This window comes from Mytilus trossulus, chromosome 5 (assembly GCF_036588685.1).
Source record: "Mytilus trossulus isolate FHL-02 chromosome 5, PNRI_Mtr1.1.1.hap1, whole genome shotgun sequence".
Lineage (NCBI taxonomy): Eukaryota > Metazoa > Mollusca > Bivalvia > Mytilida > Mytilidae > Mytilus > Mytilus trossulus.
This window is the reverse complement of record NC_086377.1, coordinates 12,084,448-12,156,536: the sequence shown is the minus strand read 5'-3', so window position 1 is coordinate 12,156,536 and position 72,089 is coordinate 12,084,448. Positions and strand designations below refer to the sequence as shown.

Below are 72,089 nucleotides of genomic sequence, written 5' to 3'. Positions count from 1 at the left end.
TCTAGTGCATGCCTTAGTATTTTTTTTTTAATATATTTTATACATCTTCATCAGTTCAAATATTTAACTAGAAAAATTTTATTTATCCTAACAGGCAACTGATCATGATGTATCCTCCATAACATCTACGGCAGACAAATTAACCATGATTCAAACTGCCACTCACACCATGGAAACCATGACAAAAAGAATGACCTTTACAGTAAGTACAATTTAAATCTTAGAACTATATTGTGTGTATAGACACACACACACACACACACACACAAAGGAATGTTAATATTCACAATCATGGATATATAGTTACCAGTAATAAGATACATGTAGCAACCCTCAAATAAACTGAAAGTGTGATAGAAATGTTGTTTAAAATTCAGCTTTTATATGCTCATCATTTTACGTAGCAAATATTTTTTTCTTCAACAAAACAGTAAATACTTTTTTCTTACAGGTATCGTAAGAACAGGTGTCTTCTTCAAAGGCAGCAGACAAGACTGCTACGTATACTTATGTAAGTAATTAAGCAAATATGCGTACCTTAAATACCTTCTTCTGTTTGTGAGTGCCAATGAGACAACTCTCCATCCAAATAACAATTTAAAAAGTAAAGCATTATAGGTTAAAGTACGGCCTTCGTAAAAATGCATATTTGTTAGCTAAGGGATGTTTTAAAGCTTTACTATCCAGGAATGTCCCAAGTCAAGAGTCTCTAATTTTAGTGAACTGATCGTTGGTTTTCTGTCATTTGAATTTTAACTGGTCTTTTGGAGTCGTAAAGCTTTTATACTGTGCAGTGTGAGTCAAATTATTATGCTCTGTGTTGAAGTCCCATACTGTGACCTATAACTGTATAATTGCTTACATCAACAACATTATGTCTGGAGAGTTGTTTCATTAGCAATCATACCACGGCTTCTTGTGTTTAAAATCAATAAATTGGTTTGCAATAGAAAAATTTTGACCTAAAATTTCTGTTTAAAAACTTTCTTGTATGTTTTCTGTTCAATCTGAACTTGTTTGTGTTGTTTTCTGTTCACACTGAAAAAACATTTACTGACTACATTGCATCACATTGATTTCAATTAAAAAACAAGAAAATATTTACTGTTTAATCTACATTATTCTCTCAAAATGATACATCAATTGGTATTATATATGTATTTAATAGTTTTCTTAAATTTTGAATGTTTATAATTGGCACTATTTTTCCATTGTCCTTCCTAGAGCTCGAACAGTCAAATGGTTTCCATATCTGAAAAAAAGTTATAGCAATTAATTACTGAATAAAAAATCTTCACAAATAAATTTTAATACCAAAAACAATTTGTATAAGAAAGAAAAATTGTTAAATGTATTTGTAGAATTTAATAGAGGATAATCCTCAATCTTAAGCCTGTTGTACAAATTGTCTTAAATGTGTAGGTGTGTATTATCTCTAGTGCATGCCTTAGTATTTTTTTTTTAATATATTTTATACATCTTCATCAGTTCAAATATTTAACTAGAAAACATTTTATTTATCCTAACAGGCAACTGATCATGATGTATCCTCCATAACATCTACGGCAGACAAATTAACCATGATTCAAACTGCCACTCACACCATGGAAACCATGACAAAAAGAATGACCTTTACAGTAAGTACAATTTAAATCTTAGAACTATATTGTGTGTATAGACACACACACACACACACACAAAGGAATGTTAATATTCACAATCATGGATATATAGTTACCAGTAATAAGATACATGTAGCAACCCTCAAATAAACTGAAAGTGTGATAGAAATGTTGTTTAAAATTCAGCTTTTATATGCTCATCATTTTACGTAGCAAATATTTTTTTCTTCAACAAAACAGTAAATACTTTTTTCTTACAGGTATCGGAAGAACAGGTGTCTTCTTCAAAGGCAGCAGACAAGACTGCTACGTATACTTATGTAAGTAATTAAGCAAATATGCGTACCTTAAATACCTTCTTCTGTTTGCTCATTTACATCTGTTACATCGGTTACTTGATCTACATGTACTTCTGTTACTAGCTCTGAATATGACGGTGGTGGATTCAATATAGGAGAATTTGATCGTGATGAGGTACTTTGACTATCCAGTTACAATTCCATTATTTCTTTTTTTAAATTGTAAAATTCTTAACAATGCATTTCTGTTTCCATTTTCAGACTGATAATCAATCCTTAGGCTTGGATGATGAAAGATCTTCCAGGCCACTTTCCCATAGGTCGTCACCTTCTCCGCTTACCTGTAAAAATAGTTGTATTTTTTTTTTTTATCGCAGATACAATGTAATATATCTATTTTTGTACCTATGTTAACGGTTTCTTTTAAAATAAATTGCAAGCGTTGAACTATTTTTCCGGTCATTAGTTTTCAATTTTTGGACTTACCTTGTCATTACTTCCCCTTTCGAGTTCCCTCAGAATCTCCACGTTTTGCTTATTAATGAAATTGTCTTCGTCCTTGACCTGAGGCTCACGTTCGTTTTCATCTTTCATTTCAATTACAACCTACAGATATATTTCATTCTTAGTTCCTTGAAGCGGTATGTAGTTTTCAGTTGCATAACATGAGGAATATACATGTACTCTGAATAATCCAGGAAAAGGGATATACTATATAAAACGAAGTTGTATTTGAGAATTTTATTATGATATATTAGATAAATTAGTTAAAATTATAATAATACAGTACATTCTTCAATTAAAATGACACCTGTTCAAGCAAGTAAATTAAAAAAATGAATTAACAGTGTATAAAAATTTATATCCAGAAAAGGAAGAGAAAATTAAAAAACATAAATTCAAAGTTTGAGATAGAGTAAGAATAACAAAAAAGAAAGGTAAATTTGAAAAGGGTTATACTACTCGTTGGACTAAATAAATATTTGTAATTGGACAAGTTTTAAATACAAATCCTGTTACTTATAGAATAATTGATTTAAAAGGCCAAGAAATTAAAGGTGGTTTTTATGATCAAGAATTAATGATGACTAAGTTTTAAATCTTTCTTTACAAAATAAACACTATAAAATATATTAATAATCTCAGATCAATGTTGTTCTTTCGCGCTCTAGAAAGTTCACTGAGAAGATTGTGTTTCAACATGTATTATTGGTTGATTTTGAGTGCTCCAATACCGCCTAATCTCCTCACTATATGAAAACATTGCTTTCAATTCTTTTCTCATGGAATAGACTTCAATGAAAGGTAGTCCAACAGTAGAAAACCTTGGCATGTATGGTCTCAGCAAACGTGATATCTCCCTCAGTTTACGGGAATATGAAGATGAGATTCCGATATTCTGTTTCAACCAATCATCCCATTTTTGCTGTTGCAGTCCACTTTCCTTTTCTTTCGCATATAGTTCAAAGGTGACATCTAAAAGGTGACCATACTGCAGATTGAAACACATGCTAGTAGCCTCTTGTCTTTGAATTTGCCTATATCCTTCTTGCAGCTTTGCAACGGCGATGTCTGGGGTCGTTATGTCACTTGCAGAAAAGAGAAAGACTTCTTTTCTTACAGTTTTGGTTACATCTATCTCTTTTGTTATCAAGTACTGGTGAAGTTCTTCCGGTGTCATCATCTTTCGTTTTTTTGCTTGCTCTCTATACAAAGATAACAGCTTTCTTTTGGGAAGAGGAGGAAACTTAGGTAGTTTTTTACTTTCCGCGGACTAAAGTAATATTTGTAATTGAAAAAGTTTTAAATACGAACCCTGTTACCTATAGAATATTTGATTTAAAAGGCGAAGAAATTAAAGGTGGTTTTTATGAACAAGAATTACAGATGACTAAGTTTTAAATCTTTCTTTACTTACGGTTAATTTATTACCAAAACAAATCAGTTTCAAAATTTTAATTTGAAAACAAAAGTGCAATGAATACATACAAGTCAAACACTATATATATGAAATCAGACAGATATTTTTTCAATCTATACAAAATATTGAAAATACTTTTCAAGATTTAAATGACATAGATAAATTAAAAATTATATTAAATCCGAACTCACATGGACAATTAAAATTAACTGTTTCCTTTATAAGACAGTCATTAGAACTGAGGACGGGAGAATAAAATTATTTTATCGTCTATTATCATTATAACTATTGTTAGTAGTATTATGTATGTCACAAACAAGTTGTTTATAGGGCAATAAAACTTTGAATTGAATTGAATATAAACATAATATCACTGTTCAAAGTTCTTTTGCCCAAACCGCTCATGATAAGAACTCACATCCACTGAAAGTTACCCGGTTATGCATACCGTTAGTTAATATAACAGTCACTCGGGTATGTAGAAATACAGAATACATTATCAGTTAATAGTCAACACATAATCCTTAGCATCGTCGCTACTGAGTGTCACCGTTACCATGTTATGAATTACGGTAGTAAAGTAATACAGAATCCATTATCAGTCAATAGTCAACACATAATCCTTAGCAACGGCGCTACTGTAGTGTCACCGTTACCATGTTATGAATTACGGTAGTCAAGTGGGATTGTACATGACAAACAAGAACAAGTATTGTACTATACATAATTTAAATGGCGTATCTTCTTACAGCGTTGGCAAAGTCATGACTTCTTGAGATGATTCCATTTCTTGTGTGGGACATATATCAGGAGTTTCTTTCCAAAATGTGTTAATTTCTGGGCTGCTGTTAAACAAAGCTTCAAGTTCTTTCTTAAGCTTGTAGATCTCGGTGAAAGAAAGTCCAACTCAATAAAGTTTAAAGTATCCTCCCAACGATTTTGCACATTCCCGCAACCTTCGAGCATAGGAAGGATGAATCCCAATGTTTTCAAGAAGCCACTTACCCCATGTAATAGTGGTTTTCCCTTGAATACGTAGTTCGAAAAATTTCTTGTAAACAGAATTGAGCAACATTCCATATTGAATAAAAAAGAAGAGAGTCTGAGCATTTTGACGTTTAAGATGCTTAAACCCGTCTTTTAATTTTTCAAGCGCTTGGTCTTCAGTGGTAATGTCCTCAAGTTTAATCAGAAACACATCTCTGTCTATCGTCTTCTTTATATCTATAGTTTTCAACTAAATATGCATGAAGTTGTTCATGACTTCGTTTTTGTACTCCCTTTGTTTTCTTTGTCATGATTACTTGTTTTAAATTACTCTTTGGTTTCCTCGGAAACGTCTTGGGTGCTCCTTCCACCACAACCTTGTTTAAAAAAGTAGTCATATTCATATGAAAAGCCTGATGTTCTAAAATAACTGCATATTGTTCATCCGTCCATGTGTACTTTTGTGTAGCATTCATTATTTGAGTATATGATCAAATTGACAAAATTCCAATAAAATGTTACAACGGAATCTATTCACAACACAAAATAATAGAATGAATAAACACCTATATCGGTCTTGGAACATTACATACTAGTCTTCTCTCCACTGTCAATAAACTTTTTAAATTTTTTTTTGGGAGTAAAAAATTTTGGCGTGTTTTTTTGGTTTTTAGGCTTTTTTTGTGAAAATTAGTGCATTTTTGCTTTAAATTAAGGTATTTTTTAGGGGGGGTTATAGGTGTGTGATATTGTGTTATAAGTCCTTGGTGTATCTAAATGGAATATTTTAATTATACATCAGTGTATCTTGTTTTATAGATTACAAAACAAACAAACAAATATTTTATTTGCCAATCACGGCGCCCAGAATGAGCAGAATAATTATAATACAATTTTCAAACATAATGTAAAGTAAATTCAAAATAGGTTAAACAAAGTACATAATATGATTGATTTTGATTTAGTTGATTGATATAATATTAAAGAAAATGAAGTAGGCTATTTGTAAATAATAAACATATATAATACAATATGACCAATAGTCTGTTATTCTGGTCCCTTTATTGGACAGCACACCTCGTAGTAAATACTAATAATTTATCAAATGTAAAAGAAATAACTTATGTAAATGCATATTTGATCATACATAATTTTATATAGAGAAATCTAATTTAATATTGTATTTCTGTTTATATTTAAAACCTCTAATAACTGACAAATTATTATCAAAATGTTTTTATCTTCATTTCCCATTAGCCAAATAAAAAGAGATTTGTTATCAAGTTTTGAAATATTTTAATTTTTATTACATATATTGTGCTTAGAAGGGGATTTCTAACATTATCCAGAGTTTTACATGTTAAAAGAAAATGCATCTCATCTTCTATTTCCTCATTACAGAGTTTGCATATTCTATTTTCTAGTTTAATATTAAAATAACGACCTTTTTCTATTTCAAGTTTGTGAGCTCCAATTCTAAATCTTGTTAAATACATCTTTGAATATATGGTAATTTCAATAAGTAAGGCTCAAAATTAAAATTTGGTTTAAATAATCGATAAGTTCTAAGTTTATTTTACAGGGGTATGCTGTAATTAACATCCCTTCTAATCTTGTAACAACTATAACGTTATAACATTGACATCCATAAATCATGGAATATCCTATCTGTGAAAAAAACATGTGAAGACAAACAAAACAAAATACAAGCAAACAACCAGACTAGATATCTGACATGCATATTTCATGCAAATTGGTTAACGTCAAAGTTTTTTCATTTACCTGTAAATCGTACATAACGAAAAATCTTGCATGTTCGTGGTACAAGTTAAACCATGTGAATGTTCGCCTTTAATGAACGTTAGTAAGATTTTAATTAAGACATAATTCATGGGGGTTTGAATATATCGTGATTTAAAAAAGGCTTTTAACACATTTTAGCATCGTTTGTTTACGTTTCCCTAGAGATGATTTTCGGATTCACAAGCGTGAATTTTCCCGTAAAATGTTTATATTCTTACGTCATCGTTCTATGACGTCGGGTTCCTCATTCATACAAAAACATATGACGTGGGGGTACAATGGGAACAGCCTATGACATATATTCATATTTTACCACGGGTGTGTACTCAAAGCGTTTGAAGGACGTCATGTTAGAATCGCAGATATTCTCCAAGTGTGTTGTGTATAGACTGGTCGTAATTTAAAAGTGCGTCTTTTATTATAAATTGATCTTTGTATAATATCATTTGACAGGGACTTGAACATTTTTCAATTAAATATATGACACGAAGAAAAAAGAAAATGTATGTTGTACAAAAAACTTGCATGGTTACGGTACAAGTTTAACCACGTGATGTTTACCATAATAGTTCGGTGAACTAAAAATGAAATACTGTTAAAACTGCAATTTCTCTGAAAGTATGTCAATTAATTGTGTTAATTAATAATATATATTTCCTGTTACAATAAAAATATGTGTGTATAGCGATCTCTTTGTTATATACTAGACAGCGACTTGAGATGGCAATATTTTATGTCCATTACCTGTGTGACGTCAAGATCAAAGGAAATGTATGTTGACATTCAAACAAAAGGCTATGACCACAAAAAATGTTTATGCCGATACGTGGCAATATAAATGTATGAATGATTATGACAGTATCAGTAAATTCATATGTCCTTCATTTCTTAGAGCATGCATTAAAGCAGAAATTTCATATGGTATATTCTTAGAAATACTTATGAAATAAATTGTCATCTAGCGCTCCACATCAGGTCGTTGTTCCCTTTATCCTTCTCAGTGGCGCCAAAGACTTTGTGGGCAGGGTTTAGGTGACATTAATATATCATGCCATAAATGTTACCCATCAACTAAATTGTCAAAGAATCGTCTGACGGAAAACCATTAAATCCTTCAAGTTCCAACCGCATAATTGCCAAAACCACTTAATGGGTTGAACAAATGCAAAATCAGAAGGTGTAAAAAGTAAACACAAAATACTGAACTCCAAGGAAAATTCAAAAAGGAAAATCAAGTCCAAACACATCAAACGAATGAACAACAACTGTCATATTCCAAACTTGGTACAGGCATTTTCTAATGTAGAAAATGGTGGATTGAACCTGGTTTTATAGCTAGCTAAACCTCTCATTTGTATGACAGTCGCATCAAATTTACTTACATTGTCAACGATGCATATATACTATTATGTATCAAACAGAACCTAAAACATATCAGACAGAAGTTGTTGACCTTGCTGACAATCATTTTGGCGTTTGTAACAGGCAGTTATTGCTTTTGACGGTGACACATTCATTAAAAAATATCAAAAAAATAATCTAGTGTTGCGTTCAGTATATATATATATGTGAATGAGTGATCAGTCTCGAAAAAGTGATCCTACCTTTGCGAATCCCTAACTATTTTTGAAATTGTATTTTGCCAAGAATCAAATGGAAACAGGTCAATAAGACCAAGCTTAACTTTATTAAAATAATCTATATTTAAAATCCTAATTTCTGCTATTGATAAATATGCACATTGTGCTATGAACGCCAAATGTGAATCCGTGTTTTCCTTAACAAAATTCCGTTGAAAAATTATTTCTTGTATCAAAGATAAAAGATCCACACCCCCGATTTCGATGTCTTAAGATAAAAACATTCTTATTTCCCGAAGTAGTAACGTGGGTAGTTTTACGATTATGTCGCGAGTATAAGCATTACTAGGTTAACATAGGTTAAGAATTTGTTTGATACACAGGTTTTTCAACAGCGGTTCCCTAAATCAGTGTGGCTGATGCTGTTTTCTTCTATTTAGATGCTCTCGTGGGCATGGCTTTGCTCATCCCCTTGCGTGGAGGCTCCCGGCTTTCCTCACCCTCTTGCGCCAAGGCTCTCGGCTTTCCCCTCCAACAGCCTCAACGCCGCTTCCTCTTTTGTCATCTGGACTCTGTTCTACAAGTGTGTGAATAATGAGATAGTGGTAAAATACTAACATTCGGCAATGATTTAAGAAATACAGTTTATCAAAATATCTGAACTAATTCAAATAATTCCACACTGAGTTAACATCCCTTTGATATATACATTGAAATTGGTTATGTGGGAACCCGCAACTAAAAGCTTAGAACTAAAAGCTCATTTAAGCAAGGATCAGTTGGTCAAAATTTGGCTTCTTTGCATCAGGTATGGTGTCATACCAAATTTTATCATGATCATGCAAATGAAATGGAAATGATTCTAAGCTTTTTTTCTTAGATAAGTCATAGAAAGAACAATAGTGGTAAAAGTTTGTTAAACATGTCTTTGGATTTTGTGAATTATCACCCTTAATTTTGTCTATTTTTGATGACATATTGAAAATAGGCGTGGAATGTTGCACTGCACCTGAAGTAATAGCGGTGGCCGTCTTTGTCGCCGTTGAAGCGGTTGCAACTGGCACTGAAGTAGTTAAAGTAGTTGAAGTGATTGTTTTTGTAGACGTTGATGCAATTGGCACTGACGTAGTTAAGGCAGGTATAAGCGAAAATAAACCTGATGTAAAAACTGGCGCAGACGTTGAATTAAGGTTACCAGATGTTCCGGCGGGAATTGAATTTGTTGGTGTAACCGCTGGTTGTGAAAATTGTGTTGCTGGTGGCAATGCTGGGTACAAAGCTGCCAAATGAGCTGGTGTCTTCAATGTTGGCTTCGGCGCTCTTGTTAACAAATAAGCAGGAAACTTTGGCCTTTCAATGTGAGATGACCGGTATGGTTTTATTGGCGACGGAAGTGATGATTTTTCCCAAGCTGATATATAAGGATGATTAAATACTGGCGATGAATTATATTTAGGTGGTTCTACGAATGGAATAGTAGTATCGTCACTATGTTTTTAGTGGAAATATTTTGTTTTGGTTGAATATGACGGTTTTTTTTTGGTCCTGGCAAAAGTCTAATTGGTCAAAAGGCTGTTTCACGTTGTTGGTAGTTCAACGGTGTTTTTCCTTTTGTTGACTTTCCTGTCAATAACATGATTTAATTGGGTCCTCACCATTCTATTATGTTGATGTTTTTCCGTATGTTGAATACTTTTTCCAATTGGATTGCTTTACAGCACAATTGAGGGATAAGACTCACAGTTGAAAGGCTGGGAACGCCACAGGAAAGTGAACCAACTAGAAAGATCAAGAAACTCGCTTTAAAGAAAACATCAAAGTAATGACATTACAATTTTACAATATAATTCCAAAGTTAAAATAAATTAAAAAGAATAATAAAGTACAACATATAGTTACAATTAATTGTTGAATAACAAACTAATTATTATTATAAATTTAAACCTTGTAAGTTAGAATAAACATTAGTTACAAAATTTTTGGAATTATTTCAAAAGTAATATAGATATAGTGAGTTGATACATATATAGCTTAGTAACTTCTGCAGAAGCATATTGTGTCAATAACTGTAATTTAAGGTAAACACCATGTTATGTAATTGAAATATTAGTAGTAATCTTGTCATCTGAATTACTAAGTGATCTATTTTGTGGGAATGATGTAAAAGTCTAAAAAAATTATAATGTCTAGTCATAAACATGTTTTTGTCTTGTTTAAGTATTACATACCACTATTGTTGATGTTATTTTGTTAAATACTTTGGATAATAACAGTGCTGTTATCTCATTCAAACTTGTGTTCACAACAGTTTGTTCATCATGATGGAGTGTGTAAAATCATAGATTTCTTTTTGTGACATGTCTGCTTTTGGCATCACTTTGACACCTCCACTTGAAGTTTGGATTCAGAAAAAAAACTATTTCCAATTTGAGGTAAAAAAAAAAAAGAAGACTTCCTAAAAACAAAACAAAAATACTCATGTTTTTCACAGGGTAAAACTGTTCATGTTTTGTATTCTTCTTAGACCACTGTGGGTGTAATTGCTCACGTACCGGTCTCTTTGCGGCCACCCTCGCCGGAATCATATTTCCTTTGCTCCACATCGGGTCTGTTATAGTTTGAAGATGAGTGGTAGTTGACGTCTCGTTTTCATATATTATTGTTAGAGGTGCCTGCAATAATAAAAAGGACATATTTAAATAAATAAACCAGAGAGAAATGAAATACTTTCAGTGTTGCTTATCTTTTTTTAAGAACAAAAGATTGTTTTCAAGTTCAATTCCATACTTAAAAAAACAAGTATTGCTTTGTTCGCATTTAAATGTATCAAGTTGAGAACACATGGTGATTCTTGAGAAGAAAATAAAACCCACCCTCTATTGCAATACTTACCTATTGTATGTAATGTTAACTTGTTCTAACCCTGAACATGTATAAAATATTTGCCTCTATACGTTAAGCAACCAACAATCAATCATGATTCTTGAACATATTTAAACTAAACATTAATAAATGTATAATTACGGAAGGTGTTGGTGGTGGTGGCGATGCATAAACCGGCGCTACATTTTCTTTAGGCACAAATTGTTCCTCTGGTTGGGAGAGCGGCTAAAACATGAACAATAAAATAAAACTCAAATGTTATGAAGAAAGTTTTATACTTGCGAGAGGTGTTGGTGGTGTGCATATTGAGTTCGTTCATTATTTTGTACATTAATTAGGTTGTTATCTTTTTTCTCCCCTCGGATGTTTGTTTTACATTCATCATTTTGAAGCTATTTATAGCTGACTATGAGGTATGGGTTTTTCTTATTGTTGATGGTCGCAAGGTGACCAAAAGTCGACAATTTCTGTATCATTTGGTCTCTTGTGAAGAGTCATCTTATTAACAATCATACCACACTTTGTTTTATGTTATTTAATTATTGCATTAAATTAGTTAAAATAAAAGGCAAATGTGAACACCGATATCTCCCCTAACAAAAGCGAGGTATAAAGATAAACAGTCATAGGCAATACTTAAAACCTTCCTGTTGTTTACGGAAAGCGCATACAAACAGAAAAAAACACCCCAAAGGGTATAATCTTTAATTCCTCGGATTTTAAAGAAAACTCCTACATGTGAACCTCGTGGAAAGTTTGCCGTTAGGGACTCTAGGTGCCAGGTGCCCCCTCAGTGTAAACAGATCATCCAGCTGGTCCAGCCCTAAATTCAGCTTCATAGATCCATTTGACGCATCCAAATCTTAATGGTTAAGAGTTATTTTGATTCAAGCATCCGAAGGTGAAACTTAAACGGTTATCTTTCCTGAATTTGCTGCGCTGAGTTTTGGCAAGCTGACGGGAAAAAAATTAACAATGGCATATTTCAATTCTGTCTTACAAGTGCTTTGGGAGCCAAGGTCACCAAGATTCTAGAAGGCTTCACTACCCATCTGCCTGCATAGTTGATCTAGATGGAAGTGAGAGTCTATAATGTGTAGTGGTCCGGATAACTTTGTACTCAGCTGTCTAATTTGAAGTCCTATGTTTTTTCTTTCCTCAAATTTTGACAGCCAGAGTTGTACATCTGAATTTAAATAGCCAATGAGATTCTTCAAAATTTTCCAATGAAGAATATGATAAATTTCCAATAATGGAATAGCTGGAATTTTTTAATCAGCGGCACTAGTTAGGAAGAGGGGAAAATACTCTGGTAAGTGCCTCAGTGGGACCAAATGGTATTTTCTCGAATGAGTGGCAAATAATTTTTGTGTCTGTATATTTTGTCTCACTTTCAGTATTATACATTTCTGTTAATTCTTGTAAAATTGGTGGATAATTTTCATTATCAACATTGTTAGAGGATAAGTGTTTACATCTTTTCACATGGATCAAATATGAGTAATTAAGTATTTATACAGCAAAAAAACAACATTTCCATTCTGTACAAAAGGTTGGGTTAACCATATACTATACAAACCATAATTTGAATACTTTGATTCTGATGTATATTTAAGCTAACTAACCAATTATGCTGTGATCGGCAAGGCTTAGGTCCTAGGTTTAAGTATAATCACACTCTCTTAGCTTCTCTTAGTCTCTGCAATATATTCTACGAATGAAATCAGAAAAAAATACTTCTTGAATTTCCATTCATATTCTCCTTTGTAAAATCAGAAAACATACTTCTTGAATTTCCATTCATATTCTCCTTTGTTAAATGCGCAAACGGTAAAAAATACGTCTTGTGAATTCGTGAAAGAAACGAATGCAAAATTGACATATTTAATAAAACCAATATATATTGATATACATGTATAACATATATAAAAAAACATCTCATTATTATTGTCACTTTCATTCACCATTCCGTGCAGTGGTTTGGATTGCACTCCGAACATGTTAAAAATCCCAGCTGGTTTTGATGGTCCGAACTGTAGGGACAAGGTACGACGGAACTTAACTCTGGAACAAAGACACCAATAATACTTGCCACGTCTTTGAGCTAGGCGTATTCAGTAGGTCTTAATGTTATCCCCTATCTTGTAGGAACCACGTCGGTTTGTTGTGAATGTAAAAAATGCTGCCTCAGATCGACACAAAGACTGTTGTGTCCTATTGGTTTTTTTTTCAAGTTTGTTAACATAGCATATTTCTCAATTGATTTCATCCAATTTTTGAAATCACCTTGATCGCCCAAAAATGTTGGAATAATTTGATTTACCCATTGAGCCATTGACTTCATTGATAATACTTGTAATTGATGTGAAAAGTTTTGAAATGCTACCCCAAATTGTTGTCCCTCATTCTCAGCCATGGTGAGAAAGTAACGGTTTTTAAAATGCCAAAGTTTGTCTTACTTTTTCTGACAAGAGTAAAGATCCTTGGGTCATGGCAGCCTAAACAACTCTATATGTGATACTATAAAACCAATGGCTAAAGAGGAACTAATTTTTATTCAGTGCCTAGTTACAATCTGAACTGTCTTGTTAGGGACAGTTCTTTTATACAACTACGAACGTGACTTTAATTTAAAAAGAATTTTGTTTATGATATGTACTTACTTTTAAAAAGCTCAAAGCCACAAATAAAATGGTTCTAAATAGTGACCATTACTTCTGGTCTCATATACTTAACGTTAGGTTAATTAAAGCCAAACTATTAAAGTCCAATAGAATGCTTGCCATCCAAATCACACTAGCCAAGACTTATATACTAAATATAAGCTAATATAGATTATATTTGCTGCACAGCATTCAACACAGTGCATTGATTCACGAGTTAAAAAACTTAGATTTTAAAAATAAACCAATATAAATGTTGATGTTGAAATACAGCATTGAATTTCTTACTCATTTCCACGATCAGGATCCTCTCCATATTGCTGTCTATACTGGTAATAGGCAACTTTAAATACATGTATATCTAGGCACACTAGATGAAATCCCGGATGGTCTGTTATACAAGCTGTGTCAGGGTCACGTCAACAATTTTTGAAATTTCATAACAGCAGACACACTCTTTTACTTACGGCATAACTGCACAATGTCCACAATGGTTTAATGGTTTACAATTACTAAACAATCTTATTTTCGATTACTTTTTTTTGTCTCCGCAAAATTCTGTACAAAGACCTCCATCAACTGTTTCATTTCATCCGCTCCTAATGAAATGGATTTTTGGTTCGACATATTTTCTAAATGCACGTAGACATACTCTTCCATGAATTTACAGTTACTTTTTTACTCCTACCGAATTTCATTGTCGCCTTTGTCTGGTCTTGCTAAATATTTGTATATGTGAAGATGAGTTAGTTTCTACACGTTCTACGTACAGCTTTGCATGTCATAAAATGCCACATATCTCTCTTAAAACAACCTTTAAAATCTCTTAAAACGAATACATCTAAATGTTATAGCTATGATAAAATATCCTGTTCTCGTAAATACCCGCAATGTTTTACAATACTTAATAGACATGATGCATTGAAGACTTTATGTTGTTAAAATCGATGGTACGCTGATCAATCAACTCTTCTCCAACATAAAAAAAAATATCTAAATCATAGAAGCTAGAACTTAGTATAAATTGTGCATAGCAATAATCTACAAATTGTTTTAAAATCAAATTTGGAAATGTTACCAAAAAATATCTAATGATTTCTGAGGATTGACATGTTCTTCTCATCCGTTAAAGTGTTTCCATGGACAATTGAAAAAGTGTTTGTTGCATTGCCATTGCTTAATTATTAATAGTGTATCAAAAAAAAAAAAAAAAAAAAAAAAAAATAATAATGAGTTTGGATTATTTAAATAAGAATACAAAAAAAAATACATCAACTAAATATTCAAGTTTAGAATATCAATTACAAAAATATATTTGTAACGTTTATGTCCACACATGTTCATATTCTATTTAAATTAATACCATCCCCCAAGGGTGACTGGGGTATAGAAATATGGTCACTTGGTCTTCTCCCGACCGGCAGTAAAACGCTTGCCGAAGTGGGGCGTCCGTTTGGCTGTGCGGAATGTATCAAGTTCACAGTCACGTCCGGTCAGAAGGGGGACGTTAAATCCGATGCCTCGTGTAAAGAGAGTGCCATGCTCTTTGCACGTTAAGAACCCTTGCAACAACTCTTTTGAGGGGTCCGTAGGTGGCCTGTTGCAAGGCAAAATTTCTGTTTCTATCCAATATACCCTCCTTTTCCGGTGGCAGTCCAAATTTCTCCGACTATCATCCCAAATGGCTTCTATTGTATCAACCTACCTATTGTATTTATTGTTAACTTGTTCTCGTCCTAAATATGGATGAAATATTTGCCACTGGACGTTAAGCAACCAACAATCAATCAATCAATGTATTATCGACAAATATTTCATTCAGTGATAGTTAACCGCAAGCTTATAATTAAGTTAATACTGAAGTTAACCGGATCATGACATTGATTAATAATCAACACAGAATCATGCAGCATGTGAAAAGTACTCAAATTGAAAGAGCAATGTTAATTTTTTTTTTATATTTTTCATGTGTTCCCACTTGTTTATTTAACTTGTCCATAAAAAGTTGTTTAAAGATTTGATGATTTAATTTGTATCGATTATTACTATTTACCATTCAGTGCACGTTTGTTAACATTCTTTCATCACTGTTTTTCCCTCGCACCGAAGTTAAACTTCAATTAGGTTTTTACTTAGTAACATCATCAAGCAGTTCTAACGAGATGTCTCTTAGTTAAGTTCAATGCATACAGAAATATCGGTGAACCGGTAAATTACAATGTAGAGTATTGGAAGACAATAGTTCAGTAGCAGTACATTTCTGGATTCTGAAATTTGTGTTGGGGGAGGGGGGAGCGTACAACAAATTTCATTTTTATACATCACAAAATGTATATAATTGATATTATACATACCATCGATCGCTGCCAAAACTTCCTAACATAATCCATAACCGGTGCATTTTGTCTCCACTCGATCCCCAACTAGATATTCCTCTTCCTCTTTCCTCGGTTTTCTGATCACCGACAAGGGGATGTCATTTGTTTTTTTGTCATTCAGGTGTAATACCACCAAATCATGGTACGTCACATCCGGTTGCATACAAAAGTAGGCCTAAAAAATATTCCCTTGAATTTGTCAGTTGTAGAAAATTAACCCTGCATTTCAATGCACTTAAATTTTTCTGAGTCGCAAATATGTATGTTGGATGTCTGAAAGCATCATTCTTTTTTTATTTGATGATCTTATAAAATATTTTGGAACGTTAAGGTTACATAGCTACCAAAGCAGGTAACCAGTAAAATAACAGTGTAAAAGTTGGGTTGTTTACTTCCGGTGATGATTATTTTCTTATATGCAATGAAGTGTTGTGTGAAATTTTCACTGTATCACTGGCAGTCTGGGGTCTCACTGGCAGAAGTCAATTTCATTTACCTATTTCCGTAAAGACAATTTACGGTTATGCGTAATCTGTATTTTAATGCATTTCCGAGATCGGTAATATTTTTGAATTTACCGCCGTATGACACGAGAACGCTATCCCATGATGCTTTTGTACGTTGTTCAGCTTATGGTCGTGTGATTGTGCGGGTCAGAGATCAATGAACACAGGTGAATATTATAGTATTTATCGATTTCCAGGTAAAAATTGTGTTATTATAAGCCAACTACGATTGGCCAACTGTGAAAAACACAATTTATGCAGTGATAGGGTATATTTTTACCGTGATCTTTAAAGCGATCTTTTCTGCGTTGTTTTTTCCAACTTTTGGAAAGGGGCACGAAACATTTCAAGTGGCGCACGTGGCTTCAAAAGTTGAGCCATTTTAAGAAGTTTAAGTGTATGCGTAAACAAAAAAAAAACTAGTGAATTGTGGAAGATAACTCTGTCAGTCTTATAAGATTTAGGTGTTGGGACCATTGAGTCCGTATACGATATGAAAAAAAAACCTCCGTGGAGAATCGACCCGAAGCCCGAGAAATTAAATGAAAATAAGAATTCCGTCGTCATTTTGTTTAACATTTTCAAAGGGTAAACATAGGGCCTACTGAACTGAGCAAGTTAAAATTGAAAAATATTTTGTCATGGTCAGATCTAATCATCTAATTTCTAAAGGGGGAGGGGGCTACATATTTTTGTTGTTTTTTTTTTTTTGGGGGGGGGGGGTTTTGCAGGCCAAATTTTCCTGTCAATTAAATAATAATAAGTCCAAATGATAAATGTTGTTTTGCAAAAGTTAGGTGGGGGAAAACGGGGGAGGGGGGAGGAGCTTTTGGGGGGGGGGACGGGCGGCTATATGTTTTTTTCTTGTCCGAGTCAGATTTTTTTTCCACAATTCATGCAAACCATTTAATTTAATTTTTCAACGCTTTCAATCAAATTTGTTTTATGAGGGTCATCAAGGTATGGGGAACATCTGAAATATTTCTTTCGTCATCTGCTTGAACAGAATTTTTTTTAAGAAAAAACATAGATATAAATGCTAAAAGTCCCTATCAGTAAGAAAATTGAAGAAACTGCAATATCTTTGCCTGACTAGAGAAAGAAAATAAACACACGTTAAATTAACTCTAAAGAGAAAGATTTTTTACTTACATAGGTAAATGAAATGAGAACTTGGACAAATATTCTAATTTTATATCATCACAGTTTCATTTAAAATTTGGTTTATACAGATAAGATAAACATTTGTATTCTGCTTCAGCTGCTGTTTATGTGACAATCAAATTTTATTTAAAAGCATTCATTGAATGAAACAATATGAAATTGCGCTATTCTAAATTCTAAATACCCATAATGTTGTCTTGCCAATATGTATGAAATCTTTACCTAAACAGGTAAAAAAAGCCAATCCTGTTCAGGTAAAGAAATGAATTTATTGAAGAAAAGTTTTGATTGAAAATTATTTTGATGAAATATTTGATTCTCACAAATTGTGTTTACCAGCCAAAGAAAAATGTTGTACATATAAAAAAGAAGATTTGGTGTAATCATTTCTTACTTTTTATTCTTATTAGAGGGAATACCTGGGTGTAAAGGCATAAGTTTCCATGTCACTTTTTTTTCTGGGATGTGTTTTGATTTGATTTTAGTCTCTGATTTATAATTTTTTTTGTTGATTGTTTTTGGCTTTAACTGCGAGTTGGCCTATTCTCAAATCTTTATTTGTATGTTAAGTTGGTTTTTATACACAATTTATAATGCATATCTCATTATCTGCAGTAATTTCATGTTATCATATTTTGTTATCTATCTTAATTTCTTGTCTTACTAGTTTTGAATGTGTACCACTTTTGATAGTATAAAGTATTATGACCAACTAGAACTTTCCCTTCCATAATCCTACTCTTAACTACAGTTTTATTATCTGTATGATGTATTCAAGATATATATATAACAATAATTTTTCACCTCCATACTCCATAGACTTCAATAAATTGGGACTCAAAACATCCCCTTGCCTTACGCCAACACCTGCTGTAAAGAACTGAGACTTTCATTTTTTTAGTTAACTCCATTATGTTAGTACATAAAATTTTGTTATTGTAGAAGACTACTTTAATATCATATATCTTAATATCACATTTTTAGATACATCAACTTTGGTTCATAAAACTCTTCATTTGAGGTGCTCTTTTTTTTTTAGGAAGATTTTTAGTTACACAAAATATGAAAACTACCTGTTTCTCTCCCTAATCATATATGTATCCCTTTGATATCAAAGAAGTTGACATACAAAACATTGATGTTTGAGCATCTACTTCTTACATACAGACAAACTTTGTTAAAATAATTTTTAACACTTCAAACATTACTTTCCCACAGATAATATAGCATCAAAAATGCATTTTACAGAGGCTAGAGGTAATCCCAGTGACTGAGTGATAGAAATAAGTAAAAAAATACAAATCATTGAATGGGTTTTATAAAAATGGTCTTGTAGTTAAAGAATATGGGTGTTCATCAGAATATCAGTATGAAAATTGAAGAAACTGTACTATCTTTGACTTTACTAGAGAGAAAACTTAAACACATCTACATTGCAGCTATGCCGTCACTCGAAAAAGGTACGTGGACCCATCACTCACGTATAAGGTTTAACGTCTTCTAACATGACAAAAATTTGTATATAACATGTTAAATTTACTTGAAAAAGAAAGAAAAAGGGGAGCCAAAACCAAAATGACGTTAAATCTCATAAGTAAAAAATAATAAACTGATAAAGTCATGGCTAAAAAAGAAACAGATAAACAGACAAACAACGGAACACAAAATACAACACAGAAAAATAAAGACTAAGAAACACGAACCCCGCCAAAAACTGGGGGTGATCTCAGGTGCTCTGGAAGGGTAAGCAGGGTAAAAGAAGTGTTTACTTAAATAGGTAAATGAAATAAGAACTTTGACCATTGTTATATTTTATATAATGGCAGTTTCTTTTATTTGGTTACATTTTATTTGTTTTCTGCTTCAACCGCTGTAATTGTGACAGTCAAAATTTATTAGAAACCATTCATCTGATGAAACATTAAATGCAATTGCCCTAAAACAAGGAATTATTTGAATCTGGAATAATTTTGAATTCTGGAAAATTGATCAGAAATTTATGATGAAAACTAACCCAACTAAATAGGGTTAGCCATGCACCTGACTTAAAAGCATGTATAATTCTCTCTAAATCATTGAATGAACTTTGATGAAATTTTATATATGAAGGTTGAGCACCATATGTATGTGTCAAACTTTCACAAATCTGCATATATTTAGTACATTTACAATAAAATGATACAAACAGTTTATTCTTTATCAAGAAAGACATTGTGTTAGAGTTTGCCATGATATATGTATAGATATTGTAGCAAGAATATGAGTGTTTTCAGAGTATCAGTATGAAACTTGATGAAACTGGAATATCTTTAACTGACTAGAGAGTAAAAATAAACACATGTTAAATTTACTTGAAAAAGAAAGAAGTATTTACTTAAATAGGTAAATGAAATAAAAGAACTTTGACCATTCTTATATTTTATATCATGGCAGTTTCTTTTATTTGGTTACAGTTTATTTGTTTTCTGCTTCAAGCACTGTAATTGTGACAGTCAAATTATATTAGAAACCATTCATCTGATGAAATAATATGCAATTGCCCTAAATTCTACATACCCATATTTTTGTCTTATATTTATGCCATTTGGTATGAAATCTTTACCTATACAGGTAAAAAATTCTAAACCTGTGTAGGTAAAGAAATAAATAAATTAAATACATGTTTAAATTGAAAGTTTTTTGGAGGAAATATGTCAGTTTCTAACAGATTTTGTTTGTTAAGAAAAAAAAATCTGTTTTATTACACCCATCCTTTTTCTCATATTCTAAAGGGGGAACACCTGGATGAATAAGTTTTTCCAAGTCACTCAGTCTGAGACAAAAATAGTCCGTAACTTATTGTCTGCGACTTTCTCCTACGACATTGCTCAGGACTGGTCCGAACCTAATCCCACGAAGGTCTGGGTCCTCTTCCAGATACAAATACTTTTACTGACATATATTATATATATATTTCATATACCTGAATGCCAAATCCAGTGTTCAAAAGAAGTTAAACAAAATGGAGAAGTTGTTTTGTTCAAGGTAACAATTAAGCTAGTTATTACTTTCTTACACCATTGAAGTACAAATTAGATACCGCTACTAGTAACGTCAAAGTTTTTTTATTTACCTGTAAATAAAAAATACTTGCACGTTCGTGGTACAAATAAAACCATGCGAATGTTTGCCTTTATTGCTTGTGAACATAGGTGAAGATTATATTATGAATGCAGATCTTCATCGTTGTATACTTGAATTAAAAGTGCGTTCTACTCGTAAATTGATCTGTTTAATATCATTTGACAGGGACATGAAGTGTCATTTTTTTCATTTACCTCGAGAACAAAGAAAATATATGATTTCCAAAAACTTGCATGGTTACGGTACAAGTTAATCTACGTGATGTGATTTGGCGACATTTATTGAAATACTATTATTAAAGTGCAGTTGTTTGCAAGGATCTAAATTAAGTACTTGTCTTTATTAATTAAGAAATAATTCTTTTTAGGATATATTTGTTTTTATATTGATCTCTTTGTTATATATACTAGACAGCGACATGAGTTGACAATTTATTTTCCACTACCTGTGTGACGTCACTAACAAAGGAAATGTATGTTTGACATTAAACAAAGGGCTCTGTGACAGAAGGCAACGTTTGAACTAATACGTGGCCATACAAAATGTATGAAGAAATGTAGCATTATATTCATATTTCCTACATTTCTTCGATGGTTCATTCAAGCAGTAATTCAATATGGTGTATTCGTAGAAATGCATAATTATGTCAAAACATATGAAATACAGAAGTTCTGATAGTATTGACGACATTAGTGTGATTTGTGTGATTCGAAAACAGGTTTTGGATCATGTTTACATAAGGACCATAAAAGGTCTGTTCCAACAAGGTCTATTTACTATAGGCCTAAGCCTATTAACATAGCGGTTCTTATATATGAAATTAGTTAGTTTCCACAATAGAATACAATATTTTTATTGTCAATCAAGGACGCCTTAAAAGAGCAGTATAATTATAAGCAATAACAAAAACAAAATTTCTCATTGAGTTTATTTCTCATCTTTTTTGTTATTTAAATCATTCAACCTCCTGTTAAGAAGGAGGATGAATTTTATTTCATCATCCCTATCTTTATGTTTTCAGTCTATTTCTTCTTGAATACTTGTGACTGTTTTCTCCATTAATTCTTTACACTTTCTGATGTGTTTTGATTCCCTACAATAAATAAATAAATATGCTCTAGTATATAAAAAGAAATATAATAAATAAAATAAAATAAAAATAGGTATGGCTTTTAGATTCAATGTTTTTGTAAAAATAATATTTTCAGAATTTAGTCAGTTATAATTAACAATGTCAAATTAAAAATGAGGAGTTTCTTTTGTTCAGGACATTCAATATTTGATTTTTTTAGCAGTCAATCTTAACAAAATAGTATGTTTTAAAAATTTACTTTATTTAAAGAAAATGAGTTAAGCGCTATTTCATTAAAGTAAACATTTATAACTTCTGTGTAGGGTTCTTCTTATGGCATTAGCCACACGTTCATCGGTGTGAAACTTTTTCCACTGAATTTGACTTATGGCTTGTAAGTCTTTTAGAAGCCCGAACTCCATTTTCCATAAATGGCTTTCTATTTTTTCCCTGGTCTCATGAACCCATAATATGGCAGACTGTTGTTACACATTTATCATACAAGTAGTATACATCCACGAATTCTATACTTTGTAAAAAAAATTGTTAAAAAGCCTTCTTTTCATAAGCATTGTTCTTGCATTGGATGCATGGACCTTTGTGTATTCCATCATCTATTGCAGGCCCCTGTTAGGTATCCTTAAGTGAGTGTGCATTTGCCATGATTTTTTTGTTGTGACGTAGAAATGAATTAGGACGTAATTTTAAGACGACCGATTTATATGAATTTTTAAGTATTAATTTGGATTGTTTAAGACGAGGTTAAGCTTTTCATTGGTTCTTTAGTATGGGGTAGGGTGTTAAAAGGAGAGTCAAATGTTTGTGTATATGTGATATAACCAGGAGTGTTAAAATTCTCTCATTTACCAGTCGTGAAATAGGAAACTGGCAATCCAACCAAACCAAACCAAACTGGGGATAATCTATAAGATCCCTAGAGAGATTCCGTAACCTTCTTTCATGTCTATCTGAGTAATCTGCATTTGTTTTTAACCAATCACGCCATGATTCTTTAATTTCATTTTTATTGTATAAATTCTCGTGCCGAGCTTTGACACGCTCCAAAAAGTAACCGAACTTAATATAAAACAAAAGCATTTGTGCCTCACACCTCTTTATTTGTCTTGTTGCACGTTTCAATACCTCCAGGAATTGTTCTTGTGTTATTTCCCCTGATATATTCCACATGTCCTCAACGATAAACTGTTTATTTATTCCACACTGATCTACATATTTGGAACGAAGATAATCGTGGAGTTCCTGGGGGTCAAATGTTTTTTTCTCTTTTGCTTGTGTGAATAATGAATCCAATTTTGATTTTGGTCGTTTTGGTAAAGAAGGTTTAGGTGAATGAGGTCCATTTTCTTTAATTTGCTTTATAACTAATGTCATTTGTTCATAATAGTTCAAATGTTCAGTAATAATAACAGACTGTTCCGTTGACCACATCCCTGGAATACACTGATTTGAAGGTAAAATTAAAGATTGAAGATCATTGGTGGTTGGTAGAACCACAGGTCTCCTCCAGAATGCATTGAGTTCTGGAATTTGTAGCATGATGTCAATTTCTTTAAGTTTTCTCAAAATGAAATTTGGAGGTAATCCCACATTAAAAAATGTTGGTATCCGTGAAGAACCTTTGCGATAGCACGTAGCTTCCTCGCGTGGTCATCGGAATACCCTGTCTTCTCTTTTAACCATGCAGACCAAGATTGTTTATTCTTCCTTCTTTCCTTTCATTTTCCAGCCAGGCTTTGGTAAGATTTAAAAAATTTCCAAAATTAATATAAATTAAGTGTTTGAGCATCCTGCCGTTTTAGATTTCGTATCCCTTTATTTAATTTATCCACAATGTGCGTCTCACTCTCATTGCCAGAAAGCAAATAAGCGTAGCTGAATGTTTCTCTAGAAATTGTGTGGTTAATATCAGCAATGTTGTCTGTTAGATATTTGTGCAGTTCTTGAGGGGTCATTTCTTCCTTATTCACTTTTTTCGGTCCATAAACGTCACTAAGCCGTTGTTAAGGTTTTTTAGGAAGCTTCGGCTTCTTTCCGGTTGGTCCATTTGAATCAATTTCGTTAACCAACAATCCCATATTTTGATAGTAAATTCTATAATCATTAATCAATTGTTTTTGGGTAGAAGTCCATTGTTGTTCTGATTCCATATCTGCTTCACGTTCACACTGATTTGAAGGTAAAATTAATGTCTCTGCATTTCTTGAATATTCCAGCAATTAAGATGAAGAGGATAAAAAGTCATCTACTTCATTTTGAAGTTCTAAAGTAGAACAACATTATTGCGACATTAATAAAAACACGTCTTCTCGCCACTGTTAATTTTAAACGAAAGACCGCACCAGTCTGCTATATGTTTACATGTGATGACGACGTTGTCAATCACATGTAAACATACTCTTGAAGGGGACGTTAAATCCGATGCCTCGTGTAAAGAGAGTGCCACGCGCTTTGCACGTTAAGAACCCTTGCAACAACTCTTTTGAGGGGTCCGTAGGTGGCCTGTTGCTAGGCAAAATGTCTGTCCCTATCCAATATACCCTCCTTTTCCGGTGGCAGCCCAAATTTCTCCGACCATCATCCCAGATGGCGTAGATCAAGTCAGTATGAACCAACTTTTCGTCCATATCACGAGAGACCATACTCTAACAGTTCCAATGAACAACCCTTGCGACAAGAAAGGAACTACCAAAATGAATATCAAGGAAATATGAGTTACAAGCTTTTAGGCTTTAGTATATATATACATGTTGCACATGTAGTTATTTATCTCACTAGTCAAAGAACTGTAGCTACTGAAATTAATTTATTGTTGATCATGACTACTAACTGGGGTTCTTTACCCCCCTACAATACCTATTATAACCCCTATATGTTGAGCCCCTAGATACACAACCTCCATCTTATATGGGGGATAATTAACCCCAACCTTTCCAACACCCACATAACATCCAATGATATGGGAGTTCAATAACCCCCAGACTTTAACATTCAAATGTCAAGGAGGTTAAATTGATTTTAAATGATATACAAGTTTGACACACTTATATCCAACATCTAAGTTTTGTACTGAGGGGTCATGTCCCATTTGTTACATCCAGAATATATAATGATAAGATTTTCTCTTATGTATATTTACTCCAATTTTTTTTTTTTTTTTTTTTACCAATTTAAGGTTAAGGGGGAGGTGTTTCTGTTTAACCAATCAGGAATACAAATATATAACTGACAATTCAACAATATTTTATAAAAGTGTGTTTAAACTCTATAAGGTTATATATATTTTTGAATTCTAACAGAAAGGATTTACTATTTAAATTAACCATGTCTCATACCAGAATCAATTCAATATCACCACAAAATAGTGTCACATCAAGTTTAATGAATATGTACCATCAATATGAAATTCACATAAATGTACTGAAATGGACAGGTGTTATAGTGCTATTCATATTTACAGCATCTACCCTATGGATAACTGGTAGTTTATATTTGTCATCAAACATGTCAAAGCATAACATGAATGTTTCCAACTATGATATAAATGAACAGAACCTTACTTTTAACCAATCATTGTGTTCTTATATTAAACATTTCCGTCTACCTGGTGAATTTATGTTAACTGTGTGTGAATACAACAAAAGAACAATTATAGACATTCGTCAATTTTTGAACAATAAACCTACTATTAAAGGAATATCCTTATCACAAAGACAATGGGACTATTTGAGGTCTATAATACAGTATATAACAAGAGTTATTTATCACAGAAGTTAATAACAGGACTTACTTATGTATTTGGAAAATATCAAAATAAATGTATGAGCTATTATGTAATATATGTGTTTTTCTTAATATAAAGTATATTTACAGGTATTTAATGTGTTATGCATGTAGACATGAACGGTACAGATAAAAACTCACATGTGACTTTGATTGTGATACAGCCATTGGACTTGAGTATGTAGGTTCTTTGATTACCTTCCTTGCTAGCTGAAGCGTAAATTCGTTACTAGGTTTACCTTTATTACCCTCATTTCGAAGTAGTTCAGTCCAATAGACGATATATTGGTTAGTCCACTCTGGAATTAGGGTAGTAAAGGTAAACCTAAGAACGACGTTACGCTTCAGCTAGCAAGGAAGGTAATCAGAGAACCTACATACTCAAATCCGATGGCCGTAAGAGAGGGAAGGCAAGAGGGTAACTGCATTCCGGTACTGTCCATACATTTGCTCATTATGAGTTTGTCTCACCGTAAGGGTACTTTTTGTGTAATAAAAGATTAAAGAAAACAATCATAACATACAACTCTTTTATTGTATTTAAAGTTCTTTAGTGTCCATTTCCAAAGATCAAATTATATGCCATTTGTTCTTCTTTCTAATAGCATTCTTTTTCTCATTTTTAAATGTTTTTTAAAACTAATTTCCTCTTCTAACTTTCTCTTTTGTATTGTCAATATGTGGGCATTGTATGCTATCTTGGTGGCTAAATCTTCGATTTTTGTACTCATTATGTTGTTTAAATGTTCCACCATCTCAAATTCTGAAGGTCTAAAAAATATAGATAAAATTTATTTTTTACAGCACAAAATTAAAATAATAAATTATGATATATACAATTACTAATGATTTATTATATAAACACATTATATAAGGGTTTTTTAAAATGATTTTTTAAACATGAAAGTCAATGGTTATAATATACAATATCTAAATTTTGTGAAGATATATTTCCCTGATGCAATGATCACCTTGAATAATATGGCTTAATGTTTAGGAACTATGTGTTTTATTTGCTCACAATCAGACATTTTCTTTTAGATTGTGGATCTTTAAATTATTTTGATGTAATCTGTACTGAAGAATACATGTGTGTGTGTGTGTGTGTGTGTGTGTTGTATTGGAGTTCTATTATTTTAAAACAAAATAGGCTTTTAAAAGAAAAAATATACTCACATGTTCTGGGTATTTCTATTAGGTGGCTGTTGTTGCACAGGTTCCAAAGGCACATTAGTAGATCTACAAAAGCATAAATTAGATGTATTACTTTTATGTAAAGATTATAAAATATATAAATTTTAGCAGTATATACACTGTAAAAATTGTGTTTAGGGCCTAAACACTTTTCTATACACATTTCATGTTATACAATTGGTTACATGTTTAGGCTCTAAGCATGTGGGGCATTACATGTTGAAATTCTAAACATGTTTAGAATGGGGACACAACAGACATTTATGTGTATAGCTTCTAAACATTTTCCTAAACATGTTAAGCTCTAAACATGTTTAGGCTCTAAGCACAATTTTTACAGTGTAGCTAAGATAAATGAAGATAAATTTAATACAATGGAAAACGAATACCACGGCAACAAATCAAAAGGATAATAAAAACAAATCATAAATTCATAGACCAATGGAAAATTCGGACACATGCAAACAAAGGACGCAACAAGAAATACGTATAATACACACGAAGACAACAAACAAGTACATGGACAGTGTAAACTCACTCAAAGGATGTTTAAATGATATCTTATCAAAATAATTGATTATATTGTGAATATGAAGGCAACATAGTCTTGCTAACAACCTTACTGATATATACCTGGTCTGTTCAGGGGTTCTAACTGGTACTTCCTGTTTTATGACAGATTCCATTTTAATCTAATAATTAAAACAAAAATATATTTAAAAAACATATATAACCATTACAATATTAGTATAAATAAGAAGATGCGGTATGAGTACCAATGAGGCAACTCTCCATCCAAGTAACAATGCATAAAAAGTTAAACAGTTATAGGTCAAAGTACGGCCTTCAACACGAAGCAAAAGCTCACACCGAACAGTAAGCTATAAAGGGCCCCAAAATAACCAGTGTAACATAATTCAAACAGAAAAACCAAAGGTCTAATCTATTTACAAAACGAGAAACGAGAAACATATATGAAACATACTAACAAACTTTACGTATGTATTTAATAAATATACACAAATATTAAAGAGGGTCTTAATGTGGACATTTTTCAGAAATCTCTGAACAAAATTAAGGAGAATAAGGATCACACATTAAATTTAACAGTTTTCTGGTTTTGTTATTCGTAGTAAAATATCATCTCCAAAATCAGGAACAGCCCTAACTTACGGACATATTTACACTAAATTCCTTTACACAAATTCAATATCATTTTTTTATTATTTAATTTAGAATTTAGGGTTTACCTGTGTCACATTTGGACTGATTAAAACCAGAAAACCAACATTACATCACTTACATATGTAGTAGAATTAACCAATTCAAGTTTAATTAATTTATTAGAATTATAGAAACAAGTTTATTTTGTAAGGTTTCTAACAACAAAAATTCATAAATTTAAGTTAAGATGAAGATAACAAATATTTTATCTCATATATAAAGAATATGCGTTAAAATGAAAAATAACTCAACAAATTGTACTTACATTTTTCTCAAATTCCTTTCTCTGAATAAAGTTTAACTGATTTTTACACTTATTATATATACAAATGTTACATAATAAATGAGACTTTTTAAAACTAGACTATATGCATAATAGCAAAGATTTATTATATAAATAACCCATTCCAAATGCCATCCGTCGGGTACCCTGTTTACACTCTGGGAAACCGTGAATTATCTTTTGTAATAGGATGTTACACATTTCATTAAATTTGAATAACATCTTGCTAAAGGATTATTATTATTTTAAAATGTTTTGTTGATGTGAGTAAATATGTAACAGTAAAACATTATTATATAAACTACCCATTCCAAATGCCACTGCTTACAGTTAACTGTGAAACCATTAATTATCTTTGGTAACCTCATTTCAATTAGCACATTACTAAAAGATCATTATCTAAGAATAGTTTTCACTGTGTAATTTTAATCATGTTGTTAACGTGTGAAAATGATCGGAAAATTAAATATCTTATGTAACGTTCCGGAAACAATAACATATCCATTCCAACATATATATTTAGTGAACCGTAAGGAGTTATGTAATTACCACAGTTATTTTTTTCAGTTTTCTCTCTTACGACGTTAATTATGTGTGTTAAAATATGATGAAAATTGATTTGTTTATAAAATATACTTATATTGTTTGCTATATATTATATTTTTTATGAAGATTCCGATGTTTTTATTCTGTTGTTTACAACCCATCACGTTCTCATTGGTACATTAGAAAACAAACATGGCATTTTGGATCGTACATTTTCTTGTGTTATTGTTAGTTTTAAACGCAGAAGGACAGATAGCACTACTGGACGAAAAAACGTCTGTCCATACCAGTAACAGTCGTTCTAAGACTGATACTGTTTGTTAAAGTTGTAACAGTTGTTAAATTTCACTGCTGCAGTTTTTTTGTAACTGTCCCAACTTCAAAAATGTTTGTCTACAACATAAATCGACTGTAACAACGCAAGAAATACCTGTCACGGTCATTAAAGGACTGATACAACTATTTCAAAGTTGTTACAGTTGATTTACAACTGTCCCAACTCGAAAAACGTTGCAACAGTCATAAATAAACTGATTAAACGCCTAAATGGTTGTCACAGTCGTAATAAAACTGATGCAACCATTAGAAAGTTGTAACAGTTATTTAATTACTGTCCCAACACGGAAAACGTTGAAACAGTCACGAATAAACTGTTTAAACGCAGAAAAAAGTTGTAACAGTTATAATATGATAGCTACAACCATTTCATATATGGCAAGCCGTTTTGGAATTTATTCCCTATTGATTAATATTAATAAATCATTTATTAATATTAAATATTATTTTTTAATATAAATAAATTGAATATTTAATATTAATAAATATTTTGTTAATATTAAAAAATTGTCATTTTTTAATATTAATAAAAAGGTTTTATTTTCTAATATTAAAAAATCATTTTTTAATATTAGATATTCGATTTATTAATATTAAAAAATAATATTTAATATTGAAAAATAGATCCTATTTATTATGTATAGGCATAGCTATTTTATAAGCGTAGCAACTTCCAAACATTGTCCTTTATGTACACTTAAAAGTCACGGATACAAAATGTCTAACAGTCGGGGATATAGGTTCAATTATTTGTAAAACAATTTTACGGTGTGAAATATAAGGTTGTGACAAAGAGAAACAACTATCACTCCCATTTATTACATTAATTTTAGATAGATATTGATTTAAAAAAAAATGTATTTTGTAATATTTGCCGCTGAACACATTTTTGCATTCGTCGGTTATTTAGTGAATGTACAGAATTTATATATTTTATTAACACTTCATCGTCTTTATCTCTTCGAACAAATAAAATCGGAACCAGCACTAGATACTTGCAATTTCACTAAATAAAAGATAACTACTAACAGAAAAATCGAAAAACGTTCCCCAATATATTTGTAACCAAATGTATATTTATAACTGATTTAAAAGTTGACAATTTTTAATATTATCTAAATAACAATTTAATTATTTTCATTAGTTAGGTGTAAAATCATTCATGCATACACGGTTGTTTTCAATACCCGTAACCCCCAAGGGTGACTGGGGTATAGAACTATGGTCACTTGGTCTTCTCCCGACCGGCAGTAAAACGCTTGCCGAAGTGGGGCGTCCGTTTGGCTGTGCGGGATGTATCAAGTTCGCAGTCACGTCCGGTCAGAAGGGGGACGTTAAATCCGATGCCTCGTGTAAAGAGAGTGCCACGCTCTTTGCACGTTAAGAACCCTTGCAACAACTCTTTGAGGGGTCCGTAGGTGGCCTGTTGCAAGGCAAAATTTCTGTCCCGATCCAAAATACCCTTATTTTCCAGTGGCAGTCCAAATTTCCCCGACCATGATCCCAGATGGCCTCTGTTGTATCAACCTACCTATTGTATTTATTGTGAACTTGTTCTCGTCCTGAATATGTATGAAATATTTGCCACTGGACGTTAAGCAACCAACAATCAATCAATCAATACCCGTATTTTACGAATCACATTACTTCCTAATAACGCTCAATATACAGTATATACTCTAAACCTAGCGGGGAACTCCTAATATACACACTTGTCAAACTTATCCCCATATTCAACTGCTTTTTTATTTCTTGAGGGCTTATTTCACACACTTATTCTGAGCTTTTATTTGGGGCTACATTTTTGTCTTGTTAAATTATAAATATTGCCGTATTAACCATTTTGATTTCTATAGTTGCAAAAAAAAAACATAATCAGACATTTAACACATCTTTTGCAGCTATGGAAAACAAATCTTAAATCTATCTGAATTTAATTTATTTTATTTTATCGTATTTTATTTTTGAATAGTTCAATATTAACTCGACTTTGTATTGTATTTTGTACGGAATGGTCTATTTGAAGTTCAATTGTAATTGATACACATGATACATGTAAATAGCTCGTCAGCATTCAAGATTGAGCTAAAAAAATATTATCACTCGCGAGAAAAATTCATATTTTCACCGGATTTTTCGCAAGCAATTTATCATACATATGTAAATACTAGTAGATGGACGTACTGTACAAGACCCGACAAAATAACTAGCACCAGTGAAAGTTCAAATGTTCAAAACAAGAAAACTCGCATTGTTTCAGACAGGGAAATCAAATCTTCTTTTATTTTTTTTCACATCACGGTTTAGAACTTGATGTATTCTTTAGACTCCGCTCTTATTAAATTCTAAAGACTGACCGGATTTTCTTACGTGGTTTCAGTTGATCAGATGTACTAACGTTTATCCAAAATATTTTCCCATTTCAAATTATTTAATCCTATAAATGCTTGTACAAAATGACATATTATTCATTCAGTAACGAAAAATAGCAATGTTACTAGATGTACAGACAATATTTTGGGTCCCTTTATATTTTTTGTTCGGTGTGAACCGATGCTCCATGTTGAAGGCCCAGGGAGGATCCAGCCATTTTAAAAAGGGGGTGTTTCTAACCCAGGACAAAGGGGGGTTCCAATTACATGTACCCATTCAAATGCCTTGATCGTCCAAAGAAAATTTGTAAGGGTTCCGCGTCAATAAAAATATTCCTCTCGATACTATCTTCTCATTGCAAGAGGCTTCTGTCCAAGTTTAGTAAGAATCTAGGATAGTTTATGAATCAAATAAATGTTTAAAAACTTTAACTGCAGACTGTGTGAAATGAGAACTGGAAGAAAAATTAAGTCCATTTATAAGTAAAATACAGATACACAGGCATGACAGGTACAAAATTTCCTATTAAATACTAGCTTATGATCATAAACAAGCTTGTCTAAGTTTGGTACAAACAAAAAGTAGCATAAGAAAGTACGAAAAAATGGATTTATTTTTTTACAAAATTTACTTCTGTATACTATCTTTTGATCATAAACAAGCTTCTGTCCAAGTTTGGTAAAAACCCAGGATAGTTTAAGAAAGTTATTAAAATTTTAAAAACTTGAACCACAGAGTTTATGAAATTGATACACATGATACATGTAAATAGCACGTCAGCATTCAAGATTGAGGTAAACAACGTAGAAAAACTAAGTCCTTTTATAAGTAAAATACGGAAAAAATGGAATTTTATTTTTACAAAATTTACTTCTGGATACTATTTTATAATCATAAACAAGCTTCTGTCCACATTTGGAAGTAATCCCAGTATAGTTTAAGAAAGTTATTAAAATTTCAAAAACCTTAACCACAGAGTGAATATTTGTGGACGCCGCCGCCGCTGATGACGGAAAGTATGATCGCTTAGTCTCGCCTTTTCGACACCCCTGAACCTGGTACAAACCCAGGATAGTTTAAGAAAGTTATTAAAATTTTAAAAACTTGAACCACAGAGTTTTTGTAATGTTTCAACGTAGAAAAACTAAGTCCTTTTATAAGTAAAATACGGAAAAAATGGAATTTTATTTTTACAAAATTTACTTCTGGATACTATTTTTTAATCATAAACAAGCTTCTGTCCACGTTTGGAAGTAATCCCAGTATAGTTTAAGAAAGTTATTAAAATTTCAAAAACTTTAATCACGTACAGAGTGAATATTTGTGGACGCTGACGACGGAAAGTAGGATCGCTTAGTCTCGCCTTTTCGACACCCCCGAACCTACCCCCACCCTTTCTGGATCCGCGCCATAGTCCGTACTTTGACCTATAATGGTTTAGTGTGTTATACATGTATGACTTTGTAATGCTTATTGTGTTTATAGAAAACAATGAGAAAATGTTCCTTAACATCTTGGGATATATATTTAGAAGGTATTTATTCAAAAGCAGATATAATGGATTTGTAGAAAAAACATAAATAAGAACAGATAATCAGCTGTTTTAGTACAAGTCTTTGATCAAACACAAAATATTTGTCATCACTGACGTGTCAATGTTGCTTTTATATAGTTTACATGGTATAAAAATTAAACTTGGGTTTCTCATCTAAACTTATTTACATCGTGTTACATCATCCAATACATGCAATATGACTAGGCCTGTTATAGGTTTTTCATTATCACACTTATGCGGAACTGATTTTGCTCATTGTTGAAGGATGTACAGTTACCTTTGGTTGTCTTATTGAAATTCATACCACATCTCCTTATTCTGGTTATCATACAGTATATATGTTATACCACTGTCCCAGGTTAGGGGAGGGTTAAAATCACGCTAACATGTTTAACCCCATCACATAATTTAAGTATGTGCCTGTCCCAAGTCAGGAGCCTGTAATTAAGTGGTTGTCGTTTGTTTATGTGTAGTAGATATTTGTTTTTCGTTCAATTTTTTACATAAATAAGGCAGTTAGTTTTTTGTTTGAAATGTTTTACATTTATGATTCTCTTATCTGGGCCTTTTATAGCTGACTATGCAGTATGGGCTTTGACCAATGTTGAAGGCCGTACAGTTACCTATAATGTTTAATGTTTGTGTCATTCTGGTCTTTTGTGGATAGTTGTCTCATTGGCAATCATACCACATCTTCTTTTTTATATGTTATACAAGACTACAATACCTAGTATTATCAAATGAATTATAACAATTGTTAATAGTTGTCAGACTTTTGTTATAAAAAATCAGCTACATCATGTGCATGTGTATAATCAATATGGTAGACATGATCACTGGTGTCAGATGTAAACAAGAGTGACTGTACAACTGCTGAAATGTCATTTCTGCTCTACCTTCATGTATGAAGGTTTTACTACATGTACAAGTATCACACAAACTTTCAATTTTCATTAACCTTTGAAAATTAAGTTGCAGTCAAATTAACCATGCCAGACAGATGATGTACACCCTACAAAGTGAAACTGACATTCCATACCCAAAATTTAGTGATTTATACTGTCTGTGAAATAGACTTAACATTCTTAACATCCAAACCATGAAAACTAACTTATGAATATCCAATAATATGCCAAAAATAGTGATCCTATACATGTCATGCATGTACATGTAGACTAGTTTATACTGTAGCATCTGAGAAACATTTGGAAATACATGTAGATCAAACCACAATAAAGGGCTGCGCTTTAGCACATGATACGCCTGTTGCTTATCAAAGTTGCATAAAATTTTGTGAAAGTGTTAGTTATTGTCCCAAAATTGGAAAATCCCCCTTTTTTATGAATAAAGCCCCATTAATCCAAAACTTAAAATCTGAAATTTATAAAAATTGAAATGGAGCTTACATCAATAGATATAAACAATTCACCAAAGTTTCCTGGACATTGGTGAAAGCTTTTTTGAGTTATTGTCCGAAGTGTTGAAAATCCCCCCTTTTTTATGAATAAAGCCCCATAAATCCAAAACTTAAAATCTGAAATTAAAAAAAAAAACGAAAGGGAGCTTACCTCAATAGATATAAACAATTCACTTAAGTTTCATGGAAATTGGTGAAAGTGTTTTTGACCGACGGACGGACAGACGGACCGATGGACAACAGTGTACCATAATACATGTATGTCCCGTCTAAAAGACCGGCGTATAAAAACTAAGCATTGTGCAATGAACCATGACATTTTCATTGAGGTCAAAATCTGATGCAAGTCTTGCAATTAGACATATACATGTATATTCACCTTTATACACTCATTTCATACACCAAATATAGTTGACCTTCTTTTCGAACATGTGTGACAAACAAACTTTACAAATTACATGTAACTGAAGTAATCTTAATCACTGATCCATGAAATGAAGTCAGGATCAGGCCAACCCTGCCTGATAGACAATGAGACATGTACACCTTTCAAGATACCATAAAAAACCTCAATTAATATACATTTAAGACTTAAAGTGTATTTCACTGTGACTGTTCAAACAGTAATATTTTTTTTCAAACAGTAACATGTACAATGTACATGTACATGTAGTGTACCATGAAAACAATGGTAAAGCGTAATGGACAAATCACTTACAGAAACTTCATAACATACGGACGTATCCAGGCCTTTCAGCTTCTAAAATGTATCTTGTGAAGCTTAAATACAAAACGGTAGGCTGTAGCCACTGCCAGATTGTAATACATATTTCTTGCATGCATGTACTTCAACTTTTGTTGCAGGAGGGATAATAAAATTATACTTTAAAGTACATGCATGGTTTATTTGTTTCAAATACTTGGCCACGAATCATGCTAATTAAGATTTTTATTAAATTCTAATTCAGACTTTAATAATTTAAGTACAACAAGCAATCATTTGACACTAAACAATTGACACGGACTGCACAAGACCCTCATAGTTGGTTAAGATCTTTTTACATACCCTGGACATGCTGGCGGTACATGCAGTTAACAATTGCAACGCCAACATAAACTTCAGATGTGATATACATGTACTGTTTTGTAAATTTCACTGAAACTAGAAATTCACATTATATCCATATTGTTGTTATTTAAAATGACTGATTATCCACTAATTCAAAGTATTCATGAATTCAGATATGATGCACTATTATTAGTAGTAATTCACTGAAACTATGCATTTTCATTATTCCAAATTGCTTTTTCAAATGAATAATTATTCCTGGAATTCAGAAACAATATACATGTATGATTGCACTATTTATATTCACTGCAACTACGAAATTTTGTTATTCCAAATTTACAATTGGTCATGATAATCCAAGGTAAATAGTCCTCCAGTAATGTGGTCCTCCTTTAAGACAATTTGTAAGTTTCCTATTTGTACAAGGCACAATTTTCTTCTTGTCCAATTTAATCAGAACATCACATCATCATCATGGAATAATGCTGCACGCCATAGTCATAATTTCCAAAAACAATAGATAACTAGCATTAAATAATGAATTAATCCATTGTTTCACAATTTGCAGCTATACGAGCGACTCAGTGACATCTATATTTCCTATGCATCAAAGTGCACACGTTTCCTATGCATCAAAGTGCACATGTACTAGCAGGCGTCATATTCTAAGTGGGAATCATGGCCAAACCAATACATATATTCAGTATGATTCTACAAAATAAAATATACATTTAGACTCAAGTACAGTAAATGTTTAACTATTAATAAATATATAATACTACATGTATCTACATTGTGCAATAATAAGAAAGTTAATTACAATTACTGTATTTACCTAGATAAAACTAGCACTTCTCATTTCATTGACTGAAAAATTCTAGCACTAATACAATTCTATTTTCAAGTCAATATTTACAAGAAAAATAAATCTGTTAAGGGGGTCTAAATTCTATATACATGTAGTGTTGTCTTTTTTCCTGCATTAATGATTTTTTAAGTGTGATTGCGTACTTGCATTGAAGTGTTACGGTCTTATTGAGGCTCACACCATACAATTCTTTAAAGTCAGACATCATGGACATAGTAATTCCTCTCTAAAACACAACAGGTTATTTCTTTTGTTCATTTGAATTATGTTTATAATTTAATGTGAAATATATTAATACTACAAACATGACAAAGAAAAGTTTGAGGATGAAATAATAAAATAAATAAACAAATGCACTGTTACCTCATGGTTACCGTTACTATTTATACATGTACTAGATGATATTGACTTTACCTTTGTCCAGTGCATATAATGAATAAACTTTGTGATGTAAACATATTGTTCCAAGACTCAACCATCCCAGTTAAGGTTTTAAATCCTTGAGTTTAATAATTTTTACATCTTTTGTGTTACCCTGAATACTTTTTACTTATTCTTATTACAGCTTGCATTAAATAATGCTTTGCAGCTCAGACAACACTTTTTTGTTTATTTAATTCAGTCATTTACCCAATTTTATTTTAATAAATCAATATTTAAATTTCTTTTAAAATTTGAATTTTTATATCCAAAATAAAAGTATATCCTGCTGTTTCATATTTTTCTTGAATCATAATTTGTTTGAAAAAGTTATCAAAATTTTAAAGAAGACAATTTTAATCATGATAATTTGTAAACATTATTATAAAATTAATTTATATCATTTAACCAGAGACATTTATATGTCTCTGATTAAACCAATGACAGATTAAATATCATCCCCCAGGGCAATAAACTATAGTGTCTTAATTTGTTTATTAGCTACATCATGTATATAAGAATTTCTTATTTATACCTATCAGATATATCCAGTGTTAACATCCTGATTATTACCTATTTAAATGTCACATTTGCATGGTCATATTCAGTTAATATAAATTTTTTAAGTGCTTTTTTTTTTTTAAATATTTTGAGCTTCATAAAATACTTTAAAAAAGTGTTTACCATGTTAACATGAAAAAAAATGCATACAGATATGACAGATAGATGTTTTGTTATGTTTTCCTGACATATTGAATTTTAACATAAAATCATTATCATGATTATGAAGAAAATGCAAAAAATCAGCAGTCGTATGTGAATGCACATGATCAAAGGAGATCTATGTGGGATATATCAATGATGCATCAACCCAACAGTTAGGCACAATAAAGTAACCAAAACACAATTGAATGCGTGTCAAAAAATATGACTCATGAATAGAAGGTCTTTAATAATTGCGGAATAAATAAGAAGACCATTAAATGTTACTACTTGTAAGTTAGATAACATGTATGGCACAAATGAATTTGGAAAAACAATGCTGACAGGGCACAATTTATATAAAAGTTTCACATGAAAATAAATAGTTTAAGTTCAAAGTATTAACAACTTAAAGTGATTTAATATATATTCTATGTTAAATCTAAAAAGAAAAAAAATATGATGCTAGCTTTGCTCTTTTAATATTTGTTTTTTAAACAATGTAGTACTACATAATAAAACAATAACTAATTGAATTAGTACATTTTGTTTAATCAACGGTGTTTAAATGGCAACTATTTATGACTCTGTGCCTTGTTTCAGGAACATTAGTTTAATGATATTGTTTTATTTTGATTATTAATGCTATTTTAAACCATTTCTAAAATACCTATTCACTTTCAATGCCTGCTATTATCAGATTATCAAAAATATATATTAATGTTTTGTTGTCCATGATTTCAGAATTATTTAAAATCTAAATGAAAGTGGACACTTGCTAAACAAGTCACTATTTAATTTTAAAGTTAATAATTTTCATAACACTTTTATGATCAAATCATATGTTTTTGTACTATGCATGGTTTTTTTTTATGGACATTGTGACATCACAATGCATACTTAATCGAACAAAAACTATCAGCTGATAAAGCAAAACCAGGGAAATACTAGTAATCCAGCATATGCATGAAAAGAAACACATTTATGTGGATACATTCATGTAAAGATTGGTTGGTTGTTGGTTATAAAATGTCCAGGGACAAGTATTTCATGCAAATTTAGGACCCGAGCTAGCAATACATTAACATACAATATGTACACTACATGATGTATATGTCAGTGGCACATCCAGAACTTTTCAGAAAGGACAAGGTACACTGACTGCCCTTAGGGGCACAGATCCAGTCACGCTTGAGTGATTCCCTATATAATCAACCAAATTTTTGCCCACAAAATGGGAAGATATAGAGTAACATTTCCTGTATTCAAATAATTAAGGGTATAAATGACATAAACATGATAATAGGGGGAAGGGAACGGTGTCCTTTAATACTTTCAACGATTTATTATGATGCACAACTTTAACATTGAAGCCCACAGCCTATATTTTCCCTGGAATATGCAATTTTGCACCAGACATGTGCCTGTGGGGGGAGGTGGGTCCAACCCAGGACAAAAAAGTGGGGGTCTAACTAAATGACCCATTCAAATGCATTGAACAGCCAAAAAAAGGAAGGGTTCGAACCCTCCGACCCCCCTTTTGGATCCGCCAATGAGAACAAGTTGTAAGGTCTGTAAGCCGACAAATGTGCACATTTTCCCTTCAAAATTATGAATCCATGATTATTCGATAGACATGCTTTAAAATATTGATAATTTCTACTCACCGATTGTAATTTCCAGCTCAGATTATTGAACATGTGGTCTAACATCTGTAGTTACCTGTGTAAAAATTTAGTTTACCGACCTCAGGTCCGGGGTGTTTTGCCGACAAAAAAATAAAGAGGGTAAACTGTTTACGGTGAAGAATTGTTTTCCGTTTTTAATGAAACTTGACAAATTTTACTAATTATTTGTTTAATCATCGGAAATGTCCTTCTTGGTGTAATTCGAATTAAAACTGTTTTATTATGCTGTACAATATTGATAACTTAGTCATAATCTTTAAATTTATTTCAGGTACACCCTTGTACATTTTTCTATTGCGCAGAATTTATCAAAACTTTGTCAAGTATAAATTTGAATGAATTCATTGTCATCTTCTCATTCTTCTGCAATACTATTTAAACTCTATTTTATGAAAAAGCTTCTGGTTTTTAAAACCAGTTATGAACAAAAATGTTATTAAACAGATATTATAAAATAAAAAGTAAGGATATCAGTAGAATTATTTAAAGTCAAACGCACATGACTGTCAAAAATGAACGGACAATGCTACGGCAATAAACGGAAAACGACAAAAGACAAACAACGATCGCAAAATAAATGAATAAACAGCAAAACAAGTTTACAATCGCACAATAGACGATAATAGTATAAATAATGGACTATTTCACAACAAAATCAAATCTTGAGAGCCGGGTGAGACGTGATTTTTTTGTTCACTGATGGCCGACTACCGTTACACTAAAATATTTGTATTAAACATTTACCTACTGTAGCAACCTATGAAGTATTTGTTTTAAACATTTAACGACTGTGTCAACCTTTTATAAGTTGTTATAAACATTTAATGACTGTGCCAACCTTTAGAAAGTTGTAACAAACATTTAACGACTGTCCCAACTCTAAAAACGTTGTGACAAACATTTTTTGACTGCATCAACGTCTGAAAAATTGACACAAACAAATTTTAACTGTCCCAACCATAAAAAGGTTGGGACGGACATTATGCAACTGCCACAACTATTAGAAAGACTGTAATAAATAGATTTTGACTGTGACAACACCGTAAACCACTGCAACAGTTCTGAAATGACTGATGGTAGCATTTTTTGACTTTCACAACCCGTAGAAAAGTTGGAACAGACATAAATAAACTGTTGCAACTAAATATGACAGATTTGACAGTCATTACTGGTCTTATACAGACTAAGACAGTCATACAACGACTGTTACTGGTATGGACAGTTGTTTTTTCGTCCAGTAGTGTAGATTGTAAATATGAAACGGCAATTGCCAACTGCTTCTGTAGTACAGAAATAAACATTCTTCAAAACGTCAGAATTATTGAAATTCAGTCGGAAAGTTGTAATTGTACCATCAATTTTCTTGAGGCACAAGAGCAACCGCCAACAGTGGTACACATGTTCAACAAATTATGCAATTGGCATTGCAATGAGATAGAATGTGGTAAGTTTTATGATTACCCTCACAAGATTTATGTCTTAAAGTCCCACCATTCTAACGATTTCAACAGTTTGCCTTATTTCGAAAATTAAAAAAAAGGGGGAATAACTCTAAGGGCATCCGACCAGTTCTTGACAAGGAATTATTATAAAGTTAAAGGATAAATAAATCTGATCTTCATGTCCCATGGAATGTATTCTGTATGTGCATAATTAAACAATTTTGTAGTTGATTTTTGCAGTAAATGTGAGTGATCAAAATTATAATTCCATGGGAACATTTCCAACAAATTTATTTTAAAACCAGGTATGAAATATCAAATTTCTCTTTCAATGTCATGTGAGATTGTAACAAGTTTTCAATCGGTTCCAGTATTAGATTTCTTTTTTCATTTATTTTACAGTACCAGACAATATTTTACCAGAGAAGGAAAAACAACTAGGAAACAGGAAATAACTACAGTTCATGGTAAGATTTATTATTTAAGTATGATTATTAATATTCAATACTTAAGTAAGATACTGCCAGTTTGTTTTTGTTTTTGTGTGTGTGTTTTTTTTTTAAGGAAGGAATTAAACATGTTTTATTAATTTTTTTTTTCATTTATTTTGTAGTACCAGACAATGTTTTACAGAATTCTCAATTGGAAATGACTAACAAACAGAAAAAGTCTACAACACTGACTACAAATCAAAGTAAGATTTTATTATACAATTATTAATGAGTAATACTTCAGCTATATACGTCTGACGATCAAAACGATTCCCACCTATTACAACTGAATAACGATTGTAAAAGTAATGCGGCGCATTGATTGATGTAAACCCTCTTATTATCATTAATGATTTCAGGTTGTTGTTTCCATGGTTGTCCCTCCTGCTTTCCCCATGATAGAACAAAGACAACTCATCCGAAGACAAAACATTCGATGGCCGAACTATATATTATGACCAAACAGAAAGAAAGGGAACTGATACGACTAGGATACGAGTATGTGTGCATCTGGGAGCACGAATTTCATCAATTAATGTCGACAGATGACCAAATGAGAGAATTAGTTTCTACATTAGATATTACAGACCGATTAAATGTAAGGGATAGCTTTTTGGTGGAAGGACTAACGGAATTAAACTGTACCATGAATGCGCAGAACCAGGAGAGACAATTGAATATTATGATTTCACAAGGTAATATAAAATAATGTAATAAGTACTGTTTTTGATTCATTTGTATATTCAGAACTCTTTTATGTTACATTGTTTGGTTACTTAGTTGATAATTTCCTTCTTTTATTTTTCAGCTTGTATCCTAGCGTCAACAAGTATGCTAAATACCCCATAGGACATCCAGTTATCATAACATCGAATTTTCAAGATATTTCCAAGTATTTTGGGGTGGTTAAAGTAAAGATTTTACCCCACAGACGTCTTTTTCATCCCGTTTTACCATACGTTTCCAATGGAAAATTAAAGTTTCCACTTTGCAAAAAGTGTGCCGATGATGAAAACCAAAACGACTGCACATGCACCAATGACGAGAGAGCCATTGTTGGTACATGGTGTACTCCTGAAGTGGAGCTGGCTCTTTCCAAAGGATACGAAATCCTTAAAATATACGAGGTGTATCATTTTGAAGAATTCAAAAAGCATGATCCTTTTACGGGTGTGGGAGGCCTTTTTGATGCCTACGTCAATCTATTTTTGAAATTTAAACAGGAAGCATCAGGTTTCCCACAGGAGTGTAAAACAGATCAAGAAAAGATGGAATATATAGCTGATTACGCAAAACACGAGGGAATACATTTAGATTATGATAATATAAAAAAGAATCCAGGACTCCGTAGTTTGGCAAAAATATGTTTAAATAGTTTTTGGGGCAAGTTTGGTCAACGTTTAAATATGAGGCAAACAGCGTTTTTCCACGAACACGAGGGAGATAAGTTCTTTCAGCTACTCTCAGATCCCCGGAAGGATGTAAAAGATTTCCATATCATTAGTAAAGATTTCATACAAATAGAACATGTACACGAGACCCCTTTTATCCCCATAGACGTTAAAACCAACATCTTCATAGCATCTTTTACTACCTGTTGGGCCAGAATCAAGCTCTACAACGTTATGAAACAAGTGGGTCACAACACATTGTATGTAGACACAGACTCGATCATCTTTTGTGATAAAGATAAAATTATCTCAAAAACACTTCCTATTGGCAATTACTTAGGACAATTAACAAATGAAATTTCGCCTGAGGATAAACACATCACACATTTTGTGGCCGGAGGACCTAAGAATTATGCCTACAGATTGGCATCGGGCAATGAAAAGTGTAAAGTGAGAGGTTTTTCGTTAGACAATAAGATTGATTGATTGTTGGTTGCTTAACGTCCAGTGGCAAATATTTTATGCATATTCAGGACGAGAACAAGTTAACAATAAATACAATAGGTAGGTAGTTGTAATAGAGGCCATCTAGGATGATGGTCGGGGAAATTTGGACTGCCACTGGAAAATGAGGGTATATTGGATAGGGACAGAACTTTTGCCTTGCAACAGGCCACCTACGGACCCCTCAAAGAGTTGTCGCAAGGGTTCTTAACGTGCAAAGAGCGTGGCACTCTCTTTACACGAGGCATCGGATTTAACGTCCCCCTTCTGACCGGACGTGACTGCGAACTTATACATCCCGCACAGCCAAACGGACGCCCCACTTCGGCAAGCGTTTTACTGCCGGTCGGGAGAAGACCAAGTGACCATATTTCTATTCCCCAGTCACCCTTGGGGGATAGACAATAAGATGAATTCAGATCTAATAAATTTTTCATCTATTTGTGACGTAGTGGTGAATAAAACTATCAAAACAATAAAGACTACCAATCCGCGTAAAATTTCCCGACTTGCATGTAAAAGGAAATTATACAACAGGATTGAGGAAAAGGAGTACAGAATGGTATATACAAAGAGAAGATTGTTAAATGACTTAACTACTTTACCTTTCGGTTACTGTTGCAACAAATGACTTAACATTAATCCTTTATTGAAGATTTTTATTGTACAAATGAGAAGTTACATAATTAAAAGTTAATATAATATCCATTTTAAGTTTTTTTTCATATTTTTTCTTTTCATTTTCTTAGGAGGTTGATATAGAATTCCTGGTGTACCACTCGCATCGTCGTTAATCTTCTCAACGAACCGTCCCATTTCAGCTGGGTCAGAGTTTGGAACTTGCTCTATGGGTTTAGAAATTTGCGGTTTCTCGCCATGTTCGTTTTCCATTATTTCTCCTGTAGGTTTGTCTTGTTTATCCTCTGACGCAGATTTTAAAAGTTCATCATATTTTCTTTTAGATAACAAAACTAGTTCTTTTGCCATCATTGCAAAAAATCCATAACAGGTCTTAACAAACTAGGAATTAGTTTATTATGACGAATCAATAATTGTTTCTTTTTTCGCACTCCTACTGATTTTGTTCCCAATTGATACACAATGGATTTATATGGTTTTAATGACTTGACGTATTTTTGTTTGTTGGGGAATACTCCTTTATAAATATTTAAAGCTACTTCAGATAGAACACTGATTTGTGGTTTAGTCAGATTTGATAAGATTGCAACTCGTTGGTTTGTACCAGCTTCGTATAAAAACTTCAGAAACACAGCATTTGACCTCATTCGCCTGCTCATTATCACCAAATGATCGTACGAACAAGAATGCATTTTTATATAGGTTTGTAAACTATACAGGTGTCACCTGGAAAAATACCCGTTCTAAGCATGTATTGTCTGTCTTCTCTATGAGGCGAGAGGTCAATAAGTATGTATGCATACTTCTGTTTTGTAATTTTCAAAAATGCATCTAAGAAATATCGAGTCATTCCTGGAAGTATTTGTGATGCGAACGTTACAATTTGACGCATGTCTCTAGGATTATGAAACAACACAAAATTAGCACAATTCAGGGAAATACTTTTTGCGTATTTACCTGGAGGATACAAAGATTGTGAAATAAGGACCACTGATGCCTTTTTGTGGTGACTAGTGACGGCGAATAAATGTAAAACTTCCTCTGATTGTACTACTTTAGAAATCAAATCGTCCAGTACGATTAACGAATGTTGAGTATCTTGAGTAAATTCTTCTATTTTCTGTTTATCAGGCAGACCTTCATGAAATATTAAGTTGGACGATTGAATGTCGTCAAATAATGGTTGATATTCGGAATATGCATATAAAAATTTTTCCGGTGGTTTGGTAAACATTACGTCAGCATTTTCTATAAGTTTTTTAGTAAAAATCGATTTACCTGCTTGAGTTGGTCCAGAGATATATATTGTGGTTGGAGATGAAAAAGGAAGAAGAGTGTGTTCCTTCTCCATGACTTTGTTTAAAATGAAGACGATACGTCGCATATGAGTTTTATATTCATATCAGAGAAGACCCCTCGTAAAAAGAACAAAACTTTTTTTTTTTTTTTTACATCTAATATTTATTTAGAAAAAAACATTTTAATGAATTGGTCATTTTCAAATACATTATCAGTAAACATATCATTAAAATTTTTAATTGAAAATTGATAACATACTTTCATCACTACAAAACATACAACATAAAGTCCACAAATATCTGAAGTGTTAGACTGTAATTGTCTCTGTATTGAAAAACAATATATAACAACATGTTATCAGGAGTACAACTATCATGATTTGAAATATGAACTTTAATGATTATCACAATTATTTAGCACCAACTTTAAAACAATTAACATTTAATAAATTATCACAACTATATTGCTTAATAACAAGAAAAAGCAAAGACTATATACATGTTTTATATTACAGTATAAACATTTCATATACTACTAAGGTCTGTCTAATGTTCCCCATCAACCTCTATAGCATTTTTGATATTTTTAAGACCAAATAAACATTATCTTTTAATCTGATAGATCATATCAGATAATCCCTCTGATGTAAAGCTTTATAAATATTTTGATTTTCTTCCTTTAGAAGTTATTATACTGTGTAATTACTAAATATTTTTAATTACAATCAAGCCTCAAGCTAAATAACTGTTGATAGATAAACATGTATAACAATCTTTAGATGTAGAGTATAGGAAATTGTCTTAATTGCAATAAAGTTTCAAAACTGATTAACTGTTAATGGAGAACATCAGACAGATAAACATATATTACTACTAATTTGAGTAAAACTTCTTCTTAACATAACATAACAGACTTGTGTAAACATATACAAAACTTCTTGATATGTATAATATAAACAACACCCTTTGAAGTAACATCATTTCAAAGATCTGACTTATTCTCTATTTTCATCATAAAAATAATTTTAAAGAGAGAAATTAAGTGAAAAATGTATCAATTTATCCATAATTTATAATCATGTCAAACACAGGATGTTGAGTCTTTCTTATGTATAAGAAGTTATCACTCTCCTTTGTTAAAACCTTCAATAATAAAAAAAAAAAGCCCCCCTCCCCCCTCAATAAACTTCTTAAGATAATATAGCATAGAAATGCTAATATCTCCTTTGCCATCACAATGGATGCTTAGACATATATAAATTAATCCTAAAATGACATCTCAGTTAAGCCTAAATGAATTAAATTTATCAACCCAGCTTTATTTAATGAATCTTATCATAACCAAGAGAGAAGAATAAGTCCTTTAATATTTAGGAAAAATGTTATACTTTCATTCTATTTAGAAAACTTTATGATGGATCATCGTGCTTCAATCAGTGACTTTATTTCACAATTAACTAATTTTGTATCTCAGCATGTGCCAGTAGTGGGGAGTCATTTTTTCCCGTGTTATAAGTGCTCGATTCAACCTGAGAATTTTGAAGAAATGAAGATTTGGTACCATCAGCAACCCATCAACACATTTAGTTGTACACAATTTGATGTTTCTGCATTATATCATGCTTTGTTGCATGAAAACAGAGAAACCAGAATAGAATGCCTCGTACGAATGAGTGAGACATTTCTGGGAGAATTGATGCAGCAGTGCAATGCAGCTAATAGTGTCCAAAGTCGAGACATGCTGCAGATAGCTTTAAATATCTTGAAGGACAGGTAAGAAATACTTTAAACATAAATTTCAAAATATTTGAACCAACCATTTCTTCATAAAAATTACACTGGGTATATAACAGTCTAACAAACCCCTTATTTTTAACCATTGAGAAGCTCTTTACAATGTCCTTCAATACATATCATAAATAAAACATTTGGCTGATTTTACAGAGTTACCCCCCCTTCAGTGTTAGGTACATCTTAATTACACAAATTATATAAAAGTTTGGTTTGAAAACAATAAAAAAAAAACCAACAACATAATACACAAATAAATCACAAATTAAGTCTGTTGGGTGGTATGGACTGTCTGGTGCTTCTTCTTAAAATGAGTGGAGGTGCTGGTAAGGGTAGGATGACTTCCTGGTGTACTACAGGTGGTATAGGTTGGACTGCTTGGTGTGGTGGTTGATGTTGAGGAGGGTTAATAAGCTGTCTTACAGGGGGGATGAAGTTTCTTAAAGCTGGTATGGCGTTTAGTAAAAGTCTATGTATTCGGTTTAAAACCACTAATACGCTAATCATGGTGAAGATTAAAACTTGAAATTGCTCTACAAGAAAATAACAAAAAAAATACAAATTTTATAAATTGTTACTACTTAAATTGTACCAGGCTTTATTATAGAGTTCATCTTCTGAGTTTGAAATATTATTAGAATGTCTTTTCCTCCAAACAATAAATCCACCTATTAGAAAGAATATCACTGTAAGTAAAAAAAAAGAGTTAAAAACAGTGATATTGAAATTACAATTTAAATTAATAATTAATTCTTTTATCCTAATAGAACTTATATTTAGGGGCAGTAGGAATCTCCTGTAGAGGAAGACGGTGCTCAATTAACCCTCCCCTACTATTCCTCAAACATTTCTTCCCCAAACAAATGAGAGCTATCATCAGAAGTACTACAAGAAAAGAAATAATTTAACTAGTTATGGTATCCATTTCAACATATAAAGAATCATCGTTCTTAACTGGAATGTAGTCTGATTGATAGGAATACTTTTTTTATTAAGAACACCAAAATTAAGACAATTAAAAGAAACAAAATTACTCCAAGAAAAATTATATAAACTTTTAAGCTACCTGTTAAAGTGGTGACGGTTGCCACTATCCAGGGTGTTGTGGAGTTTGCCTCATTTTCTGTAGTATTCTAAAATAAAAAAATAAATAATAAACTACATGTACACAAGTAAAATAACATAACCTAATCCACACCCTAATACATGTTACAATCAATACACATTTAGCTTTAGTTGAATTTAAAGCATGAGAAATTTATAAGTATAAATGTCTAAAATAGTGAAAATAAGTACTTTCAAAATTGTTTACGTTAATTTTAACAGCAGTGTTTTTATGTTTTTAGAATACACTACCACAATGCAATGGTTATGTTAAGTAGGGATTCTTTTTGCTGTATTGGTGAAAACCCACCTGTTGATGGTCAGGGAGAGTGCTGGACATCTGGCTGTGGTCGTACACTTTTGCTGTTGGAACGTTTTGAGGCCCTTCTGTTGAGAAGTCAGGAGAACCCCCCTCCGTATGAGGAGAGGTCTCGCTTGCATCTGTAGTGGATACTAGGTCTTCAGTATGCAGGTTTTCCAGTAACTGTAAAAAAAAAACAACAATAATATATCAAATTGAATATTTATAGTTTTTAACACAAATCTGTTAAATAGAAATACAATTAAAATTATGCTAACAAATATTTCTTTTCTTATATTGATATACTTTTAAAAGAAAATAAAGGGATTTTGTCTTTCATAAAGTAGGTGTCAATTTTTTGTAAACAATAAAAATGGCGGATGTTGAACACAAGTTACGTAATAGCATCTTTCACAAATTTTGTCTGCAATCTGCACTTCCGTGTAAGGAGATGTTGAGATAGCCTGACAACAATTGCCTATGGTGCAGGTTTTTATAGATACTCTCTCTAAATGTTGGCCAAAAGTCATCATCGTGCTGGAACCCGCCAGTCTGTCTAGGGTGATCTTCTTCACTGAAACCGGTCCAGTGAAAACGTAACTGCCTTCCCCCTCGTACAAACACTGCAGTTCTACTACCTTGTAGTTCTCAACCACACTTTTGCACTTCCTTAAACTAAGGTCATGCACTTGGCCATAACACACAACAATACATATAAACATTAAACACTTTGCGAGCACCATTTTAATTTTTCAGTTTTTTCTCTGTGAATCGTCTGCGCATGTGCACGCAATCAACAGTTAATTAAAAATAAAAAGGCGGGCGATTATGATTGTATCAAAAAACAATACGAAAAAAGAATAAATATGAAAGAATTGAGATGTTGCTATATGATCTTCAATAATAGTATAACTCGAAAAAAAAAAGAAGGGGGGAACGGAAACATATAATAAGAAAATATTAGGTACAAAACAATGGCACTCAAAAAAAAAATTCAAACGTTTTGGGGTTGGTTTTTTTTTTACAATGTAGCTGCTTTAGATAAAGATTTTAAGTTAAGAAACCCAAAAATAAAGCAGATGACATATTATCATAGTATAGTTTCTAGAGATTCATCAACACGTTGTTTTGTTGTTAAGCGCATTTTTGTTTGCGCATCACATAAACAATTTGGAATAGAGTTGTTATGCGAAACCTAAGAATGAGGTGGTTATCCCTCCTTTAGTCCCACCCCATACTTCAAAGTGTAATATTATTGGTTTAGATAATATCAGCTAGAAAAATGAAATAAATATAAAAGTGTGTATTTTTCGTTTACAAGTCAGTACTTCTAACCTTTGTTTAGTAATATATTTGCAAACGATTAAGTGTTATCAGAATGGCGGCCGAAAATGTACAGTTTACTCAGTCTGTTACTTCAACTGGCAAGACGGAGTACAAGACCCAATTCGGGAGAGGGACAGTCCTTTCCTTTAAAAAGTCCACCAGAGGGCTTTTTTATTTAGATTTAGCGACATCTAATGGTGCAGTGAAGCTGAATTTAGGCTTAGACGAGTTAGACGATCTTTTTACTTTGAGGGGACACCTAGAGTCCCTAACAGCATACTTTCCACAGGTTAGACTATTTTCTTTCTTTTTGTTTTTACATGGGATTCACGTGTAGGAGTTTTCTTTAAAAACCGAGGAAATTAAAGATTATACCCTTTGAGGTGTTTTTTTTCTCTCTGTTTGTATGCGCTTACCGTAAACAACAGGAAGGTTTTCAGTATTGTCTACTACCGTTTATCTTTCTGTTTATCTATCTACCTCGCTTTTGTTAGGGGAGATATTGGTGTTCACGTTTGCCTTTCTTTTTAACCAATTTAATGCAACAATTGAATAACATAAAACGAAGATGTGGTATGATTGTTTATAAGATAACTCTTCACAAGAGACCAAATGATACAGAAATTGTCAACTTTTGGTCACCTTGCGACCATCAACAATAAGCAAAACCCATACCTCATAGTCAGCTATAAATAGCTTCAAAATGATGAATGTAAAATAACATCTGAGAGAGAAAAAAGATAACAACCTAATTTATACACAAAAGAATGAGTGAAAAACAATATGTACACCATCAACACCTCTCGCAAGTATATAAAACTTTCTTCATAACATTTGAGTTCGAGTTTTATTTTATTTTTCTTGTTTTAGCCGCTCCCCCAGCCACAGGAGCAGGTTATTCTGAAAGAAAATGTAGTGCCGGTTTATACACCACCACCACCAGCAGCACCAGCACCACCAGCACCTTCCGTAAGTATAAGTATGGCACTTCGAAAATGTTTGACCAGTTTCCCATAGAGGCTGCACTTAACCTTCGAAGAAGTGGCTTTTGTTCTCCATCGACAATAGATTCACCACAAATATTAGAATACAGGTAATACAGCTACAAAGTAAGTATATTCACAAGCGCTAGCGCCTTTTTATGAAGTCCTTGAAGATTTTCAACAGGTCCTTGTTTTTATAATCATTGTCTCTCTGTTTAGATCTGTTTTCGGGAGTCCTATCCCGTCTCTCGTTTGTGGAATATGGGGTTCTCCTATCGTACCTTTCTCTGGTCGGACCACTAGGGCTATCATTGTTGGAGCGAGATTTGTTTCTCATATCCGTAACGAATTTTCTTAGTTTAAGAGTATATTCCTCATTCATATTGTTGGCCTCTTTGGCTAGCTTAGTTCTAGCCTCTCCACTTGGTGTGCTGTTTATGTCAAAGTCAGAAATTCCCGTATTTAGCACAGTGCTGATAGTGGAATTCAGTTCTTGCACACGGGTATCTAATATACTTAATACCGACTGATATGCCTGTTCTTTGGTCTCTATCATACATTTGTCCACTGGCTCTTTCAGAGCTTCACTGTTCTCTTTGTTGCCATAGTTTGGCCTGAATGAAATGTTTAAACATGAAAACTTGTTACTTTCTCTGTCAAATGTCATCCTGTGGATCAAAGTCAGTAACGGAAATCTGGTGTCATTCAATTTCCTGACTTCTGCAATAGGGTCTTGAACAATTTTCATGTCACTTCTGGCCACATGGAGGCATATCATCATCCATCAGGTATAAGCTATCAGTATCAATATCGATGTCTACTTTAATATCCATGATTATTGCACATGTAGCTGATAGATAGCATGCATCCCTATTTATGGGGGCATGTTACCAGATTAGTGGTGACAGGATCATAAATTAAATATCAAACTATTCATTGGTGCATTATATTGTCCTATATTGTTTGACAATATTATTGTCACCTCCCATTTCGATGAAACAAGATTATTATCATTCAAATAAATATTAAATAATAAATATTATTCAACATTGTTAATATGATCTAAATATACGTTTAATTTTGTATGTGTATAAAACTATATGGTGTAATCAATTAGGCTCAGTCAATGATCAAGGAGTCAACTAACATAGTCATTGTTTATTATTGGGTTATATTATAAGAGAAAGATTTAAACAAATTACCCCATTTACACACATATCCATTTCAAAGTTTCAGAATTTAAAAAAATATGAAATACCATTGTGGCCAAAGACATAATTTCAATATGAGTATTATGACACTTGGTCATTATGTGTGCACACGAGTAATGGGATCATTATTGTGGTTTAAGAAGGGTTTAAAGCTTTTTCATCAACATCATTATCACATGGCACCTTCTTAGATATATACTGAAAGTGCAAACACATAATACTTATGTAATACTTACACCGGGTGATGCTGGTGTAGCAGACATCAAGTTGGCAATTTGCTGCAGTGGTATAGATTTGCTTAAAATCTCTGTACACATCACTTCTGGTGGCTTCCAAATCCTCGTCACTGTAAACTGTTGGTGACTTGCTGTCGTCCAGTACTTCTTCTTCCAGTGATACTTGTGGTGGTGATGGTGGTAGAGACGGTGGGGGAAAATCAACTTCAAATTGTGGAGGAGAAGGCAGACATTTGATGACGGAGGCGTACAAATTGGTGTTGTTGTAGTAGGTGGGATTGGTGGCAGACTATTAAATATGACAGGCCATGTTTTACGTTTTGTCTTTTATTTCAGATGCTGGAAACCACACCAACATGAACTTGATAGAATAAATAAATACTTTGTACTTACACATGCATATAATAATGTTACTGTCCAATTCAAAGACGCTATGCAGTCTGATTTTGGTAATTTGTCAGTTGTTTCTATCGGCAGTTTCATATATTGCCCAGGTTACACATGTATATATCTTGGATTATTACACGAACGTAGGTGTAATAGTCCTAGTTTGTATACGGATAAACTTTAGACGTACTGGTATATATTGATATATTAATATCATTAACATTTTTGTTGTAAGTAAATATTAGAAGATGTGGTGTGAGTGCCAATGAGACAACTCTCCACAATAACAATTTCAAAAGTATTGGTTGTGTATTGTCAAATAGTTTAAATTTTAGTTTTATTGAAGTATTTATCAGGTTAATTTATATTCTGTGCTGCAGTTATAATAGTATCAATACTATTCCCACTCTTTAGAAGGTAGTTACTGATTGAAATGAGCAAGATACACTTGGAAAGAAATCCGGAGATAGAGAACTCAAAAAATGTTCTTGTTGTATTAATCGTATATGACCGATAATGTTTCAACTTTGATTCAAAGAATATACCTTTTTACATCATACGTATATTTCACTCGTATATCTTTAGAAATAGTAAGCATGTGAAGAATAAGGAATCAACTATGTGCAACAGGTTTTAGATAATTTGCGGTGTCATGTCTTCTTTTGTTTGTCTGTTTGTCTTTTTCATTTTTTGCCAGGCGTTGTCAGTTTATTTTCGATCTACGAGTTTGACTCTCCCTCTGGTATATTTCGTTCCTCTCATACATAGACACTCTAGACAGTGTTTTAACAAATTTACGGGGTAAAATCAGGAACAGTTATATAGAACAGTGCTTTAACAAATTTACGGGGTAGAATCAGGAACAGTTATATAAAACAGTGTTTTAAAAAAAATACGGGGTAGAATCAGGAACAGTTATATAGAGCAGTGCTTTAACAAATTTACGGGGTAAAATCAGGAACAGTTATATAGAACAGTGTTTAAAAAAAAAATCGGGGTAGAATCAGGAACAGTTATATAGAGCAGTGCTTTAACAAATTTACGGGGTAAAATCAGGAACAGTTATATAGAACAGTGTTTTAAAAAAAATACGGGGTAGAATCAGGAACAGATATATAGATCAGTGCTTTAACAAATTTACGGGGTAAAATCAGGAACAGTTATATAAAACAATGCTTTAACAAATTTACGGGGTAGAATCAGGAACAGTTATATAAGACAGTGTTTTAAGACATTTACGGGATAGAATCAGGGACTGTTATATAAGACAGTGTTTTAAGATATTTACGGGGTAGAATCAGGAACAGTTATATAAGACAGTGTTTTAAGATATTTACGGGGTCTAGAATCAGGAACAGTTATATAAAAAAGTGTCTAGAAATTTGTAGGGGTGAGAGGGAATTTAAAAAAAACAACAATGTCATTCACAATACAAGTATTTTGTTTTTTGACTCATTACAAAATAAACAAACAAAAGAGTTTGAAGTAGAGATGTGATTCAAAATAAAATCTTTCTTTTCTTCGTATTGAATAAAATTGCGTATTTCAGTGCTCTTGGAATTCTTCCCCGAAAAATTAATGTACGGGGTAAAATCAGGATATATATCAAGAAATTAACATGAAAAAAACAAAAGTATTAATTCTTAATAACACAGGAAGAATTTCAAAGGAAAAATTCACATTTAATGGTCAGCTTAATCTTTATAATAAAGCATTAAAAGCCTTTTTTAAATTAAAAAAGATATTTCACCCATTTTAAACCTAATATTAAAACTCTTTTACATCTTTTTGACCACGCTCTGAAGCCGATTTTGATATAAGCTCAGAAATGTTGGGTCAATTCTCTCCAAATAAGTTACAATCAAAAGGAGACAACTTTTTTTTCCAAATGTGCAAAGATCTAATTATTGAAAAATTACATATTAAATTTTGTAAATATTCTCTACAGGTACCTAGAAGATCAACAAACCTAGCACTGATGGGAGAGTTGGGGCGCTACCCCTATCTCTTGAGGTTATTCTTAATATGGCTAAATTTTGGCTCAGACTCGCAACAAAATAACTCTCTCATTAAAGAAGCATTTGAAGAGTCTAAAATTTTATCTAAAACATATAAAGACAATTGGTTGGAAAGCATTTATTCATTATTTAAATATCTTAATTTAACCCCAGAATATTAGTTAAATCACAAATCTCATATAAAGTCAATTATCATTAAAAAACTCCGAATTAAATATGATGAAATTTGGCTTAACCAATTAAATAATGACAAACCTGGCATGGTGCAAGGAAACAAATTAAGGACCTACAGACTATTTAAAAATAATATAGGCCTTGAAAAATATGTATTGTTAAATAATTGTAAAACATTAAATGAGTTAACCAAATTTAGAATTAGTGCCCATGAACTTGAAATAGAAAAGGGAAGACATAAGGGAATACCCCCAGATAAAAGATTTTGTAAATTGTGTAATAATGACATTGTTGAGGATGAAATTCATTTTCTTCTTCAATGTCCATCACTTAAAACTGAAAGGTCCAGTTTTATTTCAGATTTATCCTCTAAATTTACTAATTTTAACTTTAAATGACCAATCTAAATTTGTATGGTTGATGTCAAATGAAGATCCATTGGTTAATAACATGATTAAGTTAATAGATAGTTTAATAAAGACTAGAAGAGTTAAATTAAACATTAACACATGAGTAGTCCAGCTCTTCTTCTAATTATAAAACGGTACTAGCTTATGTCTCGAATGAAATGAGACATTGCGGCTCTGCTACCGTTGTTGAAAGCAGGCCAGCTGTCCTGATGTTGTAGAGACAGACCGGGATCAACTGACACCTATAAGATTCAAAATTCAAACTCTTTTAATAAAATAAATAAAAACAAAAATAATACAAAACAGTTACAATCACAATAAAGTAAAACAAATATTGGCAATTATTTCTTTAAAAGAAAACAATGGATATTTTATTAAAACTTTATTTATGAAAACTATTAGTTATCTCTATTTCAATTTAACTTGTTTTAAAATATTTTACTTTAAATCTTAATAACTTTTAATTAACAATTCAAAACTATAAGATTCAAAATTCAAACTCTGACGTCTCAAAGCAGAATTTTGACTTATATAGCAATCATGATAAAATTAGAAATTTCCAAATATGGTTAGGGTCAATTGTGTTTTGACTTATATAGCAATCATGATAAAATTAGAAATTTCCAAATATGGTTAGGGTCAATTGTATTTGTACAATTCGATTATATAATTTTTATGAAAGAGGTCACTCTGTTTATATCGGCCACGTAAACAATCGTGTATTGGTTCCAAATATGGTTAGGGTCAATTGTATTTGTACAATTCGATTATATAATTTTTATGAAAGAGGTCACTCTGTTTATATCGGCCACGTAAACAATCGTGTATTGGAAATTTGAAGTAGATAAACATATTAATTAAATGGACAGAGAAATTGATTATTAGCGCTATAAAAGTTAATGATTAATTCTAACAACATATGTGTCCTAAATTAGTGTCAAAATACTGTCACAATATTATCTTATTTCTAAAAAAAAATACTAACACAAGATTTCCCGGCTACCCATATGTTCACATTCATAGGGGCCTTTATTTGCTCACAACTCCCTTCCGCTAATTGAATCATCTCCAGTCCTGTCCCCTGAGGGATGTTAAAAAACGATAGGTCAGTTAGGCGGTCCATTGTTAATTTCCACACAGTACTTGGGCTCCCTTCCTCAAATATGTACAGTCCGGCGCCTAAAAATTTGCAATTATATTCAATTGGAATATAACTAATAGGGTCTTCCCTAACATCACATGTTTTATCATTCAACAATCTTCATAAATAACATTAATCATAACAGAGAACAGCATAACACGGGACGTGCAGGAGGCCATTTTTTTTAGTATATTATACAACTTTTACGTTGTTTACTTATTTATTAGAGATTTTTTTTATATTTTACTAATATTTTAATATAACGAAAGTATAGCAAGTTTCTCTCTGCAATGTTAAAATAAAAAATAAATTACATTTGCTAATTATATAAAGTAGCGGAAATGGACGAACGATGCTTCCGAGAATTATTTTGTTTTATTAAATAAATCTTTTTTATTCCTCTAATTCGCTTGCATGTGGGGTGTTCCTGTGCTCTGCAGCTATTAATTGTTGATAACCTATTCTTAAGTTTGAATTTAACTGAAACAGACCGTCGTAAATAGTCGTAATTTCATTATTGATTACTTTATAATAATTTCTTTTTTTTGTTGTAACCAGAGTCGGTATTATCATTCGCCTCGTTAGAGAGCGAAGTTAATTTCCACATGCTAGGTAAAACAAAACGTCTTATCGTCGATAGCCACATGTTGTAAAGCTTACGTATTTCCAATTTTACAGCCTGATTTCTTAAAACACGAAAAGGTGCATTTGCCTCATTTCCTACTTCATTCACGAGTTTGGGTATTTCTCTGTTTTTTAGCTCACCTGATTCGAAGGGCCAAGTGAGCTTATGCCATCACTTGGCGTCCATCGTCTGTCGTCGTAAACTATTTCAAGAATCTTCTCCTCTAAAACTACTGGGCCAAATACTTCCAAACTTTAACTGAATGTTCCTTAGGGTATCTAGTTTATAAATTGTATTCGAAGTTTAACATGGTCACCATTGCTAAAAATAGAACATAGGGGTCAAATGCAGTTTTTGGCTTATAACTAAAAAAAACAAAGCATTTAGAGCAAATCTGACATGGGCTTCATTGTTTATCAGGTCAAGATCTATCTGCCCTGAAATTTCCAGATGAATCAGACAACCCGTTGTTGGGTTGCTGCGCCTGAATGTGAAATTTTAAGGAAATTTTGCTGTTTTTGGTTATTATCTTGAATATTATTATAGATAGAGATAAACTGTTAACAGCAATAATGTTCAGCAAAGTAAGATTTACAAACAAGTCAACATGACCGAAATGGTCAGTTGACCCCTTTAGGAAGTATTGCCCTTTATAGTCAATTTTTAACCATTTTTCGTAAATCTTAGTTATCTTTTACAAAAATATTCTCCTCTGAAACTACTTGGCCAAATACTTCCAAACTTTAATTGAATGTTCCTTATGGTATTTAGCTTATAAATTGTATCCGAAGTTTTGATCTATCAACAAACATGGTCGCCATTGCTAAAAATAGAACATAGGGGTCAAATGCAGTTTTTGGCTTATTACTAAAAAAACCAAAGCATTTAGAGCAAATCTGACATGGGGTAATATTGTTTATCAGGTCAAGATCTATCTGCACTGAAATTTTCAGATGAATCAGACAAACTGCTGTTGGGTTGCTGCCCCTGAATTGATAATTTTAAGGATTTTTTTGTTTTTGGTTATTATCTTGAATATTATTATAGATAGAGATAAACTGTACACAGCAATAATGTTCAGCAAAGTAAGATATACAAATAAGTCAACATGACCAAAATTGTCAGTTGACCCCTTAAGGAGTTATTGCCCTTTAAAGACTTTTTTTCACAATTTGTGCAATATGTTGACTTATTTTAAAAAAATCTTCTCCTTTGAAACTGCTGGGATAGTTGATAGCGTGTCTCCAGAAATACTGTCAGACTTCTAAAATGAGACATGAAATATAATTACCCCATTCAAGGACACTGCGTCACCATCAAAAACAAAGGTATGAAATACATTGATTTTTTTTTTTAAATTGTGTTTACTTGCAAACCAACGATTGTTTATAGAATATTGAAAAGTAAATCAACAAAACGTAGTTTTGATCATGTCTATTTCACATCTTTCGACTTTTTATTCAGTTTGTTTGTTGATGTATCTAATACATTCATTTGGAATCTGGCTTGTTGTAGTAATATCACTTTTTATGCTTTGTCTCATTTTACCATCTTTTTCCATTACTTTGATGGTTCTGTTCACCCCACGCATCTGAGAAGTGACTCCCAGCTATTTTTTAATGGACCGCCTGCACCACCCCTCAAACACCACTGTGGCGTTCAAATAGATTGAAGAATAAGCTGGATTATTATCATAATATGTAAAAAATAATAACTTACCTTTTTTTTAAATTTTGTTCCACATCTGAAGGATGCAAGTATTTTGCACTCTTTCTGCCAAAACGTTCATCGCCATTAATACTGTATTGTATACATAGTACAGGAGGTCCTGATTTACTAATGCTGCCCTGTAAAATGGTGTGTTAGTGTCCGACCACCATTTTACTGAAATTGGTGTTGTCAGTTAGGCTAGATATTAACGCCATCTGCTTTCTACTGTTCTGATCCATGGTACAGTAGAGGCATGTAATCTGCCTACAATCCACCCATCTCAGATTGGGCATTTTTTCTAATTCGCTTGAGACTTTCACGAAGAGATTCATTTTAGGGAAATAAAGTTTTATCTGTTAATAAGCAAAAATGTGATCTGTACATGGGAGGGGGTAGGGTATTTATACTTAAATCTTGTGCAAAATAATGCATGTGTATAAAAAGCGCTTGTGGGGTTGCAAGTTGTTGTGGTCCTTGAAGTGCTAATTGAGGCCCTTGAGAAGGTACAGGTTGTTGTGGTCCTTATAGTGCTGGTTGAGGGGTACAGGTAAGGCTAGGAGGAGGGGAGGTAGTGGTGCATTTGAAGCGTTCCCGATGACAGCAATCATCTGTCTAAATATAACACAGATTTGGTATGATTGCCAATGAGACAACTATCCACAAATGCTATAACAACAGCTATTATTGTTATTAAATTATACCTTACATCCCCTGAAATTTCGAAATTCATCATATCAGGGTTTTTTTCAAGATTATCAGCAAATTGTCTCCATGACTGAATATTGAATACTTCAAAGCTGTCAGAATTAGAATTTGTAATTTCTGTAACTGTTCGGTTTTTTTACTCCTGACCAACATGAATTTTACAGCTATGACTAGCACTGTAAAAATGTTGAAAGTTACTTTTAATATACTCCTTTATTGAAAAAAAAATTATGAAAATTGTTTTTAAACTCCCCCTTCATTTAAAATGCGACTTATTGGTTGGAATAATTGGCATAGGTATAAAACCCTCCTCAACACTAGTACCTGTATCACCCCTTTTACACCTCATTTTATACAAGATGCCAAAGCAAAGCAAAATCAAAACTGAAATTAAAAAAAATAATAATTAAAAATTGAGTTTAACATGTATCTGTAGAAGTTGTTTGAAATTTAAACAAAATGTTATTGTTACCTTTCTTGTATCACAAGTTCCACCATCTCCTATACTTTTTTACCAATCCCGTCCTTCTTTTCCCTCATCGCTTGTATCAGGTTATACAACCTAAGTAAAATATCCCCTCGATAAAATTACAAAATCATCAACCACAGTTTAGGGGTTGCATGCACTAAAGTGTGATAAATTGTAGCTATATCCTGATCAGTCTTCCATGCTATCTAATCCCGATAGCATGGTTAACACCTCTTTTCTGCTTGAATCTAAATTGCATTTCTATCATATAACATCAATTTTATCAAATCTAACAATGTATTTTACATATAACACACCTTGCAAGGCTTAACAAATAATGGCTAATTTGTTATGACGCCATTTTCAAAATGTGTGGTGGCCATCTTGAAAAAAAAAATTCTGGCCAGCAGTGGATTTTTTTTAAGTATCATTAAGTTAACCTTTATACCAAATTTCATGCTTGTATCACGATTTGCACAATAATGTCCATAATATCTCCCACTATTATAAAATTTTCACTTTGTCTAGATCGCATGTCAAATTCGTTTGCAATATTAAGCACATTCATGATACAAAGATAATTGCGTAAAACTATTGCAACACAGACCCTTGTTGTATCGTGAAAGTGTCTTTAAAAAATGTTTAAATTACTCAGATGAACGAATGAAAATCACCTTTTCAAGGTGACGGATTTCTGTCATTAAAAATCCTATGATAAAAGAAAATATATATATTTAAAATCCCTATCGTCCTGAACATATATGTAATATTTACCGCTGGATGTTTATTATTAAACAAACCTAAACCTCATGTGTATATATAGGAAAACAAAAACAAATGAAATGTTTAATAGAATATCAAGAGTTATGCCGCTTTAAGCAGAAGTTATTCATGTACTTCACGTCAAATGTTCGCTGCTTGTCGGGAAAACTCGATAATGCACGATCAACCAAAACACTTAAAAAATAAAGTTTTTTTACTGGTGTCAAAAAGAAAAATCACCGATGCTTAAAACAATAAATATGATATTAATATACAAAAATAAATGTTAATAAAAAAGTAAACAACATTCCAGTTACGCAACTTTTGTTGACTTATGGCGGGAAAACAAAATGGTATCATACAAGGTGCTCTGTTTGTCTCTCATGTTAAATACATCTGTTGCATATTTATTGCTAAACCATAACACATGTGAAGGTGTTGAAAACCCCTCAACATTCGAAATTGTGCAAATAAATTGCCAATACAAAGGTCCGGGGATATATGTATTCCATGGATTAAAAACTATCAAGAAAGTGACGATGAATAGACTAACGGAGGAGGTCCATGTGAGAATTGAAGAGGGGAGCTCGCTGGAGGAATTTATGATATTGACGGGGCCTATGAGTTATTGTTATTTGGTGACTGCACCGGCTAGTGTACTAGTAATGATACAGCAGACACCTTGTGTAGGTATTATTTACATAAATCGGTTGTGTTGGTTGAACTTTCCAACAAAACTGGGTGTTACACTTGGTACTCAAAATTAAGTAAGAATGTTTGAATATTTTGATTTTCCTAAATTGAGAGCATGTGACATGGAGGTAATGCTTACAAAACTAACAACAATTATATCTGAATTTTGGTTTCCAAGACATGATTATGTGAAAATGTATGATTCAAGATCTGTATGGGTAAAATTAAATATACCATTATAGTTTAAAAATATTTTATACAGGGTGATCAGACCTCAATTACAAATAGTGGTGCAGAAAAGACAACAATCTTTTCTACAAGAGACGGTGTTACTGCAGTGAGCACAGATGAATGGATTAAAACTACTATCATGGCCACAATTCAAGCCAAGAGTAGAAACCAGGGTGCTATGAGCACTACACATGACAATGGCTATATGACTTATGATGATGGTTATGTTGAAACTAGTACCATTACTCAACATGCTCAGGTACATGTGCATCAAATTCAAAATTAAATAGTTTATTGACTCAATCAAGAGACCCATAGTTGATTAAAACAATTAAATACTATTTATTATACAGTATCTTGATTGGGTAGTCGTAAAATTAAGGTTCAAATTTTATACCATTTTTGATAAGGTTTGTCAGTTGTATGAAGCAGGTTTGCTGTTTCCTCCATCAATGAAACTAAACGTCATGAAATTACGCATGGTATAAAAAGTGACGTTTAGCCCCATCAAAAAAACAAACTAAAAAAAAATATAATGTGATTTGTTTCATTGATTGTTGATTTGATATATTTATATAAAGTAAGTAAACAAAAAGTAACAATATATTTTATATTTGACAGATGTCTAGTGACTCTGCTAACTTCAAGAATCTGCATACACCACCATGACCATTGTGTTGTTCATTATGCGTCATTTTCTAGCCTACAATGTTTAAGATATATATACACATATCTGCATAGTTTAAAAAAAAATAACTCAAGTTTAGAGTTAAAGATATATATATATATATCTGCATAGTTAAAAAAATAGCTCAAGTTTGGAAAAAATAATAAGTACATGTATATTACAATCAATAATGTAGAACTTGTATCATGTAAGTATATTAAGAGCTTTATGAGTTATAAATTGATTGATTGATTGTTGGTTGCTTTACGCCGCATTAGCACAAAAAGGCTATATCGCGGCGAGAGCTAATTCGAATATTTTTACAATTTAAAGCATATTTTTAAAATAAGACAAAAGGTCCTTCAATACACTAAAATTCTTGACTAAAGCAAATTGATTATATACAAATAAAAATCAACAGTAAAATAACGTGATAAAAATTAAAATCGATTTAAATGTAATAACATTTTTATATTTTATAATAAATTCCAATTTCTTTTAAAAAAGCAACAATATTTGTAAATGGAACATTATTAATTAAATCATACATATTATTGACATTGAAATGCTTCTTACGAATATCAGCAAAGTCAATACAATTAATTAAAACATGTTTAATAGTATACTTGCAGTTGCAAGGAACACATTGTGGTTCATCTTCATTTTTTAAAAGATACTCGTGTGTTATTCTAGTATGACCAATACGACATCTAGTAATAACACACTGATCTTTTCTGCACATAATATTATCAAAAGGTTTGCCTTAATTAGGTTTAATTGCATGCAATTTATTATCGTCTTTTTTACTCCATTTATTTTTCAATATATTAAAAACATATTCTCTAATATTAGATTTAAAATCAGTATATGGTATATCACAGTTAGATAGAGGGTCACCAAGGGCATTCTTTGCCTCAAGGTCTACAGCTGTGTTTCCAAGGATTCCAACATGACTCGGAATCCATAGAAATATTATTTCTTTCAGAAGAATTTTTAAATTCCTCATTACATATAAAATTTTCAGGATTGTTGGGTTTTTAATTTTAGTGTTTCGTATAGCTTGTAAGCATGAAAGTGAATCCGAACATATAATAAATTTGGATTTATCTGAAGAAGCAATAAATTTCAAAGCCAAAATTATTGCTTCTGCTTCAGCAGTAAAGATGGATGCATCAGATGGCAAACGGAGGGTTGCAGCTCTGTCCCTGAAGACAGCAGCAGATGCAACTCTATCACCATCTTTTGATCCATCAGTATAGACAGTTGAAAAATCTAGATAATCGGCTTTAATTTCAGCATAGTGTTGCTGAATTAAAAGAGGATTTGTTTTATTTTTATTGTGTTCACGGAGATCAAATATCATTTTTGGTTTGGGAAGTTCCCATGGAGGACATTTGCAAGTTTGAACTTGAGCAACAGATTTTAAATCAAAAGAAGCTAAATGTGGTTTTAAACGTAAACCTAACGGAGGAATTTTATTTTCATGTTTTGCAAAAATATCTTCATAAATCGGATTAAAAACACAGCTGTAGGCAGGATTATCTGAATGCGCTTTTAGTTTGACAGCATATTGAAGTCCAAGCTTCAAACGTCTGTCAGTGAGTGAGTGCTCATCAGCCTCTACATACAGACTCTCAACTGGTGAGGTTTTAAATGCGCCAAGACAGAGACGCAAACCTTGGTGATGCACAGCATCGAGAATCTGTATGTAGGACTTCCTTGCAGAGCCATACACTATAGAGCCATAATCTAGTTTAGATCTAACAAGAGATCTATATAAATTGAGTAAAATGTTGCGATCAGCACCCCAGTCAGTGCTGCCGACAACTTTTAAAATATCTAAAGCTTTTAAACATCTCGCTTTTAACATTTTGATATGGGGTAGAAAGGTTAACTTTTTATCGAAAAGTAAACCAAGAAATTTGGTTTCATCAACCATTTTAATTGGGTTGCCGTACAAAGTTAGTTCTGGATCAAGTTGTTACAAAAATGCATCCCGACCGTTTTTGAAGTGGGAAATTTAAAACCATTTTCCGAGCCCCATTTTTCAATTCTTCCAAGACATAATTGTAATTGTCTTTCAATGTTATTCATATTTTTGCCTCTGTAACATATTAAAAAATCATCAACGTACAATGAACCTTCAATATTACTTTTTAAAACTTCAACAAGGCTGTTGATTTTAAGACTAAATAATGTTACAGATAAAATACTGCCCTGAGGGACACCCATCTCTTGATCATAAAGATCAGACATGGTCGAATTAACTCTAACATTATGCGTCATTTTCTAGCCTACAATGTTTAAGATATATATACACATATCTGCATAGTTTAAAAAAAAATAACTCAAGTTTAGAGTTAAAGATATATATATATATCTGCATAGTTAAAAAAATAGCTCAAGTTTGGAAAAAATAATAAGTACATGTATATTACAATCAATAATGTAGAACTTGTATCATGTAAGTATATTAAGAGCTTTATGAGTTATAAAAATAAGAATTTTAATGAAGTAAATTTTGTTTCAGTATGAGAATACGAAGATCCCTATAGCATGGATTACAACTACAATTGCCACTGTTACAGGTACAGTGACTTTCAAATATATAAATATTCTTTCTCTGTTTATATTTATAATGATAATTGTGCTAAGCTTTATGTTACTAAGTTTGTTAATATATAACATATTTGGGGAAGATAATCTGTACTCTAAGTTATCAGTCCATGAAATTGAAGACATATTATAATCAACGAAACATTTTACAATGTTTTCTATTTATAGAAAAATGTAAGTTGCTAAAAGCCTTCATCAAAGAATGAAAAGTTCTACACATGTATTAAAATGTCCTGGTTTTCTCTCATTGCTCATTTCAATGAGATTTGTTTACCTCTGTTTCTTTATAAAATATAATTCTCTTTTATCTTTCATATTTTTATTTCAGTTTTGTTGGGCTTGTTGGTGTGTTTGTGTAAAAAGTCTAGAGGGGTGGTAGGGGTCATAATGCGGAAAGTGGCATCTTTCTTATATGTATTGTCATATAATATGGATACTATGTTGGAAACATTTTGTGAGAGACTGTTGTAGAATGTTCGAGTCTGAAGAAAAATAGTAATAATTCTAAGACATATTTAGGATGTACTTTGAACCATGTCACTATATAATGAAGAAGAAGATGATGAATATTTTATTTTCAAATCACAACACACACCAGTGACAACATGAGGTTATATAAAGAACAACAAAATAACATAACGGAGCAAAGAATTATTTGATTGGTAAATTTACTAAGATATATAACTATATTTGTCCTCACTATATTAAAATATAGAAACATGTACAATGGATAAAGATGGATAGTTCTTATAGTTATTTCATTTTCGTCTCAAGTTCTTGTTTTCTTTGATCAAGACGCTCGTTGAATCTCTTGTCTTTCAGCATTTGTGTTTGCAACACCTTTAAACTTTGTTGGAAATATTTGATTTTTAAATCAGCGCTCATCAACTTTTTATTGATTATCGAAATGGTGGATCTGATGTTTAGATATTCAGCCTCATTAAGAGATTTTTGTTTTACCTCTTGATTGTGAGGGGGAAAGCCTCTATTTGTTTGTGGCGTTAACGTTACTTATACAATTAGGCAGAATATTCAGTTAATCAGATGTAATGGTGAATCCTGTATGTGCTTTTTCGAATTATTATATCCGCTTACCAAACCGCCTACACTTTTTGATGTGGATCGTCCGAAATGTAAATGGATTTGTTCTTTGGAATTTTGTGGTAAGTATATTATCTGGTTATGTAAATTTAGATATTTTAGGCTGTTTGATCTGTTTTACAGTTGGTGTACTACAATTTGACCGTCACAGCATACTACAGGTTTCACCGTCCTAGGGTTAGGTCAATAGTTCTCTAAAAGGGGGTCAGCCTCGCAGGAACCCCCCTGGATATATAAATGAGGCCAGTTTCTCTGGCTTGAGATTCCTCCTGTAGCACCTCATGTGTGTCTCAGTGAAATAAAGTTGGCTTGTCTGTGGTTGTGCAAGGTGTATAAATTCACAACCAATCTTTCCTTCGGAATGCCACCCTCCTGACACGTTAAAGAACTCTGTGTGGCAGCGCACAGTGAGTTGTCCATAGGTGACCTTTTGTACTGGCTAATATCTGTCCCTATCCTATTAAATTGACTTGTTTTGAGTTCCATGGCATTTACATTTTCTGCCATATTGACATATCGATCCCCATATTCACCCTACATATTGATTTATTGTTAATAACATGTTCTTGTCCTGAATATGCCTGAAATATTGCTTGCTGGTCGTTAAGCATCAATCAATCAATTGATCAAAATATATTTTTTTACAGTCCCCTTTTATCCTATTATGCAATATATGATTGACATGTAACTTATTGATTGATTGTTGGTTGCTTAACGTCCAGTGGCAAATATTTCATGCATATTCAGGACGAGAACAAGTTCACAATAAATACAATAGGTAGGTTGATACAATAGTGGCCATCTGGAATGATGGTAGGAGAAATTTGGACTGCCACCGGAAAAGGAGGGTATATTGGATAGGGACAGAAATTTTGCCTTGCAACAGGTCACCTACGGACCCCTCAAAGAGTTGTTGCAAGGGTTCTTAACGTGCAAAGAGTGTGGCACTCTCTTTACACGAGGCATCGGATTTAACGCCCCCTTCTGACCGGACGTGACTGCAAACTTGATACATCCCGCACAGCCAAACGGACGCCCCACTTCGGCAAGCGTTTTACTGCCGGTCGGGAGAAGACCAAGTGACCATATTTCTATACCCCAGTCACCCTTGGGGATAACATGTAACTTAGAACAGTGAACTAGTATTATGTATATACATTGTTTTTTTTTCTCTTAGAACCTGAATCTATTATTACTACTACTACTGAAAGACCCCAAACAACAGAAAAACCTTGGACACTTGAACCCACTACAAATGATGAACCCACAACAACCTCCATTGAACCAACAATGAATGAAATGAACCAACAATGAATCCAGCAGGAAGTGAAAATGACAGAACAATGGGTATTCATCTTAATTAATTATTAATATTTTCACTAGACAATATAAAAAGGGTAAAATTTTGAGGCAAGAATGAATGGCGACAAATGACAAGAGTTTTTTAGAAGAGATAATCAGAATTAAATTTAAGACTGAGTGTTTTAGAATCAGCAATCCCCAAGGGTGACTGGGGTATAGAAATATGGTCACTTGGTCTTCTCCCGACCGGCAGTAAAACGCTTGCCAAAGTGGGGCGTCCGTTTGGCTGTGCGGGATGTATCAAGTTCGCAGTCACGTCCGGTCAGAAGGGGGACGCTAAATCCGATGCCTCGTGTGAAGAGAGTGTCACGCTCTTTGCACGTTAAGAACTCTTGCAACAACTTTTTTAGGGTTCTATAGGTGGCCTGTTGCAAGGCAAAATTTCTGTCCCTAGCCAATATATCCTCATTTTCAAGTGGCAGTCCAAATTTCCCCCGACCATCATCCCAGATGGCATCTATTGTATCAACCTACCTATTGTATTTATTGTGAACTTGTTCTCGTCCTGAATAAACATGAAATATTTGCCACTGGACGTTAAGCAACCAACAATCAATCAATCATTTAGAATCAGCACAAATGTGAAACATATGTATCTACAAAATACATTGAATTAAAAATATCAAACAAATATAAAGGCTCCATAATAAAAGAAGTTTATAACTTACAGTTTTTGGAGCATTCTCTCTGCCATTTTGCCTGTTGTTTGTCTTTACTAAAGTGGCTTTATACCCTTGTTTTTAAGTATCCCTCTTTATATAGTAATGGCATAATCATTCAGAATTTCCCATGGGTGTAAACAGTGATTTTGTGTGTTTTATCTCCAAAAAGTGGTAATGAGAGACTTTTGATTAAAACAGCTAATGTCAGTAAATTTTTGTTTAATGTCTTTTCAAACACAATATTTCCCATCATTTTTTTTTCTTCTTCATAAATTTTGTATGTCTTTGTAACAATAATGTATACACCTTATCCCCTGACTATTGTCACTCGCCATTTTAAATTGGGTTCATCAAGTTGTCATCTCTTGTTTAGCTGAATTATTCTCTCTGTTTTTCCTCAATCATCAAAGTATGTCAGCTTGGGCGGCATTAATATTGTACATACAATATTTTTAATGGGGTCATTAATTAATCAGAGAGATTTTGAATGTAAACCAACAGTAACTTTTCAAATCAAATCAAATTCAAAGTTTTATTTATTGTCAATACATAGTAAACAAAGTAACACAAGCTCTAGTGAGCTTTTATAAATGCAGTATGTACAGTACACCACAAGTATTGTACTACCACTACCATCCAATATCAAATGAAATATACCAAAAATATTGTATGAAGTACATGTATACATTTTGATTTATGATTTTCTATATTTTCATACATGTAAAAAAAAGGAACAGATATATGAGATTAATTATGCCATGAAGACTGCATAGATTCACCCAATTAAACAATAAACTGTAATTTTGTATCCCCTTGACCACTAGTACTGATTTCTGTATACAGTTGTACATGTGTCTAAAAGATTAAAATTAAAGAATGTGCATGGAAGATATTTATAATTGTTTTACTATTGTTTCATTTCAGTCAATATTCACTACACCTGCTATTTTATTGCAGAACTAATAAGTAAATAAAATCAATTAATAAATTAAATGTTTTAATATTTTACAGTATTTGTCATCTGGGGAGTCATTGGTACATTTGTAAGTGTAGGCCTTTTGGTATATGTGATATGTCATCATAAGAGGAACCATAACTAGACACCTATTCTAGGCAGTGATTCTCCCACTACAATACCTATGGTGGTATTTAATCCAACACCCTCCCCCTCTCCACATACACCCAAACCAAAGCCTCTGTCACCCTCTACCCCAGAAAGAGGTGGTGATCAATTAAAGAAGACATTTTTTCAGAGTTAGATGAAGAACCCGTGGGAAAGAGAACAAGAAGTCAGGTGAAGAAAGCACTTTGTAAGTGAATGAGAATACTCCTTGTATCATTTTAGGGCTTTTTGTTAGGTATTTGAATATTATTGTGTCAACCATTAACTATATTGATAGTTTACAAGAGCTATAACAAATTTTCTATGTTTTATCTCCTTCACTCAGATTAAATATTAATTGTATGTATATTATTTTTTATTTTAAACTATTAAAAGTTAACTTACTGGTTGTTATTACTTTAACAAATTACATTCCATTAGACTTAAAAAAAAAATAACAAATTTGCATGAAAATTACATGTACATGTCAGATATCTAGTCTGGTTGTTTGCTTGTATTTTGTTTTGTTTTTCTTCACATGTTTTTTTTTCATGTAAAGAACATTTTTGTAGTTAGTCTAAAAATGTATATTTAGAAATTGCATGAAAGTCCATGGTATAGAGGAAAAGATGTCAGGTGAAGAAAGCACTTTTTAAGTGAATGAGAATACTCCTTGTATCATTTTAGGGCTTCCCCCCTTTTTTAAGTATTTGAATATTATTGTGTCAACCATTAATTATATTGATAGTTTATAAGAGCTTTAACAGATTGTTTAAGTGTTTTCTAGATCTCCTTCACTCAGATTAAATATGAATTAATGTCTATGGTTAATTGTATCTATATTTTTTTTATTTTAAACTATTAAATGTTATCTGTTATTATATCAAAGTGTCTTCAGCAGAAAGTTAACTTACTGGTTTTTATTACTTTAACAAATTACATTCCATTAGAAGTTAAAAAAAAATTACCAATTTCCATGAAAATTACATGTACATTTGTACATGTAAGATATCTAGTCTGGTTGTTTGCTTGTATTTTGCTTTGTTTTTCTTCATATGTTTTTTTTTATGTAAAATTGAGAATGGAAATGGGGAATGTGTCAAAGAGACAACAACCCGACCAAATAAAAAAACAAAAGCAGAAGGTCACCAACAGGTCTTCAATGTAGCGAGAAATTCCCGCACACGGAGGCGTCCTTCAGCTGGCCCCTAAACAAATATATACTAGTTCAGTGATAATGAACGCCATACTTATTTCCAAATTGTACACAAGAAACTAAAATAAAAATAAAACAAGACTAGCAAAGGAAAGAGGCTCCTGACTTGGGACAGGCGCAAAAATGCGGCGGGTGTACATTTTTGTAGTTAGGTTAAAGATGTATATTTATTATTTATTTGCATGACAGTTACATGTACATCAAACATATCTAGACAGGTGGTTTGCTTTTATTTTGTTTTGTTTTTTATTCACATGCATTCTCACTTAATGTAATGAATTTAAGGTGCCAAATTTGTATGGTTTTTTATACATGTATGTATTCATTTAATATTACATGAAAGTTACATGTAAGAATTTTATTTGTTTTGTTTTTCTTTGCATGTTTTTATGTGTAGTTAGTTTATATTTAGAGATTATATTTAAATGAATTTAAGGTGCCAAATTTGTATGAGATTCAGGGATTGTATATTTTTATATTCTTTTATATAAATTTTGTGTAGGGAACAATATGTTTGTTTTCATTGTTCATTTAATGATTAAAGGAAAGTTGAAAGAAAAGACTGAAAAAAAAATATCTGGGGCATTCTTCTTGTTATGTGCTATTAATATTGATGCATGACAGTTGAATTCTTTGGGTAGATTTTGAACTATCATCATACAGTAAAGGACAAGACAATCTATACTTATCTACTTAAAATCTTAGTGTCCTTTAAATGTTTGTCAAATGGAACATGATACCCTATATAGTTATATAGTTATATAGTTACCTTTGATTCCATACAATAAATAAAGGGGTACCCTTCTGATTCTAGGCTATTCCTTTAGTTAGATTGTTTTACGATACAGTATAAATTATATAGCTATATATTATGATTGGGGGTATCTACTATAAATAAATAGGGTATCCATTTATATAGGATACCATATATGGATGAGTTTACCATATATGATATCCCCTTATGAAGGGTCGAGGCTAAAATTTTATGTCTAGAAATAAAAAAGCGGTACCTTATTTTATTATGTCTAAAAATAGAAAAGGTTGTTAGTGAACCCCCAGTCATAATATATAGCATCCTTTCATACACAACACTTTTTCTATGCACAGTTTCTACGTTTGATGTAAATCAAAGATTTGAGGTTTATCGTTTAATAGTCATTATGTTTATCATGATAAACGCACTTTATTTGTAAGCTTTTAATTAGATATTACATATAGGTGTCATTTATAGTACCCCTATAATAGTCATTATGCTTATCATGATAGACGCTCTATCTTGTTAGCTTTAGATATTACATAGGTGTCATTTATAGTACCTCTAGGGTACCATGCTATACATAAATTTGGTATTTCTTTTTATAGGATACCATACTATGGTATAATGGTATACCCAACACATATAATTCATATATAAAATATATTGGTGTATCTTTATATACGATACCCTATATTTATTGTATATAGGATATATACCATATAGTATAAATAGAATAGATACCATACTATAAATATATTAGGGTATCTTTATATAGGATACCATAATAGATATCATACTATAAATAGATTGGGGGTATCTTAATATATGATACCATATATGTTGATGGGGGTTCCCTACCAACCCCTTTTGTAGTAACACCATGTTATGTAATGTAAATTTTAGTAGTAATCTTGTCATCTGAATTACTAAGTGGTCCTGGTTCGATTCCCGTCTGGGATGAAAATTTCAGGAACTCAATTTTCGGCTCTCCCTTGACACCATTTGCGAGTATGGTCTTGAGGAAACGATGATAGTCCGTCGGAAGGGGACGATAAATGGCGGACCCGTGTTAAGAGAGAGCCATATC

At 32.2% G+C, this 72,089-nt stretch overlaps 4 protein-coding genes and 1 long non-coding RNA gene across 5 annotated transcripts; 3 read left to right on the top strand and 2 right to left on the bottom strand.

Moving 5' to 3' along the window:
* The first annotated feature begins 805 nt into the window (after positions 1-805).
* LOC134718528 (uncharacterized) lies at positions 806-2,219 on the top strand. The gene is made up of 3 exons (XR_010107406.1): positions 806-1,637; positions 1,883-1,942; positions 2,183-2,219. It is a non-coding gene; the product is annotated as an uncharacterized LOC134718528 (long non-coding RNA).
* A 23,982-nt stretch (positions 2,220-26,201) lies between these two features.
* Positions 26,202-28,037, bottom strand: LOC134719418 (uncharacterized). Its single transcript, XM_063582417.1, has 3 exons — positions 27,630-28,037; positions 26,979-27,041; positions 26,202-26,573 (listed from the first exon to the last, which is right to left on the bottom strand). Exons 1-3 carry the CDS (start codon positions 27,680-27,682, stop codon positions 26,378-26,380), a joined length of 312 nt encoding a protein of 103 aa, XP_063438487.1. The 5' UTR covers positions 27,683-28,037; the 3' UTR covers positions 26,202-26,377.
* An 18,616-nt stretch (positions 28,038-46,653) lies between these two features.
* On the top strand, positions 46,654-48,584 carry LOC134718526 (uncharacterized). The gene is made up of 2 exons (XM_063581118.1): positions 46,654-47,015; positions 48,380-48,584. Exons 1-2 carry the CDS (start codon positions 46,654-46,656, stop codon positions 48,582-48,584), a joined length of 567 nt encoding a protein of 188 aa, XP_063437188.1.
* Positions 47,011-48,613, bottom strand: LOC134718527 (uncharacterized). Its single transcript, XM_063581119.1, has 3 exons — positions 48,448-48,613; positions 48,100-48,166; positions 47,011-47,566 (listed from the first exon to the last, which is right to left on the bottom strand). Exons 1-3 carry the CDS (start codon positions 48,475-48,477, stop codon positions 47,292-47,294), a joined length of 372 nt encoding a protein of 123 aa, XP_063437189.1. The 5' UTR covers positions 48,478-48,613; the 3' UTR covers positions 47,011-47,291.
* Positions 48,614-48,709: 96 nt separating this feature from the next.
* LOC134717603 (uncharacterized) lies at positions 48,710-50,781 on the top strand. The gene is made up of 2 exons (XM_063580097.1): positions 48,710-50,053; positions 50,635-50,781. The coding sequence occupies exons 1-2, from the start codon at positions 49,817-49,819 to the stop codon at positions 50,779-50,781; spliced, it is 384 nt and encodes a 127-aa protein (XP_063436167.1). The 5' UTR covers positions 48,710-49,816.
* The last annotated feature ends 21,308 nt before the right edge of the window (positions 50,782-72,089 follow it).

Coding starts and splice junctions, on each gene's coding strand:
- LOC134719418 (XM_063582417.1), bottom strand. CDS start 27,682: ATGGAATCTGTCATAAAACAGGAAGTACCAGTTAGAACCCCTGAACAG. Junction 27,042..27,629: donor AGAACCCCTGAACAGACCAG/GTATATATCAGT, acceptor ATGCTTTTGTAG/ATCTACTAATGTGCCTTTGG. Junction 26,574..26,978: donor AATAGAAATACCCAGAACAT/GTGAGTATATTT, acceptor TATATTTTTTAG/ACCTTCAGAATTTGAGATGG.
- LOC134717603 (XM_063580097.1), top strand. CDS start 49,817: ATGGCGGCCGAAAATGTACAGTTTACTCAGTCTGTTACTTCAACTGGC. Junction 50,054..50,634: donor TAACAGCATACTTTCCACAG/GTTAGACTATTT, acceptor TTCTTGTTTTAG/CCGCTCCCCCAGCCACAGGA.
- LOC134718526 (XM_063581118.1), top strand. CDS start 46,654: ATGATGGATCATCGTGCTTCAATCAGTGACTTTATTTCACAATTAACT. Junction 47,016..48,379: donor TTAAATATCTTGAAGGACAG/GTAAGAAATACT, acceptor TTATGTTTTTAG/AATACACTACCACAATGCAA.
- LOC134718527 (XM_063581119.1), bottom strand. CDS start 48,477: ATGTCCAGCACTCTCCCTGACCATCAACAG. Junction 48,167..48,447: donor CTCTCCCTGACCATCAACAG/GTGGGTTTTCAC, acceptor TTTTTATTTTAG/AATACTACAGAAAATGAGGC. Junction 47,567..48,099: donor AACCGTCACCACTTTAACAG/GTAGCTTAAAAG, acceptor ATTTTCTTGTAG/AGCAATTTCAAGTTTTAATC.